The sequence below is a fragment of the Lemur catta genome, chromosome 3, assembly GCF_020740605.2.
Source record: "Lemur catta isolate mLemCat1 chromosome 3, mLemCat1.pri, whole genome shotgun sequence".
In the NCBI taxonomy this organism is placed as follows: domain Eukaryota; kingdom Metazoa; phylum Chordata; class Mammalia; order Primates; family Lemuridae; genus Lemur; species Lemur catta.
The window spans coordinates 34,412,118-34,483,747 of record NC_059130.1 but is presented as its reverse complement, the minus strand read 5'-3'; the positions used below and the strand labels follow the sequence as shown (position 1 = coordinate 34,483,747).

At 41.9% G+C, this 71,630-nt stretch overlaps 2 protein-coding genes and 1 non-coding gene across 21 annotated transcripts; 1 reads left to right on the top strand and 2 right to left on the bottom strand.

Annotated features, from left to right (window-relative positions):
• Positions 1-16,551: 16,551 nt before the first annotated feature.
• On the bottom strand, positions 16,552-31,754 carry LOC123635230 (low affinity immunoglobulin gamma Fc region receptor II-b-like). 13 transcript variants are annotated; one of them, XM_045547192.1, is made up of 8 exons: positions 31,560-31,754; positions 25,724-25,744; positions 23,890-24,147; positions 21,517-21,771; positions 20,666-20,788; positions 19,342-19,482; positions 17,151-17,188; positions 16,552-17,027 (listed from the first exon to the last, which is right to left on the bottom strand). In XM_045547192.1, the coding sequence occupies exons 1-8, from the start codon at positions 31,669-31,671 to the stop codon at positions 16,941-16,943; spliced, it is 1,035 nt and encodes a 344-aa protein (XP_045403148.1). In that variant the 5' UTR covers positions 31,672-31,754; the 3' UTR covers positions 16,552-16,940. The 13 variants fall into 13 exon arrangements, with proteins under 13 accessions (XP_045403148.1, XP_045403152.1, XP_045403149.1 ...); XM_045547196.1 differs by having other exon boundaries at positions 19,426-19,482; XM_045547193.1 differs by having other exon boundaries at positions 23,890-24,144.
• A 27,245-nt stretch (positions 31,755-58,999) lies between these two features.
• FCGR3A (Fc gamma receptor IIIa) lies at positions 59,000-68,500 on the top strand. 7 transcript variants are annotated; one of them, XM_045547186.1, is made up of 6 exons: positions 59,000-59,191; positions 59,721-59,951; positions 60,747-60,767; positions 61,473-61,730; positions 65,270-65,524; positions 67,015-68,500. In XM_045547186.1, exons 2-6 carry the CDS (start codon positions 59,927-59,929, stop codon positions 67,200-67,202), a joined length of 747 nt encoding a protein of 248 aa, XP_045403142.1. In that variant the 5' UTR covers positions 59,000-59,191; positions 59,721-59,926; the 3' UTR covers positions 67,203-68,500. The 7 variants fall into 7 exon arrangements, with proteins under 7 accessions (XP_045403142.1, XP_045403144.1, XP_045403146.1 ...); XM_045547188.1 differs by having other exon boundaries at positions 59,001-59,191; positions 61,476-61,730; XM_045547190.1 differs by having other exon boundaries at positions 59,002-59,191; positions 59,721-59,968.
• A 1,408-nt stretch (positions 68,501-69,908) lies between these two features.
• On the bottom strand, positions 69,909-69,982 carry TRNAN-GUU. The gene has a single exon. It is a non-coding gene; the product is annotated as a tRNA-Asn (tRNA).
• Between the last annotated feature and the right edge of the window lie 1,648 nt (positions 69,983-71,630).

Genomic DNA, 71,630 nt, shown 5'->3' with positions numbered 1-71,630 from the left:
TGGCTAGCAATAGTTATGTAAATGTATGTTACAATGTGTTTGATGAGCAATCTCTTAAGTAATCTTGTTGATATAAATACTTGTATAATTTAAATGCTCCATTGAAATTGTGCTTTTCAGCAAAAATATAGAAATTAAGGAACATTTAATTTCAGTAGACACAGGAGTATAATAAATAAAGAGACTAGCATGGTGTGGCAAATGTCTTAGATGACTTTAAATCTATACATTTTTCTTGGTATTAAAAAATGCAAAAGAACTACAAATAAGATTAGGGACTAAGAATTATTACAAAAATAGAAGAGATTACAATGTACAAGATAGAAAGCAAACAAAGGGAAGACTTGATCAAAAAACCAAAAGATAATTCTGTGAAAAGACCAATCAATTAGACTTTGACAAGTCTCATTAAGATAAACAGGGATGTAAAGATGTCGCTTTGTTATTCAACCAATTAATAACACTATTTTGTCTAACATCTAAGAGGTAACATTGGGATGACCATAAATCTTGGTCATGTTGTTATAGAAAATTGAGTGATAGGGAATAGAGTTTATTTTTGTAAAGAGAGGAATGCTAATGAGAAGCAAGCTAATTTTCCTGGAAGATCTCAGGAAATGTTCAGGAATTGGAGGAATCATGTACAACCAAAGATGTGGATAAAGAATGTTTTGAAAATGAGAGGATAATTGTAAATTTTGTATAAGGAGAAAAACTCTTAAGGCTGCTCCTCCTACCCAGGGTGACTGTTTCCAGGCAGCTAATTTTTCCTCACCGTGGTTTAATTCTCAGGAGAATTTGAACAGCCAGCAGCTGCGGTGAATACAGGTGATTTGAGCATGAGGCAGGGCATAACGGCATCTGCTACGCCACCCACACACCATTTCTCAGGATGCCTCTGGCAAACATACTGCAGCCAAGCAAGGAAGCAAACCAAGAAATGGGAAGACATAAGATCCAGAAAACAGGATGTCATGCAAAAGACAGATGAAGGGAAGTCCCAGAACAGCAGCTGTGGAAGGGGTCTAGAGATCAAATGATCCAAATTAGTGCTGAAGAAGGAAGGATATCTTGTGGTGAAAAAAAAAAAAAAGAAGGAAAAAGAAACTTTAAAAATTATATGATGCATTTGACCACGGGGAAAATAGTATTAAGCTGCTTTAGAATTTTTTTTAATTGTGGGAAAAGCTAATAGACACATAGAAAATTAAACAAATGACAAAAATAAAGTATTTATTATCTCTAAAGGGGAAAAATCATTCAAGAAAGGAAATATAATCAGACAACATTTTGTCTCAGCAATGAACAAGTAGTCATAAGATTGTGAAAAAGCTATACTGGAGCACTTGGTAGGGAAAGTGGGAAGTGAGTAAGCATAGTATAGTAATAGTCCTCATTCTATAGTAGGAGATCAAATAGATAACATCTAACCTTGAAAAATAAAGAAATAGAAGTATATTGTATTGCTTGGAAATATGGAGGTAAATTGGCAGAAGATGTAGTTTTAAAAAATTGAAAATGGTTGCTTCTGGGGAGTAGAGCTGAGGGGATGTGAGGGAAGGGACAACAAACAGCAATTTCTTGTTGTATACCTTCTATTCTATCATACAATTTAAGTGTGTGTATTGCTATAATATAAAATAAAAGTTTATTTTAAAATGAAAGAAAGCATTGTTTTCACACACATACTTAAAGATATTCACATACAAAAAAAATTGTACAGATCACATTTACTGACCATTCTGCAATAAAAGTAGAAAATAAAAAAGTGATCATTTCCCTTGAATAAAAAAAAAACACAACAAAATTCTTCTAAATAAGCTTTGGGTTAAGAAGAAAATAAAACTAAATGTATAGATTGTTTTGAAATAATAACTACAGGAGTACATAAATATCACAATCTAATGGATGTGCTTAAATAGCAGAAGAGGAAAAGAGCCTTCTGTGAATCTGTTTAAAACAAGATGTTTGGAAATTATTGAACAATATAGTAAATCCAAATAAAGTAGAAGAAAGAAATAATATGTTAGAAAACAAATAAAGGCAAAGTACTTGATGCATAAGTCAAAAGCTGTGACAAGACAAAACAGACAAACCTTTGCAAAGTCTGATTAGGATGAACAGAGATAAATAGTGGTCAAGGTGGTTGACTCTTTAACAATCATTCCACCTTGAAATGATAAGCTAAGTAAGTTACAGTAATCTCAGTCCCTTTCTTATGATTCACTTAGAAATGGGCATGTAAACCAACCTGACCAATATATTATAAGATCAGAAGATTGCTCCAGGGCTTCTAAAAAAGCTTTTCTCACTCTCAAGAGACATATAAGAGGTAGTTATTACATTTCTTTCTCTATATCTGGGTATGATGCTTAGAACCATAATCCTCTTGCTGTTAGACCAAGGGCAGTGCCCAGAGAATTGCAGAAAAGTAGACCCAGAGTCCTGATGTATTAGAGACACTCTGTCTCTGGACTCTTTGTTATGTGAGATAATAATAATATATCCTTAATGTTTAAGCCAATTCAAATCATGATTTCCTGTTATTTACAACTGAAGTCATCCTAACTGATAAAAGAAGGAAATTTCAAAAGCTAGGAATGAGAGGGAGGATGTAAATACAAACATATAAATTATTACCGAGAAATAGAAGAAAATGCAATGTATGCTGCATACCAATAAAATGGATGATTTCCTAGGAAAATAAAAATTTTCACAATTGACTCCAAAAGAGAGAAAATCCTAACCAGACCACAAATGACAGAAAAAAGTTCATCAAAGATCTATCATAAGAAAATGTACCAAGTCCATATGATATTATAGGAAAATTCTATAAGTCTAAATTAATAAAAAGCCATAACTTGGGAAGCCTCAGTATGACACAGATGTCAATTCTTACCCAAATAATCTATAAATGCAATGCAACTTTACCAATATCTTAACGATATTATGGAATTTTAAAGTACATCTGGAAGAGAAGAAGCACAGTAATAGCCAAGAAAATCTTAAAACAAAAGAATGAGAAAAAACTTGACCTTCTATATATCAAAGTACACTATAAAGTTGCAATAAGTAAAAATGTGATATTGATGCAGAAATGGACAAATAGAAAAAAGTAACAGAAGAGAAGCCAAAAATTGACCTATCATGGTAGTTTAGAGTGATAAAGGTAAGATTTCAAATCATTGAACTATTGAATAAATAGTATTGAGACAATTGACTTTCATATGCAAAAAAAAAACTATGTTAAGCCCTTACCTTACACCAAATCCAAAAATGAGTTCTATATATACTAAAGATCTAATATTTTTAGAGTGTTTAGGAATTTTAGATATAGTAAGATTTCAAGGAAAGGTAATAAATAAATGATTACCTTTTTAAAAATTATTACCTTTTGAACTCTTAAGATGAAGAATGCCTTCTAAGCATGTCACATAATCCAGAAACTATATGAGAAAAGTTTCTTTCATTAATTCATTCAACAAATATTTATTGCATTGTTTTAGTCACTGAAATATACCAGTAAATAATACAAGCACCTAGCCTGCACTGAGCTTACATTTCAGAACATATGTAAATATTCAAGCAAAAAAATACATAAGATAATTACATACGTCAACTGAAAAGATAAGAGTTCATAAATTTGGAGAGAAGAACTTTATTTCTTATAAAGAGTTACAACCTGGCTGGGCGCGGTGACTCACACCTGTAATCCTAACACTCTGAGAGGCCGAGGCGGGTGGATTGCTCAAGGTCAGGAGTTCGAGACCAGCCTGAGCAAGAGCGAGACCCCCGTCTCTACTAAAAATAGAAAGAAATTATCTGGCCAACTAAAAATATACATAGAAAAAAAAAATTAGCCGGGCATGGTGGTGCATGCCTGTAGCCCCAGCTACTCGGGAGGCTGAGGCAGTAGGATCGCTTAAGCCCAGGAGTTTGAGGTTGCTGTGAGCTAGGCTGACGCCACAGCACTCACTCTAGCCCGGGCAACAAAGTGAGACTCTGTCTCAATAAAAAAAAAAAAAAAAGAGTTGCAACCTGTAGGCTGGGAAGGGGGTTTCCAGCTGAAACTGGAGGCAGACACTTTGAGGGAGGGAAGAGTGAGACAGAAATTTGTGCTGAATGGGTTGATTAAGTATACATATTCAACAGCTATGAATATGCACAAAGGGGGGGGGTCCTAACACATGTGCCAGAACAAACATATATGTTACATGCATCCCATGTTCACATTTGAGTGGAAACTTAGGATTTTATTTTTAGTTCTCACATATAATGATAGTTACCATGGAGGAAATAAGAGCAGAGTAATGGCAGTGGAGGAAGGGTGGTCAGGGAAGACCTTACTGAGAAGGGTATCTGAAAGAACTCACCAGATTCCACGGGGCATAATAACAAAAGGCTTTTATTTAAAGGTACAACAAGAGAAAGAAATGTAGGCAATCATTGGGAGTCCAAGAGATTTCCATGTGCAAGCTCCCCAGCATCCTTATTGTCACTGGACTTTATTTGTGCTTTTTGTCTGGATTGAACAGCCAAGATTCATGCAAGGAATCTTGGCTATGCAAGGGCTCAAAGCAGAAGTTCCCAGAGGGGGTTTATGTGCCCCTCTGCCTATACAATCAAGCCAGGCTTTCTAGCTGGTTAGGCTAGGCTCATTGAAAAACTATCAGCAAAAAAAATTGACTGTGGGGGTCACACTGAAAGTCAAGTTTCAGACTTTAAATAGCACATCATAAACCCTGCTGATAAGGGTGAGACTAGTTTAGCTTATCTTAGCTAAGAGTAAAACCCAGATATCTGGGAGTCCCCCAGAGACAGAGATAGAGCTTTTTCCAGCCAAGCTATACATCAACTCATCTTCCACACCACTTTAAGCACAAAAGGAAAATTTTTGAAAGAATAGAAGATATCTGACAGAATAGACAGGTAAGTTCAAGGACCTCAGAAACTACAAGAAACAGGGAAGATGTGGGGATATAAGAAGTCAGTCTCATCTGGGCAGTGCCACTAGGATGAATGAACTTCACATGCCTTCAGTCTTAGTGATACTTTGTCAAGATTTATATGCTAGGGAAATAGCACCCAATTTGCCCAGCTTGGGGTCTGTGCTGTTCCCTGAAATAAGAGATGAAGTCAGTCCACCTACCCATGTAGACTGGGAGTGCAGGTAGGACTATTTTGCCAAAGCAAAATTGGGCTGTTACTAGATAAGGGGAAATTAATGCTGCATAGGGAAGAGCAACACAATCCATTATAATCAGATTGGTAAGAATTAAGAGTGCCCAATATTGACAAGGATGCCAGGAAATGGGAACCATAATATACTTTGCAAGGACATGTAAACTGTTTTTATAAAGACAATATAAAAGTATCCTTTGAGCCAGCAATTTTACTTCTAGAAATCTAACCTGCAGAAATACTCACACATGCAATCAAAAATATCATCCAGGAATGTTCTTCATTGCAGCATTGTTTATTATCATGAAAAATGTGAAACCTTGAAAATATTGGTTAAATAAAATATGGTATAATGTTTGTACTATGGAATACTATATAATCCTTAAAAAAGAAAATACTTCCATAGAAAGAGCTCCACAATATACTGCTAAACAAAATAAGTCAACTGCAGAATCACATGTAAAGTATGATCCCATTTGTGGTCTTTTAAAAACTATAAATATAAATTAAATGCATACAAAAAAATCCAGAAAGGTACACCAAACTTCAACAGTGGTTACCTATAGAAAGGGGAACAGGATTGAGGGGAATGAGGACAAAAGCAGACTTCCAGTTTTTATTCCTTATATTCCTGTAATATTTGAACTTACAGGCCGGGCGCGGTGGCTCACGCTTGTAATCCTAGCACTTGGGAGGCCGAGGCGGGTGGATCGTTTGAGCTCAGGAGTTCGAGACCAGCCTGAGCAAGAGCGAGACCCCGTCTCTACTAAAAATAGAAAGAAGTTATATGGACAACTAAATATATATAGAAAAAATTAGCCGGGCATGGTGGCACATGCCTGTAGTCCCAGGTACTCGGGAGGCTGAGCCAGTAGGATCGCTTAAGCCCAGGAGTTTGAGGTTGCTGTGAGCTAGGCTGATGCCACGGCATGCACTCTAGCCCGGGCAACAGAGCGAGACTCTGTCTCAAAAAAAAAAAAAAAAAAAATTTGAACTTACATGCTTCCAATGAGCATGAATTTTTACCTGAATATATTTATAAACATGTGAAAATATATAATACAATCCAATTTTGAAAATACATATATATATTGCCACAGATAGGAATGTGGATTGATATACTTAAATGTTAGCTTTAATTACTTCTGGTTTGTGGCTTTATGGGTGATCGAATTTTTTTATTATTTTTGCTTACCAGAATTTAAAAATCTTTTAATATTTTTATTGTTTTCTTTCTTCTGAAAGCATAGATTCAAGTGCCCTGAATATATTCTGTCACTTATCAGTATTTTAATTTTATAAAAGAATATATTATTAGTGTAGTAAAATAATTTACATATAAATAAAAGGAATAGGTTGTTACCATGTAATTTATAAACAAAGGGACATACATTGTAACTATAAAAATTGCCAAAAAATAAATGCACAGGAAAATCTCAAAAGAAAAAACATGAATGGCTAATAATCTTAAACTCTCTAAATTCCTAAAGCACATAGTTTGGCATAAAGTAAGGCCTCAATAACCCAGTAATTATAATTACTGTTCTCTGTTACTACAACAATATGTGCATATAAAATCTGATCATAGGATCATAAAAAGTGTCATAGAAATCTGTGGAAACCACCCAAGAAAGTAAGCTACTAAAGCCTGAATTCAAGAAGAATGTTGTATAATGATACTGTGTTACAGTCCCAGAAAAATGAAGCTTCTTCAAGGACACTCACCAAGCCCTCAAAGAGACTGTCAATCATGTTTCTAACCTGCTGGGGATGGCTTCTCTGAGAAGGTCACATATTTCTGGTAACTACATTGGGAGGACATCAGAACAGGAAGAGTCAGCAATTTCCACTGAGGACTCATCTGAAGTTCGACTTCCTGAGAACTTATGTTGCAAAACAAAGTGATTGTTTTATTTGCCATAGGAGGAAAGGGAAGAAGATATAAAAACAAGAATACAGATTCACTAGAAGAGTACAGTCATTTTTTTTAAGATGGCAGATCAGAGACACCAGCTACCAGATCATCTCAGAAAGAAGGAAAAGTTTTAGATGAAAAAGAAAAAGCAAACAAACATAGATCAGGTGTAATTCCAAAGGAAATGTGCCAGAACCTACCAGAGATTTCAAAGGAAGAAGTTGAGGAGCAGAACAAGGAGGAAGATATCAGCAGAGATCAACCCCGAAGAGGGTTGGAGTTCAGTGAGAAGGGTAGGTGGAGTAGTTTTTTTCCCCGACATCTCTGGCAGTCAGTGGGCTCCTTCCACCAGTGAACTGGGAGCTTCTTGAGGACAAAGCACCAGGCTGCTAGCACCCTCTGGGCTGCTTGCAGTCACCACAGACACGAGCCAAGGTGGCAGGCACCATACTGCTTCTCCACCTACCATGCATCTTTGTCCTCCTCAGGGGCCTTCACCCCTCAGTTTTTGTCTCCCTTGTTCTCACACAAACATTTCCCAACTCCATTCCAGACTGCAGGAGACCCAGGGGGCCAGTGGCTCCTGGGGGATCTGTGTGACCCCAGAGCCTGGACATTCTAGGCAGGCTGCCTTCTGGAGAGAGGGACAGAGATGACCAGAGTGCTAGCTTTCTTCCATTCAGACTCTTTTCCTCTTCTTTCTCTCCCCAACCCATGGCTGCCAAGAGAGACAATTGGGCTGGGGCTCACAGGAACTGCTCTTCCCCCCTGTTGGTGCATCTACCACACTGGGGCTTCCACAGAGAGAGTGGCTCAACCTTTCCTTTCAAAGACCTGCAGCAGACTAAGGGGTGCTCAGACTGTGAGCTCCCTGCTCACTGGCCCTCCCTGGTGTTGCTTGCCTAGCTTCTCCATCAGAGCAGGACATACCCCAAAGCAGAGGGACATCAAACCTGCTTGAACAGCCCATTGGCAACTCAGGACCAGCATGCTTCTCCCTGGAACACTCAGGGATTGATCTTCAGGACCCCCAGGACAGGCTCACAGGCCAGATCTCATACCCCCAATACTTGATTGTATTGCTTGGGAGAACAGAAGGGAGATTTGTGAACTAATCTCGGGAGGTGAGGGAGCCCACATGGTCAGAACTGAAAAGAGAGTTGCAGAGTGGGTCCCAGCACTCTTGTTGGGGAGCTCAGCTAGTTTGAGCTCCTGCCTGCTGACAGACACCAGAGGGAGACTGAGGAGCAGGGAAGAGAGGAGAGGAGCGAAACCTGCTCCTGATAGCCAGATTGTGAATCTAAATGGCCCCTCACCCACAAGCAGACTTTCTGGCTGGGTGGGGCCACTTCAGCCCCTCCCCTGGTGGCCTGGGAGTGGACCCTTGAGCCCTGGTGAGACAGCCACCTTACCAGCTTTTGTGGAGCCTGAGGGCAGGTTCACCTGACCCACCCCACACAGCCTCACTCCCCAACATGCCTCTGCTGTGGTGGAGAATCAGGACTCACCTGGAAGTTCCAGGGTCCCACCCACCACTTGGGGCATTTGAGTGCTTCTTCTAAGGGACTAGAGCCTGCCCCAGGTCCCCAAAACAATACAGCAGCCTGTTCCTTACAAGCGCCACCTACTGATAAGGAGATCAATTTGCACAGCCTTTTACAGTATTTATTGACTCAATCATATAAGCTGTGTTTGATCCTTACTCACAAGCACCACCTCCTATTTCAGAGATTAAACTGGACATGCCAATACAGTTCACATGGTTCAGAAGACCATGGGACTGGGGAAAGAGAAAGGATTTCAAGGACTTCCATCGTCCCTCATCAAAGAGAGACAGGGAATCTGCCCACATACATAGCTGATCACTGCTACAACTTACAAACAACTAGCAACTGAGAAAATCACCACACTAAGGATATCTATAACCAAGGCATCCACCCAAAACCTAGATTGCCATAAAAGCACCCACAAGAAAAGCTAAATGTTCTTACCCAACATATGCTACAGCCATACCCTTATGAGTGAGGGGGAAGAAAAAAGCCCCATCTAAACAAAAGAAAATCCAAAAATAGGAAATGACAGCTGATGAGAAAGAATCAACAAAAGAACTCTGGAAGTATGAAAAATCAGAGCAAAAGGACACCCCCAAAGGAGAATACCAGCTCTCTAGCAATGGATGCCAACCAAAATGAAAATATTGAAATGACAGATAGAGAATTCCAAATATGGATTATAAGGAAGCTCAGTGAAATCCAAGAGAAAATGGAAAACAAACTCAGAGACCAGAAAAACAATTCAGGAAATAAATGAAAAATTCATTAAAGAAAACAACATATAAAAAAAAATAGAACTTCTAGAAATGAAAAATTCATTTAAGGAAATACAAACCATAGTGGAAGTTTTTAAGAATAGACTAAACCAGGCAGAAGAAAGAATTCTCAGACCTTGAGGACAACTCTTTTGAATGAACTCAGTCAGTCAAAAATAAAGAACAGAGAATTGAGAAGAAAGAACAAAGCCTACAAGAAATATGAGATTATGTAAAATGGTCAAATATAAGAATCATAGGCATCCCTGAGAGTAAAGAAGAAAATGCACAAGGGCTGCAAAATCTATTTGAAGGAATAATTGAGGAAAACTTCCCTAGTCTTGCTAGAGATAGAGATCCAGGTATAAGAAGCTCAATGAACACCTGGGTGATACATTGCAAAGAGGCAGTCTCCAAGACACATAGTTATCAGACTGGCCAAAATCAACATGAAAGAGGAACTCCTCTGAGCCCTGAGGTGAACACATCAAGTATAACTTACAAAGGAAAACCCATCAGGCTAAGCTCAGACTTCTCAACTCTTCTCAACTGAGACCTTGTACACCAGAAGGGATTGGGGACCCATCTTCAGTCTTCTTAAACAGAACAACTGCCAGCCTAGAATTTTGTATCTTGCAAAACAAAGTTTCATATATGAAGAAGAAATAAAGACTTTTCCAGACAAGCAAACACTGAGGGAATTTGTCAAGACCAGACCTGCACTGCAGGAAATACTCAGAACTGCATTACACACAGATCAGCACAATACACACCCACCAGTGTAAAACCACTCAAAAGCTAAAGCTCAGAGCTCATATAAAACAATAGCCCATGAGGTAAAATGAAGCAATAGGGTACTACCCAACAGGATGAATAGAACAGCATCCCACATATCAATTCTGTCAATCAACATGAATGGTCTGAATGCCCCACTCAAGAGACATAGGCTGAATGGGTGAAAAAATACAACCCAAGAAAGGCTGGGCATGGTGGCTCACAACTGTAATCCTAGAACTCTGGGAGGCCAAGGTGGAAGGATTGCTTGAGATCAGGAGTTTGAGACCAGACTAAGCAAGAGCAAGACACCATCTCTTAAAAAAAAAATACAACCTCGGTATCTGCTGTCTCCAGGAAACACATCTAACCCACAAGGACTCATACAAACTCAAGCTGAAAGGATGGAAAAAAATATTCCATTCAAATGGAAACCAAAAGAAAGCAAGTGTAGCCATTCTCATATCAGATAAAACTGACTTTAAATCAACCATAGTAAAGAAATACAAAGATGGTCATTATATACTGGTAAAGGGAGCAATTCAACAAGGAGACATAACAATCCTATTTATGCACCTAACACAGGAGCACCCAGATTCATACAACAAACTGTACTAGATCTAAGCAAAGAGATAAAAAGCAGCATCATAATTTCCAGGGACTTCAACATCCCACTGACAGAACTGGACAGATAACCCAAGCAGAAAATAAATAAAGAAACACTGGACTTAAACAGGACTCTAGAACAAATGAGCCTAACAGACCTTTACAGAATATTTTACCCCCAAACTACTGAATAGACATTCTTCTCATCAGAACATGGAACATTCTGAAAGATACAGAATATCTTATGCCACAAAACATGTCTCAACAAATTAAAAATATAGAAATCATGCCATATATCTTCTCAGACCACAGTGGAATAAAATTAGAAATCAACTCCAAGGGAAACACTCAACTCTACACAAAGTCATGGACATTAAACAAGCTTCTACTGAACAATTATTAGGTCAATAATGAAATTAAGATGGAAATCAAAATTCCTCAGACTGCCTACATCAAAAAGACAGAAAGATCACAAATTAACAATCTTATGACATGTCTCAAGGAACTAGAAAAGAAGGGCAAATGAAACCCAAAGCCAGCAGAAGAAAAGAAATAACTAAGGTCAGAGCAGAACTAAATGAAATGGAAAATAAAAGAACAATACAAAGAATCAATGAAACAAAAAACTTGGTTCTTTGAAAAGATAAACAAAATTGATAGATCTCTTGCTAGATTAACCAGGAATAGAAGAGAAAGGACCCAAATAAGCTCAATCAGAAATGAAAAAGAAGATATTACAACTGATAGCAGAGAAATACAAAATATCATCTGTGAATACTATGAAAATTTCTACACACATCAACTCAAAAATATAGAGGAAATGCACAAATTCCTAGAAACACACAACTTCCCAAGACTCAATCAGGAAGAAATACAACTCCTGAACAGACCAATAACAAGCAACAAGATTGAAGCAGTGATAAAAGATCTTCCAACAAATAAAAGCCATGGACCAGACTATTCACAGACAAATTTTACCAAACCTACAAAGAAGAGCTGATATCCATACTACAGAAACTACTGCATAACATTAAGAAGGAAGGAATTCTCCCCAACTCATTCTACAAAGCCAATGTCACCTTGATATCAAAGCCAGGAAAGGACACAACAAAAAAAGAAAACTACAGACCAATATCCCATATGAATATAGATGCAAAAATCCTCAATAAAATACTAGCAAACTGAATTCAACGGCACATCAAAAAAAATAATTCACCATTACCAAGTGGGCTTCATCCCAGGGATGCAAGGATGGTTCAACATACAGACATCAATAAATGTGATTCACCACACAAACAGAAGCAAAAACAAAGACCATATGATCATCTCTATAGATGCAGAAAAAGCATTTGACAAAATTCAGCACACTTTCATGATAAAAACCCTCAACAAACTAGGCATAGAAGAAACATACCCCAAGATTATAAAAGCTACATATGACAAAGCCACAACCAACATCATACCGAATGTGAAAAAGCTAAAAGCATTCCGACTAAGAACTGGAACAAGACAAAGGTGCCCATTGTCATCACTCCTATTCAACACAGTGCTGGAAGTCCTAGCCAGAGCAATTAGGCAAGAGAAAGAAATAAAGTGTAACCAAGTTGGGAAAGAGGAGGTTAAACTATCACTTTTTGCTGATGATATAATCTTATATCTAGAAAACCCCAAAGACTCCTCTACGAGACTCCTGGAATTAAGAAATAAGTTCATTACAGTCTCAGGTTACAAAATCAATGTACACAAATCAGTAGCATTCCTATACACCAATAACAGTCAAGCTGAGAGTCAAATCAAAGATTCAGTACTATTCACAATAGCTACACAGAAAATAAAATACCTAGAATTGTACTTAACCAAGGAGGTAAAAGGTGTCTACAAAGAGAACTATGAAACACTGAGGAAAGAAATCATGGACAACACAAACAAATGGAAAAACATATAATATTATGCTCATAGATTGGTAGAATCAACATTGTTAAAATGTCCATACTACCCAGAGTGATTTACAGATTCAATGCAATCCCCATCAGAATACTAACATATTTCACAGATCTAGAAAAAAGAATTCTATGCTTCATTTGGAACCAGAAAAGAGCCTAAATAACCAAAGCAATCTTAAGCAAAAAGAACAAATCTGGTGGCATCACATTACCAGACTTCAAACTATACTACAAGGCTATAGTAACCAAAACAGCATGGTATTGGCACAAAAATAGAGACATAGACCAACAGAACAGAACAGAGAACCCAGATATAAAACCATCAACATACAGCCAACTGATTTTTGACAAAGCAGACAACAATATACATTAGGGAAAATGTTAGGCAGGGACCTAATCTGCACGTGGCAGATATAGGCCAGGAGGGTGGTTCCTAGCGGCAGAGAAGCCAGGTGGGGGCAGGGGTGGGAAGAGACTGCAGGAAAACACAGTTAACAACTGCAAAGAGCAGGAACTTGAGGTTTTGAGGCATACGCACCTGTGGAGCTGCAACTTTGTTATAAGAACACCTGTCAATCATGTATATTAATCATCTGGTAACATCCCACACCTCCCATGAGCCCTCCCCCAGACCAGGCCAATAAAAGGAAATTACCTTGGAGTTCTCAATGTCTTTCTCCATTCATGGAGCCTGATCTGTTTTGGATAGCTCCCTTCTTTTCTGCAATAAAAGTTGTTTGTGTAGATTTCCTTCCTGTCTGTGGTCACTCCATCACACCAGCCCTGCTTGTGAATTTTCCAAGCAAGGAGCCAAAGGACCAGGACAACAGTCTGCCAAGAAGCTGGACCTGACAGAAAAGAAGCCCTACTCAATAAATGATGCTGAGAAAACTGGACAGCCACATGCAGGAGAATGAAACAGAATCGCTATTCTCATCACTCACAAAAATTAATTCAAGATGGATAAAAGACTTAAATGTAAGGTATGAAACCATAAGAATTCTAGAAGAAAGCATGGGGAAAACTCTTCTAGATTTCAGACTAGGCAGAGAATTTATGAAGAGGACCCCAATGGCAATCTCAGCAACAACAAAAATAAATAAGTAGGACTTGATTAAATTAAAAAGTTTCTGCACAGCTAATGAAATAAGCAGCAGAGAAAATATAAAACCTATAGAGTGGGAGAAAATATATACAAGCTATACATCTGATAAAGGGCTAATAACCAGAATCTATAAAGAACTCAAGTAAATCAGCAAGAAAAAAAATAACCCCATTAAAAAGTAGGCAAAAGACATGAACAGAAGCTTTTCAAAAGAAGATAGACAAATTGCCAAAAAAACATGAAAAAAAATGCTCAAAATCACTAACCATCAGGTGAATGCAAATTAAAACCATGATAAGGCTGGGCGCGGTGGCTCACACCTATAATCCTAGCACTCTGGGAGGCCAAGGCAGGAGGATTGCTGGAGGTCAGGAATTCGAGACCAGCCTGAGCAAGAGCAAGACCACTGTCTCTACTAAAAATAGAAAGAAACTAGCTGGACAACTAAAAATATATAGAAAATGTTAGCTAGGCATGGTGGTGCATGCCTGTAGTCCCAGCAACTCTGGAGGCTGAGGCAGGAGGATCACTTGAGCCTAGGAGTTTGAGGTTGCTGTGAGCTAGGCTGATGCCATGGCACTCTAGCCTGGGCAACAAAGCAAGATTCTGTCTCAATAAATAAATAAATAAAATAAAACCATGATGAGATATCATCTTACCTGAGTTAGAATGGCTTTTATTAAAAAGTCCAAAAACAATAGATGCTGATGTGAATGCAGAGAGAAAGGAACGCTTATACACTGTTGGTGGGACTTCAAATTAGTACAACCTCTATGGAAAATAGTATGGAGATTCCTCAAAGAGCTAAAAGTAGACCTGCCAACAATCCCACTACTGGGTATTTACCCAAGGGAAAAGAAGTAATTTTATCAAAAAGACACCTGCACATGAATGTTTATTGCAGCACAATTCACAATTGCAAAGATGTGGAATCAACTCAAGTGCCCATCAATTCATGAGTGGATTAACAAAATGTGGTATATGTATACTATGGAATACTATACACCCATGAAGAAGGATGAATTAAGGACTTTGCAGCAATTTGGATGGAACTGGAGACCATTATCCTAAGTGAAGTATCTAAAGAATGGAAAAACAAACACCACATGTACTCGCTATTAAATTGGAACTAACCGTTGTGCACAGAGGGAAGTAAAACTCAGTGGAAATCAAGCAGGGGACAGGGGGCGAAGAGGATGGGTGAAAACCTACCTAACAGGTACAATGAACACTATCTGAGTGATTGCACACTTATAACCCTGACCCATAACAAAATCAGTACATGTTACCAAAAATATTTGTACCCCTATAATATTTTGAAATAAAAAAAAAACAGAAATAAACTAAGACAATCTTTCTAGGGACTATTTGACAACATCCCTTAAGATGTGCATTTATTCAACACAGTAAATTCACTTCTAGGAATGTAACCTACAGAAACAATGAAACCTCATGTGCAAAGATTTACCTAAAATAATATTGATAACAGAGTTGTTTGTAATAGGAGGGCAGGAAGGAAGGGAGAGAATAAAGGAAATCAAAACCTCCATCAATAGGAACCGTTTAAATAAATAAATATGGTGCAGTGCATGTATAGAAAGCAATATTATTTTTCCACTAAAAGTGATATTGTGGGTAAATATTACTGAAATGGAAATTGTACACATATGTTACTCGGTTTAAAACAGATTACAAAATTCTATGTAACTGTAAGTTTCTATTTATATGAAGTTCAAGATCAGACAAAACCAGTATGTAGTGATGGAAGTCAAAACAGCGGTTGCCCTGGAGGATGGAAAGAAAGTGAGGCTGATATACAAAGAAGTAAGGGAACTTTCTGGAGTTATGGAAATGTTCTAATATGACATTCTTGGTGTATGGCTTGCAGGGAGTGGGGCAACAGGATGGGTATACTTCTGCCAAAATTCATCACAATGGTCACTTAACATCTATGAATTCCATTTTATGTAAATTATACTTCAATTTAAATAAGATACAAAATCTTCAAGTGTCCAACATGATCTCAATTTTATGATAACAATGTTTCTAAATACACACACACACACACACACACACACACATACACACACACACACACACACGAGTGCAGTCATGCATTGCTTAACGATGGGAATACATTTGGGGAAATGTGTCGTTAGGCAATTTCATCATTGTGCCAACATCATAGAGTGTATTTACACAAACCTAGATGGTACAGTCCACTCACCTAGGCTATATGGTATAGCCTATTGCTACCAGGCTACAAACCTGTACAGTATGTTACTGTACTGAATACTGTAGGCAATTGTAACATAATGGTAAGTATTTATGTATCTAAACATATCTAAACATAGAAAAGGTATGGTAAAAATATGGTATTAATATTATAATCTTATGGGACCACTGTCATAAATGTGGTCAGTTGTTGAACTAAACACCATTATGAAGCACATGACTGTATTCAGTTTTAAGAAGAGCGGCACTCACCCTACACTCCAAATCCCCATCTCTCTTCTCCCCCACATCCTATATATTACCACCTTCCCAAGATTCTTATTGTTGTTGAGAAACAGACCTCAAATAGTTCAGTCTACACTCAACTAATATAGCCTTGAAAAGATAAACAGTATGTCGTTTCTATAATATTTTATCATAAAAATAATACAAGATCTTTATAGAAAAATAAAGAAAATTAAAATCATCAATAATTCCATCACCCTGAAAAAAAAAATCACTTTTAATGTGTCAGTGTTGGTTAATCTATTTTAACATTTCTGAATTCATATAAACTTACATAATTGTTCTCGTAACCTGTAACATAAGCATTTCCCATGTTGCTACAATCTCTTAATAGCAGTAATTTTACTAATTTTATCAGCTGTGTGGATGTGTGATAGAAGAGTCTTGATGTCGAGAAGTGCTGAGGCACAGAAGGTGCAGTTAGTCATCCAGGACCATGTTGTCTATGGCTTCCGGACTCAGATTTCTCTGGAAGAGTCCTTCTTCTTTGGAACTGCAGCATCCCCTTGTCCTCCCCAACAGAAATTTAGGCCAGGAGACACCAAATCCTCTCCTCTCTTCCCAAATCCCAGAGCAAGACAGTGGAGACTAAATGCGGTTCTGGTAATCGGGCTCTGTGTCTTCCTCTAGAGCTTCTGGGTGCAGAAGAAGTGAATAGGTGATTGTATTCTCAGCCTAGAGAAAGCAGAAATGAGCAATGGGGATCCACAGACAGGGCACAGGAAAGAAGGCAACAGAAAAGGCATCAGGGGAGAAGGGAGGGTGGAGAAGGAAAAGCAGATGGCTGGCGTCACCCACCTCAACTTTGGCAGCCTCCTCAGCATCAGTGAGATTGGCTGTGGGCAAAAAGAAGAGAGATCAGTCAGGGCACTGCTTAGAAGAGGGCCTGCCAGCGCTGATGCTGCAAAACCAAAGCCCAAACCAGACCCAAAGCAGACTGCTGCCCGATCTTGCGCCTGTCAGCCAAGCGCTGGGTAAAGATGGTTTCATTTACACACCCTTGGGGTGTCCCAGACACAGTCTTCCCCACTGGCCACACTGGCAAAGGCAAGCAGTCATCTGTGCCTCATTCTATTCAGATGATTGCTGAGCTTTCCTAGAAGCAACCCAGGCAGCTTTGGGAGAAAGAGGCGGGGGTTGTTCAGTATCAGAATGAAGAGGTCTAGGTATTTTCTGGCCACAGACTTCAGGGAGAGAAAACTGAGGTCTATTTCTACATTGTCCAAATGTAGTGCTTGTTAGTTGGAACTTCAAATAATCTAGCACTCCATGGCATTAAAAAGAAAGAGAGAATGAAAGTGAGGGAGAAAGAGAAAGAAGACAGAGAGAAAAGGAGGAAGGAAGAAAGGAAGGAAGGAAGGGAGGAAGGAAGGGAGGGAGGGAGGGGAGAAAGAAAGACAGAAAGAAAAAGAAAGAAAGAAAAAAAGGAAGGAAGGAAGGAAGGGGGAGAGAGAGAGAGAGAGAGAGAGAGAGAGAGAGAGAGAGAGAAGAAAGAAAGAAAGAAAGAAAGAAAGAAAGAAAGAGAGAGAGAGAGAGAGAGAGAGAGAGAGAGAGAGAGAAAGAAAGAAAGAAAGAAAGAAAGAAAGAAAGAAAGAAAGAAAGAAAGAAAGAAAGAAAGAAAGAAAGAAAGAAAGAAAGAAAGAAAGAAAGAAAGAAAGAAAGAAAGAAAGAAAAAGAACCTACTCTGGTAAATGTTCAAAACACCAAATGCCCTCATGTTTTTGCCATAAACTCACTTTGCCACTGTGAAAAGCAGCCTCAGTGTCTACAAATCAGCATTTCTCAGGAAGCTAGGGAGGAATCTGAGACAATGCATCTAGTCTTTTCTATCATACCCTGGACACAAAGAACCTTTATTTGCTATGCTCCAAATTCTGCAACAAACCACATTCTAAATTCCCCTTCTCATATAACCCTCAGTAATCCCAGCAACCTGGCCATGCCTTTTGGGAAACCATGAGCCCCAGCACCTGGCTGTACAAATGCCTCATGAAATACATTCATGCCACTGTAGACCGAGCCACGTGTCCAGGTGGATAATCCAGTTGTGTTTGGACTGTTTTCTATATCTAGCTGGCTCTGGCACGGACCAGGCCCATATCCCACTGGGCCTGACCACCAGACACGCAGACCTTGCTCAAAGCCCAGCTGGATGAGTGATATTTTGCGCAAGCTCTCAAATCTGTTGGCTTTGCTCTGAGTCATGCTCCAGCCATCTGAGGTGGGGTCACTGAAGGCTCTTTTTCCTGCTGGTTTCTACTGTCATGGAAGCCCCCAGAGAAAACTCCAGTTTTCTTTGTGCTCTGTCTTTAACTACAGCCAGGAAGTTGCCTGGAATCCTCTTGTTCCTTTACACACTCCCACCTGCAACAGGGGCTAGATGGTCACTGGCTCTCAGGATGTCAGACCTAGAAGGGCTTAGAGATCATGCTGGCCACCCACTCACTTCCTCAGTGAGGTGACTCAAGATTGCATGGTATGACGGTGGCAGAACCAGGCAGAAATTCAATAAACCTACACAAGTGGGTGGGCATCAGAACCCAGCTTTGCCCTCAAAGTAAAGCCCACTAGTGCTGTTAGGCCCCCAGAACTTTCTCAAGCCCAAATCTCTTCATGCTCCATGGAGAGCTGAGCCCGGCCACTCCTACCTTATCACTCCATGGGCACAGATTCCTCAGCAATCTGGCCTTTCTTCCCTAGGCCTCCTTCTTTCCTTTTAGACTCCTACCTCCTGAATCCTATCTGCCTTGGCTGTGCAACTCTTTACTCTACCCAAATATCTCTGCTTTCTTCTCTGAAAATATCCCCAGATTCCTGGCCCCAGAAAATCAGACACAGCCCTCCCCTCTCTGCCTGGGACCAGTGTTCCTCTTCCCCTCTCCAGCAAGATCCTCTTCAGGCCCAGGAGTTAGACTCAGGACTGACCAAGAGATTTGAGCCCCTGCCCTCCCTCACAACCCTTTCCCCTCTGGCTCCCAACTGAACTCACGCGAGCCACTTCTTGCTGGCTCCAGGCCATCTGGCAGCTCTGGGTGGGGCATCACTGAATCCCCAAATGGAACGCTGTACTCACCTGGTTCCTCTGGAAGGGTTTCTCCCATTTCCCTGTGCTCAGGGTTTCCTGGGAGAGCTGGGAGGGGCACATAGGAGGTTAGTAGCATTATGGGTGGGGCCTGAGTCTTAAGGACCAAGGACAAGGGGCAGGATTGGGTTAGGAACAACACAGACCCTCCCTCTCACAGACACCTCCCCTTCTCCCCACTCCCCTGTTCCCCTGCCAGGGACTTCCTTAGCCTGAATTATGGTCCAGAAAGACATAATTCAGCTCATTGGTGGGGACTGCTAGGAGTGTCAGAATGGTCCCTCCATTGCATCTTTCTTAGGCTTGCTCTGCCTTTTAAGAACACCTCTTGCAGTAGCTCTCTCTGAGTCTCTCTACTGACTTATCATCAGTAACTGAGGTCCGGCCTATGAAGCCATTGCAAAGTGCTCTGGGAGGTATTAGTAGTATTAAGTTCTCTTCCTCAGTGGCTTACTCTTCCCTCAGCCCTCATCCCAGCCATAGCCGTCCTCACTCCATGCCTTGGCCCTTGTGCCTGGAGTGTCCTTGTGGCCCATCTAACGGCTGCCCTCACTCACCACCTCCTCCATCATGACCACAGTTCCTACTTACGTGCTGTCACTGTCTACTAGGCCCTGAGGTAAGAGCTTCAGCCTCTTTCATCCTCATAACAACCCTGTGAGGTGGGTCCTATTAGTGTTCCCATTTCCAGATGAGGAAACTGAGGCACAGAGAGGTGGAGTAACTCGGCCAAGTTCAGGTAGCTGGTGAGCTGGTGAGCTGAGACTTGAACCCAAACTTGGCCCCACCACTTGTGTTTCCATTACTACACTACTCTGCCCCCCATGGAACCTTCTCGAACCACCGCAGCCCATGCTGGGCTATGGAGCCTCCTCTGTACCCCTGTCATAGCCTTTTCATTTCTTTCTCGCTGCTCTTATCCTACCTTATTATAATGATCTGCACATACTTCTGTCTTCCCCCTAATATTAAGAACTCCCTGAGGTCAGGGACTGGATGTCTTTATGTTGGTACCACCCACAGCATTTAGCACATCGCCTGACACCTGAGCAAGTTTGTTGAAGTCTTGTTGAGTGAATGAATTAATAAATGAATGAATGAATGAAATATGGATCTATATCTAAATGAGAAGCAATTCTCTAGCCCAAAGATAGACTTTCTGGAAATATCTGGCATTAGTGCTTGCCCAAGCAGAAACCAATAACAAGAGGGGTATAGGGGAGGCACAAACCTGAAGTCCGCTTTCTCCTGCGGTAGGTCAAGGCTGCTACCACAGCAACAATGGCCGCTACAGCAATCCCAGTGACCACAGCCACAATTACCACCATTGGCGAAGAGCTGCTCTCTTTGGGCTCTGGGGAAGACAGACCTCAGGACAGGTAGTACTCTCCCTGTGTCACTTCCACCCTCCCCACCTTCCCCCAAGGCTTGTCACCTGAGCTGTTCTGTGTCTGGGTCACTAGCGGGTGCAGTACTCACTTCACACCCTAACCTCACCTGCGCAGCATTTCTGTGGCTGGACTTGTGCCTCCCGCATACCCAGGTTTCACCACAGTAATAAAGGCACACTGGGGAGTGTGTGCCAGCAGAGGGACGGTTCCCCTTAGCCCTCAAGGACAGTGGGGAGGCTGGGCCTGAAGCCTCCCATGCCTGGAGGCATGACTGCTCTATCAAGCACAGCCTTGAACAATCCAGGACATGCCAGGCCTTCCAGGGTGAATGGCCATAACACAGGACATGAGAAGAAACGAAGCAAACTTCAGCTCTTAGGAATGCCCAGGAGCTTAGGGAACCTCTGTGCCAACGGGAGACCTCAGCCTCATTGCTGTCCTTAGTATGGGGCCTGCATTGCAAAGTGGGACAACAGCCTTGTCACCTATCACCTGGAAGCTGAGGGCTCCAAGCTCTGACCCCTACTCCTGTCTACTGGCCAATACTGAGCAAGACCTCTGCCCCTCTCCTCTTTGCCTCAGTGCCCAATGTTGCTGCTGTGGCTTCTCTCAGATCTCCATGTAGGCCCATGTGACCTTAGCCCTTGTTCACCCCCTTCTTCCCTCATTATATCGCCACAGAGTCCCATACCTTGGACAGTGATGGTCACAGACTGGGATGAATGTGGCGTCTGTCCTATAATTCCTGTGCAGTGGTAATCACCACTGTGACTGTGGTTTGCTTGTGGGATGGAGAAGTTGGCATTGGAATAGGAAAACTTCTTGGATTTTCCATTCTGGAAGAATGAGATCTTGCCCAAAGGCCTGCTCTTCCAGGAGTGGCACCTCAGCATGATGGTTTCCCCGTCCTGGAACTCCAGGTGAGGAGTCTGGAGCACCAGCCACTCTGAATGACACAAAAAGACCACAAGATCCAGGAGGTCTTGGCTCAACTCTGAGACCCAGACCATCCTTACTGGTGGGACATGGTATGTGGAGGGAACAGCTTAAGTTTGAAACCAGACAGTCCTGGACTCTAATTCTGGCTCCATCATTTATTAGCTCTATAATCATGGGCAAGTTATTTAATTGTTCTGAATCCTCAGTTTGCTCATCTGTGAAAATGGGTATGATAATACCATGTATCTAGGATGGTTCCTGCACACAGCAGGTGTTCAGGATAAGGACATCTTCTCATTCCTTTCCTGGAAGAAGGTAGCTACAGCCCTGTCCTACCTGGCAGGCCTCTGCAGGAAGAACACAAGAGACTCGGAGATGCAGCAGTCCCTTCCCTGGGATGGGGTGGGGGTTGCAGAATGGGGTGTGGTGAGCAAGGGGGGAATCCAGTCTGACTGAGGACATAACACATGAGGACAATGCAGAGACATATGTCTTTGGGGACAGTAGAAAGTCATCACCTGCACTAAATGTTACTTGATGAATGCTACCTGAGAAATGTACTTGAGAAATGTTAGTAAATCTGGAGCTTCACTTCAGCAGGGTCTTTGTCTGAAGGCAGCAATGTCACAGCTGGATCATTAGTTTGCTGTGTACTTTTTTTTTTAATTTTTAAGAAATAATTTATTGAGGTAAAATTCACATAACATAAAATTACCCATTTTAAAGTGAACAATTCAGTTCATTTAGTACATCACAATATTGTGCAACCACCACTTCTATCCAGTTGCAGAAGATGTCCATCATGGCAATGAAAAAACCCTGTGGCTATTAAGAAGTTTCTCCCCAAAGGGGTGGTGAACTCTGAAACAGTCAACAGCAACTGACCCAGAGACAATGGGGGGTGGGTGTGGCACCCAAATACACACAGATACACACGCACCTCCATCATTCTCACTTACAGATGCAAGTTAACACAGATTCTTTATACACTAAGTATAAAGAATCACAACCTTGTGTTGCCCCACGGCATAACGGAGTGCTAATAAGCACACGCTTTGAGGTCACACTCCCTGGCTGCAAACCCTAAGTCTGCTACTGACTGGCTGCATAAGCCTCATCTTGAAGATGAAGGTAATAACATGTATCTTAGAGGAGTGTTAACAATGACTTAAAGTAATAATGTGTGTAAGCATTTATCTTAATGAATAGAAAAAAAAAATAGTCACGGCCAATAAAAGGAGGGCTGTTTGCCGCTGAGGAGGAGAGGGAAGCTCTTTCTGTGCACTGCTGAAAGCAGCAGTGAATTGCTATGTACTTTTGAGGAACATGTGGGAATTAGGAAAGGGAAGTGCACTAAGTGAAGAGTAATGATGACAATATTCATCATAATCCCACTGTAACTTTTTATGGAGAGCCTACTCTTGCCAGGAGCTCTGTAAAAGCATCCACCTTTTCAGCGAAGGTGTATTAAGCTCTGTCCTGTCTAAGGTGCTGGAAATACAAACATGGATAAGACACAACTTTCTCCCCAAGTTTGCCCACAGTGTGGTGGAAGAAAAAGAAAAGAGCAGCCAGCAGCACAAGACAATGTGGAGAAGGGGCATGGAGGGCGGAGAAGGGAGCAGGGAGACGGCAATTCTCACCAGAACCCTATGTGGGAGGCATTATACCCCCACTGAGCAGATGGGGAGACTGAGACTCAAGGGTTAAAGGAGTTCATCATGTTTCTATGGCTAATAACTTCCAGCACTAGGATTCAGTTGTGGTCTGTTGTGCTGTTCAACTCTGCCATAAAAATAGGAGGGGTTTTTATGGAGTAGGGATTTCCTTCTGCTTTTCTCATGTTCAACTGCCCTTTTGAGGCCTTGTAACATTTTTGCTCAATCAGGACTAAGGCAACAATAACCATTAATATACGCAGAGGAATTTCTTAGGAGTTTCCACCCCCCCCACACATGCTCAGCAAAGGGGGTGGGTGAAACAGGAAATGAGTGGGCAACTCACAGCAATGCTTCTCAGTAAACAGGCCACTCACCCACCCTTTCTTGCAAATCTCTGCAGTGTAAGCAGATTTCATCCCTCTTAGTCCTCCCAGACCCTCCCGAGGGGGCCTTCCTTCACTGACCGGAAAACACATTCAGATGCACAGGGTCGCTGAGGCTGCTCTGGCCCGTCTGGCACCTGTACTCCCCGCTGTCATTGGTCTTGGCCTTAAACCTGTAGCTGGGCTGGATCTGGGTCGGAATGGAGCTCCCATTGTGGAACCATTGGGTGGAGTAGTTCCCGGGGGTGTGGGCCCCCCAGCACGTCAGAGTCACGTCATCCTCCTTGAGCACATTGATCCACGGGGGCTCAAGTCTCACCACAGCCTTCGGGAGAGCTGCTGAGGGGCAGACAGAGGGGGCAGCATTAAGAAAAGGAAACCCAAGAGCTTGAGAAGGCCCTGAATCTCAGACAAAGAAGCACTTGTTGTCCTACTGGGGGCACAAAGAGTGGAGCCAGGCCTAGAATGGTTCTGCAACTGAAGGCAATTCCTCTTGCTCGTATATCCCACCACAGGGGCCCTAGGGAATCCAGGTACTCTCAGCTCAACTGATCCTGGGAAGGAGAGGGCAAGGGGAACACCCTAGAAGTATATATACTTCAGCATGCGCTATCCTAACCAGCATCTCTTTCTCTGTCTCACACACACACACTCACACACACACTCATACACATTCACACACACTCACACTCTCACACACACTCACACAAACACATACATACTCTTGTGGGCTTCATTTTGCTTCCCTATAAACTGAGGCATTTGGACATTAGTAGAGGAACTTTCTCCAGAGCTGGCTGGAGAAAAGTGGGCACTTCTGGTGGAGATGTCAGGTAGAGTTAGGCATCAGGTTTCTGTTCTGACCTAATGTCATTCTTTATCCCTTACAAAGGAGGTCAAGATGGTCTGTCCACCAGGCCACTTGAAGCTATACACTCAAGCACAGAGGAACCTCTGTGGCCTCAGAGGGGTAAAAGGAGAGGAAGAAAAGCTGGAGGGCCAGTCCTGGGGTGGGGAGGTTGAATGGTGCAGATACAGAAGTGCCCAGCAGAGGCCAGGCACGGTGGCTCACACCTGTAATCCTAGCACTCTGGGAGGCCAAGGCGGGAGGATTGCTTGAGCTCAGGAGTTTGAGACCAGCCTGAGCAAGAGTGAGACCCCTGTCTCTACTAAAAAAAAAAAAAAAAAAAAAAAAAATAGAAAGAAATTAGCCAAACAACTGAAAATAGAAAAAATTAGCCGGGCATGGTGGCACATGCCTGTAGTCCCAGCTATGCGGGAGGCCGAGGCAGGAGGATCACTTGAGCCCAGGAGTTTGAGGTTGCTGTGAGCTAGGCTGATGCCATGGCATTCTAGCCCAGGAAAGAGAGTGAGACTCTGTCTCAAAAAAAAAAAAAAAAGTGCCAACAAAGCTCCCTCCAAGCTGCAGCCAGAGGTGTGGAGAGACTTCTCTCTCTGTCAGAGAACAGGTGTTGAAGCCTTGAGATACATATAAAATAGAGGATTTATCAACACCTGGGGATAGCCTAAACAGATCTTGTAATTTTGTATGTGCCTCAATTTTATCTGGAGAGAGGAAGCTCCTAATTTTATTTGGAGAGTTGAATGTGGGTGAAAGAGAGGACAGAGTTCTCATTTCCTGTAGCAAAGCCTGTGACCTCTCACCATACCAGAACCAGAGGAGTTGAAGCCCCTGTGTACCTGGCTGCCTACCACCTGCCTCCAAGGGAGGAGGGGAAGGAGCGAGGAAAGGGGGAGAGGAGGCAGGGTATCTTCTGGGAGCAATTCCCCTTTTCTGGCCCTGACCTGGTACTGGGCTTGGTTCCTGGTGCATTCAGAGCACCTCTAGACAGGGCACCAGGAGAAGAAGAAGAGGGCAGCTGGGGGAAGGAGAGGATGTGGGTGGAGTACTTACCAGGTGTCCCAGCAACAGGAGCTGTAAGACAGTAAGCAAAGATGAGCCCAGAGCTAAACCTCTGCTCTGAAACATGCCCACCCCACCCTGGCCCACAGCTCCCCTCACCTGCAGCACAGCCCTTGCCCCACGTCCCCTGGGACTGCCTGGATGAGGTGCACTTTCAAAAAGACTGGGAGCTCCTTCCCCAATAACAGAGGAAAATGAAATAAAATTTAAATTATATAGTACCCTCTTCCATCTGTTCTGTGTCACTTTCCTTTGGCTTACCACTTTTGACTGATTAAAATAAAAAGGCCTCTGGAAAGAGGTCCCTGTTGGGCTTTACATATGCTTTATGCTTCAGTGTAAATGATTTTTCCAGAGTCTATCCTGAGAGCAAGATTTGTTCTTTTGTGGGGGAGAGGTAGAGTTTATATAGGTAATCCATGATCACTGTGGAAAAATAGAAAATACACCAGAGCAAAATATTATCACCTTGGCATACAGCCTGTTGGATTTTTTCCTATGAAAACATAGTATATGTACTACTTATTTACATACAGACAAACATAAATGGTAAATGACAATATATTATAAAAACTGTTCTTTTGACCTATTCTAAGCAATACAAAATCTGGTAGAATTAATCTGTTTCTATACTGTCATTTTTAATGACTGCACTATATCCTACTATTTGGCTCTCCCATAATTTATTTAACATTCCTACTGCTTGGCATTAGGAATGCCAGTGTTTTGCTGTTAGAAATATCTGATAGGAGAAGGAGTACATGGCAAAAGGACACTAAATCTGTGGAAAGGAATATAAGGCCCTGCCTTCATTGAGGCTAACAATCTGATTGTGGAGATAAGCACATGCATAATCTAATGTAGAAAAGACATGCGTAATGCCAGTAGAGGACTACAGAAAAAGTGCTGTGGAGGTTCAGAGGAGGAAAAGATCCCAGGGGTCTGTGTTTGCCAGGCTTTGGGGTTGGTAAGGAGAGGAATCCCATGGAGAAGATGGTATTCCTCATGGACGTCCAAGGATTGATAAGATTTTGGCAGAGAGAGAAGGAAGAGGTATTCTATGGGAAGGAGTGGCAGGTACTTATCAACATTCCCAGCAAGTTGCAGCCCAACTTCTGCTTGATTTCTGGTCTCTGCTCAAGCACCTCTAGTAGTGAAGGACAAAGCTGAAAAGGAAGTTAGAAGCCATACCCTGGAAGGCTCCTAATGCCAGATGCCATGACAGTGAGTAAGAACACATCCTGAGTGGAAGTGGCGACCCCACTGCTGAGTGACCTTGCACAAATTACTTTTCTCTGCTTCAGTTTCTTTGTTTGTAAATGGAGATAATGAAAGCAGTACCTACTTCATGGGTTGTTGTCAGCATTAAATGAGATAATCCAGATAAGGGATTTAGCATGCTACCTGACGCATGGTAAGTTTTAAATAAACAATTTTAAGAAGTTTACTCTTTGGTTTAGTAAACAGTGGGAAGTCACTTAAAATTTTCAAACTGGAGCTGAAAGTGCTGTACCAGCTAGATTGGAACAGGGAAAATACCAAACAGATCAATTAAGAAAGGGACTATTGCAGTGATCCAGAACATGTGGATGACCTAGCAAACATCTGGCCTCTTCGTCCCTTGACCTACTCATCTCCAGTGAACTTTCTTTCTTAGACACACACGCCTATGTTATACCCAAGAAGTTATCATCACCAGAAACTATACCAACGCCAAAATCACAAAATCAAACATCCCATGCTTCAATCATGACCTCCTTTTCTTCCATTTCATCTGCCCAAGTACAGCCCCATAATCATCTATGACCTCATCAAGAATCTCAAAGCATCCACCTCACCACTGTCTGTCTTTCAGCCCCTCTTCGCCTTTGCCTCCCCACATCTATTAACAGCTTGAATTTAATGATGCATCATTAGCATCACCTCTTTGCAAATCCCCTTAACTCCCTTGGCATTCTCTGGCTCCACCAAATGCACCTGTATTCCCCATGCGTTTACTGAAATTACCACATAAGCAGGCAGATTGTGGACTCAGTAAAGTTCTGATCACCACATTCAAAAGGACACTGAATTGCTGTTCTGACATTTTTCTTTAATAAATTTGCTGTGCTACTCTTAGTAGTGACACTCATCTTTTCCTTATTCTCCAAACTTTCCCATGCCACCCTCTGCCTCCAGTCCCCTCTCTCTTTTAGCTGATGCCTTTCCTCACACTTTATGGAGAAAACAAAAAGCAGTTAGACAGATCTCACATCTCCGCCCAGTGAAATCTCCTAACCTATCTGCGTCTCTGCCTGTCTTCTCCCTCCTTGCTTTTCACTAAGGAAAATATCTCCCCTCCTGTCTCTGGGCAGTCTCTATGCATGTACCCTGTATCCCGTTCCCTTTAATCCTCTCAACGATTTCTCTTTCTGTTATTTCCTTTCTCTTCTGCATCACCAGTTTCTCCTTCTCAGCTGCACCTTCCCATCTATGTAAATATATTCCAGGGTCTTCCATTTAAAAAAAAATCTGTCCCTTGACTCTGCATATAATTCCAACTACTGTCCCATTTCCCTGCTCCCTTTTGTACTAAATTTCTCCATTTTCTACATAGGCTGTCCTCATTCTTCTCCTCTCATTCACTATCTAATTCTCTGCAATTTAGACTCTGCCATCAGCAATCCACTAAACCTTTTCTTGTCAAAATCACCAGTGACTTCATGTCATCAAATGAAGTGGACACATTCTGTTTCTCTCCCCATCTTCCCCGTGTCGATGTCTATCTTCACTACCCATCCAGTGAGGAAACCTGCAAGCCACCTTTTATTCCTCTGTCTCCCAAACCCCATCTCCTTCACACCAGGATTCTGCTCCCAACTTTGATTTTGAATCCACTGGATTGTCTCCTCCTCTGTGGCCACCACTCAGCTTAGGTCACCATCAGCTTTCTCCCATCTCCTAACTTGTCCTCTCACTTCTTATCTTCCCCCTATAATCCATTTTCCACAGAGAAGCTAGAGTTCTTTTTTAAAAAATAAAATCATATGATGTCACTACCCTGCTTACAATCCTTCAGTGGCTTCCTTGGCTCTTAAAATCAAATGCAAACAGCCTACAAGGCCACACCTGACAGGGTCCCTGATCACCTCTCTGGCCTCATCTCAAAAGTAGTCTCTTCTCCTACGCATTGAGCTCCAGTAACACTGGTCCTTCAGAAAGTCTTCCAACTTGGGGCTTTTCTGTATGCTGATCCTTCTACCCAGAACATGCTTCCTTTGGATCTTCAAATGGCTAAATCCTTACCACGCTTAAGGTCTCAGCTTAAATGTCACTTCCTCAGAAAATTCTTTCCACATCATCCTGTTTATGTAGGCTACCCTCTCATCTCTCCCACAGCTATTCTTACCACAGTAGCCTTTTTGCATCTTCACAGCCCTTTCCAATTTGTATTTATGCCTTTTTGTTTGTTGATTTGTTGTTCATATCCCTCAATAGTATGTAAGCTCAACGGTAGCAGTAGCCACATTAATATCATGAGCTCATGCTCTGAAAATCATTAATTGGATGAATCTAGGTGGGAGATAAGAGATCCCAAAATTGTATTGACAATAGGAAGTGAAGAAGAGGATACAGATTTGAGAGAAACTTAAGAGGCAGAACAGATAGAACTTAGCCCTTAATGGAATATGGGTTGACATAAGTGGATGACTAGGAAAGTGTAACTGTGCTCATGCAATGCAAATGTTAGGAGGAGAAGAACATTTAAGGGGAAGATAAGTTGGATTTGGGGTATGTTTTGGTGTTTGGGCTAGCAAATCAATTTGGAGGTGTCCAACCACCAGGTCAAAATATGAAATTATATTTGACAGAAGCAAGCAAGAGAAATAGGTTTAGGAGTTATTGACATAGAAGTAATAGCTAAAAGCTTGAGTGTGTAGGATTGGCAAGAAGGAAAGTGCAGCAAGAGAGTGGGTAAAAAAGAAGAGGAGGAAGGGGAAGAGGAAGAGAAAAAACAAGAAAGAAATGAGGAAGAGAGAGAGAAATCACCAATCATTTATTTATTCCACACGCAACAAAGAGTAGTGAATACTAAGTGTTCCTACACAATATACTTATTGTGAGGGAGCCAAAGACCTTGTACTGAATTCGGGTCAGGAAAGCTGTCTGTTGTGCTCACTGATCGGTCCCCAAGTCTTCAAACAGTGCTTACACATAGAGTTTATGTAAAGTTTAAAGGCAGTTCGGATAACAAGGCAGTCTGGAGAACCAGCAGGAGCAAAGGTGTTGAAAACAGAAAGTGCATTGTGCACATTGCCTGGCTGTGAAGGAAGATCCATTTAATGTGCAATGGGGAGCACAGTCAGCAGGGTAGAATTGGAGCTTTTGCAGTAGGCAGTGGAGCAGCGTGGATGGCATTTATGAAGTGCACTGACTCAGCCAGAACTGTCCTAGAGATGCTGTGGCCTCAGCGTACAGCAAGGATGCAGGGAAAGGGAGACAGGAGCAATTAAGACCTGATCAGAGAGTGCTGTAAAAATTGAGTTATCAAGTGATGAAGACCTAAACGTGGAGGCCCCAATAAGGATGGAAATGATGGAGCAGATCCTTGGTGACTTAGCAAAAAGCAGATGGAAAAATACCAAAGGTCTCTCCAAGGAGTCTTCCCCAGGTAACTGGCACCTTGGTAGCACCATTAGCCGAGATTGGAGCTCCAGTTGTGCAATTGATTTGTGTGCAGTGCTTATATTAGCAGAGACAGCAGAGCACATCACTTCTCTAGGCCTAAGCTTTCCCAAGGGAAAAATGAGGTAGTTTAGTACTCACTTTTATGTTCTATTCTACTTTAATCCATTCCATCCCATTCATGGGGGAGTACTCTCTCTTCCTTACTTCTGCCTCCTGTAGCCCAGTATCATTTAGCATTGAGGGCCAAGGGCTGCCAGAGCTGACCAGATTTCACTATCCATCATAGCATGTGACTTGGGGGAGTGGTTGTATGCTGTCCTCTGGGATGTGAGGGTGGAAGCCCCAGGAATTGAGCTTGCAGAGGTGGTCCTGACAGTAGGTCTACCCTACATGGCCTCCCTAGATTCTTCCAACCCCCCAGCACCATCTCCCTGTTCTCTGGCCCACAGCTGAGAACATGGTCAGAAAATAGCCCTTCATCTTGGCCTTGATCAGAGCCAGGATCTACCCCCATGGTCTGTGCAGTGAAAGGAGGCATGTGTGATTTCTCTGGTCCTACAACTGACAATTCCAGAGTTACCCTGGTTTGTGTATGCTCAGAGCTCCCACTCCTGAGATAACCCAGACCTTTCTATGCTTCTGCCCAGCGGAATCTTCTTACACATAAAGAGAATAGGTTACTGTTGTATAAGTGGTTTCAGAAGCACAGAGAATGGCCACTGTTACCTCCCCACCAAAATAGATCTTATAGCTTCCTCCCTACCCCTTGTCTAAGGCAGCACTAGCTCTCCTGCCTAAGATTTGGTCCCATGTACAACACCAATTTCAAAGAAGGAAAACATTCTGGCCACTCATTTGCCATGCAAATATAGGTTACTAGACATTCCCCGGGGGCGGGTTTTGATGTGGTGGGTGGCGAAGCATCAAGAGCCTGGGTGCCCAGTGACACTGGGTAAAGGACACTTAAGAAACCCCAAACTCTGCCAATTTTTATGACTTTCCAAGGCCAGCAGAATTGTTTAGAGTTCGATCTTCACCAGTCTGCCTTCACCTTCCTGATTTTCCTGACGTGCTTCCCATGCTACCCCCCATCCTTGCCAAAGGTCAGCCCCAACCAAGGTGTTTCTACATCTCTCTCCTCCTGGGGGCCTTAACTCACCAAGGAGTAGCACGGCTGTCCACAGAAGCATGGGGCCCAAAGGCTGGGAAGGCTTGCGGTCAGCCCAGCTGCTCTCAGTGGCAAGGAGGCGTAGGAATGCGGGGATGCCCATCAGCCTCAGCAGTGAGCTGGCTCCACAGCACAGCAGGCACAGGCTTCTCTTGAGGTTTGGCAGACTCTACCCGAGAGGACAAATTCTGGAGTCCAAAAGAGGAAGTGAAAAAGAAAAGTTCTGTTTTATCTAGGCTCCTCCCCTTCCACCCTTTTTCCTCTCAACTGTTCCCTCCGAAAAGATTCAGGGCTTCCAAAAATAAATCTGGCTCAGCCTATGTTCAAATATATGGAAATTTTAGAAACTGAGAAACAACTCCCCTCTTATTCCTCTGGGGCCACAGCTGGCCTGGGCCCCTAGGAAAGAGGGAAATGGTCACCCAAACTCAGCTCAAAACCTCCTGTCTCAGTCTCTATCCTCCTTAGAACAGGTGATGGAGGACAGTGCACAGGCAGTTAGTCTTCCAGGACTTCTACTTCCAGCTGGAGACCAAGGCACTGGGATCTGGACTCCTGAAATTGACCATAGGAGCCTGAGGCCACACATCATCATTTTATTTTCTCTATTATCTTAATCCCTTGACTAACTTGGATTGTGGAACAAAGACAAGGAGGTATGTCAGGGTGGCAATAGGATGACCACACTCATCCTCCCTACTTCCCTCTCTCATTCATTCTTTTACTTTTTCCTTCATTCATTTAATGAAATCTCAATCCATATCTATTGAGCATGAATATGTGCCCTGACTCTTTATCTTGGTCATTTTTGCCCCCTTGTTCCCGTCACCGTTGTCACAGCTATGACATGGAGAAAGAGCATGGGCTTTGGAGCTGTCTTAAGTCTAGGTTTGAATGCCAGGGAGCTTCTCAGAGCTTCGGGTTTAAAATTTATAAAAATAAAGGTTATCATGCCTACTATTCAAGCAGAGTTTCTCAACCTCAACACTATTGACACTGGGACCAAATGATTCTTGTTGTGAGGACCTGCCCCGTGCATTGTACGGTGTTTAGCAGCATCCCTGGCCTCAACCCGTTCGATGCCAGTGGCACTCCCCAGTTGTGAAAACAAAAATGTTTCCAGACATTGGCAAATGTTTCCTGGGGATAAAATTGCCCATGGTTGAGAACCACTGCTCTCAAGGTTTTGGGAAAATAAAAGAGAATATGAGGGCTAGCAAAATGCTTGTTGCATCAGGGATGCCCAGTGAATGCTAATTTCCTTTTCTTACTTTCTGTCATCATCCGCATTACCATTTGTTCACCCTCTCAGGAAGCCAGCAGTAATACTCAAGGAAATGATACTGTAAAACCTTGTTCTCCCCCTCTACGGTCTTGTGAAACCTTCAGCAGCCCCACCCACTCTGCCACATGCTTTGACTAGTGGCCTCCTTCTACCCTCCAATCTACCTCCAGCCCTCATCTGATTTTTAAGCGAAAAAAAATTTTTACCAGATGGGACACCAATGAGCTGACATCAACACTTTCTATCATTAGAAAGAAAAGCATAAAACAATACATAGGTAACACACTAAGAAGCCAAAATTAATATGAAAGCATATGAATGCTTACTGGAGAGCAGGCACTTGACTTATATTATCTCTAATTTTTATAACAACCCCAGAATATAAATATTATCATACCCATTTTCACATGAAGAAACTTAGTTTCAGGGAATTTAAAATAATTTGTCCAAGGCTACATGGTTAGTAAGTGATAAAGTCAGAATATGAAACCAGGTCTGCCTGATGCTAAAGACTTCATGTTTTCTACAGAGCTAGAGAAGCTTCCTGGCATGCAGAGACCACTTACCACTGAACAGAACCACTGAGTGACCCTCAGGCTTAGGAATGGTTGCCCTGGCTGTGAGCAGTCTCATTTGTTTACAACATTACATGTGTGGTTTTCTCTGTGTGCCATGATATGAAGTGGTTAGGAAGCTCTGCACACTGCACACGCTATTTCCCTGAATTGTCTCAGGCTCCAGATACCACTACTAGCCATTTCACTGAAGTAAAAGAACCAAACAACAGTTTTTGGATGACTTATAAAAGAACATAATCACAGAATCAGGTAGGGCATTTCCAGGGACACCAAAACAGAAATGAGTCTCTCTCCCATCAGAGCTGTGAAAGCACAAAATACAAAGAGATGTTTCTAAAAGAAAATGATTACAAATATAGGGGCACACTATTTACTAAATCTGAAATATGCCAATCAGGAAGGAGAATTCTTTGAAAGGGATAGCTTGATATAAAATGTGTATTCTGCCACGGGAAAAGTACAATATGAATAACTCAAAAATCATGAAAGCCCAGTGATTAAGGAGCTTTGGAGACAGACCCAGGTCAAAACCCTCCTCCCCTACAAGCAGTGCAGTCTTGGATATATTAGTCATCCTTTCTAAGTGCTGTTGCCTCATCTGTAAAATGGAAATTTCATGAGTACTCACCCTATAATATTGTTGTGAAGACTAAGTGAGAAAATCCATAAATAATGCTTAACACAGAACCTGGCATATAAATTTAGTCTTTATCTTTATTATTATCAAAAAACTAGAAGAGTCTATTCACTGCTTCCAGAAGGCCTGGTGTTTATAGACCATTTTGGGAAGGGCAGATAAATGCTATAAACTCAAATCTTTCTAACTCCACTTCCTCTCAGATTCCAGCCACTAGATTCAGAATGCACTGTTTTCTCTTTGCCTTGCTTGGTTGGGTTTTGTTTCTCTTCCTCTTAATATCCTGACCACAGGATCAGTGCATCCCTGTGATTGTTTTATCAGTACTTTCTAGGGTTTCCTCAATACAGCCACTTCCCCATGAGTTGAGCCACTCCAGGCACTTTATTCAGCTGCCAAATTCAAAGGAAAAGGAAGCCTGGGAAGGGAGGCAACCACTGCGAGGGAAGAAAAGAGAAAGAATGATTGAGTTGGGGAGGCTCTGGTTTGAGGGATCTCTGCCAGGTCCCAGCACCAGCATCACCTGTCAAGAATTCAGATCTTTAAAGCACTGATATCTCTAACAACCTTTTGGAAATGCACATATCCTAAGCTTTGTGGATCATTAACTTCACCAGTTAATTTGTTTCACCAGTCACTTTTCTTTAGAGCAGGAGTATGCTGAAGAGTTTTGATGAGGAGAGAGGAAAAGGGCTATTTCTGAGGAAGCCAAGACCTTTGACAAAATGAGGGGCTTAGACAACAAAGGGCTATTTCTCGTTGAGAACCTAGGTTAGAAAGGGAGAGATGAAACCCTGTTTTAGACCCAGCTATGCCACTGTGTGATCTTGAGCAAGGCACTGCTTCTCTGGACCTCAGTAAAGGGAGAAAGATGGAAGGGATGCTCTTTGTCAGATGTGTCTTTTGCAAATATTTTCTCCCAGTCTGTGGCTTGCCTTCTCATTCTCTTGACAGTGTCTTTTTTAGAGCAGAAGTTGTTTTTTTTTTTTTTAATTTTAATATAGTCCAACTTATCAATTAATTCTTTCCTAGGCCATGCCTTTGGTATTGTATCTAAAAAGGTGGTGACTTTTCTCCATTGTGTCTCATGTGCTTCTTTGTCAAAGGTCAGTTGACTGTATTTATGTAGATCTATTTCTGGGCTCCCTATTCTGTTCCACTGGCATGCTGAGTAGATTGGAAGGCCTCAAAACTAAGGTCTTGCTGAACTTGTCTTGCCCTTCTGTCTCTCACCTCTCTTGAAGCAAGTCATAGAAACCAGAATCCCTCTTCCCCAAGGCGGGTCATGGAAACTAGAACCCCTCTCCTCCAAAGCAAGCCATAAAACTTAGAAATGTAACTTTCTCTCTCCTCTCTTAAAGACCCTCATTCCAGAAGGGTTCTGCCCCATACCTCAGAGGAAGGAATGCTATAAGAGAAGCCAAGAAGAATCTAAACAAACAGGGCTTGCTAAGTTTCCCACCTCAGTCTATTACCATAGAGTGTCTATTACCAAGAGTAGACCATACTCTTATCTAATCACATTTCTACATACTGTCCATTCTTCATTGAACCTTAGCATAAAAACAGAGTTTTCCCTAGGTCTTTGGGTCTTCATTTCTGAAGGTGCCTGTGTTATGCAAAATTTTAAGTAAACGTGCCATGCTTTTCTCTTGTTAACCTGTCTTTTGTCATGGGATTGTCAGCCAGGATCCTTATGGTGGATAAAGAAAGATATCACACCTTTCTACTTCTGTGAGGCTCCAGACACTCCTTTCTCTTCAGTGATGATTTTCAGAGTAAGAGTGCCCAGTCTACCACAAACTGTGAGGGACAGGAAAGAATTGAAATCCCAGGTCACACCTGGGCAGGTTGTTCTCTGGGGCAACGCACAGAAGGGTGGGGACAAAGACATAGCTTACCATAAGCCATTCTAAACTGGTGCTGAGCCAGGAAGGAAGAGGTGTGCCATCACCTAGACAGAAGGCAGAAGGGCCAGGAGCCATGAAGGCCCATGAATCATGTATCCAGAATAGAAGGGCTAGAGCATGAGGAGTTAGAGGCAGATGGGAGGGTGGTGAGTCCATGGTTAGTTTGAAACAAATCTTGTTAACACTCAAGTTTCTACCATTCATTTCTTATTGTTCATTGATTGGCATATTGCTAGGGTAGGAGAGATCCTAAAAGTGACTGGTATGTAAATAACTCTGACCATAGCATTCGAGTAAAGTTGCAAACATGAAGGCAGTATTGTGGCTGGTTGAGTAGTCTTACGGGAAAGGCTCTCTCTCCGCACCCTTGGGTTTTGCATCTGTGGATTCAACCAACTGTGGATCAACAATATTCAGGAAAAAAGATAACAACAATGCAATAATAAAAAAAAAAAATTAAAAATAAAAAAAAGAAAAAGAAAAGGCTCTCAATGAGCCTTCATTTTATCAATCTAGAAAATGGGAAAACTTATTTTGTACAAAAGGACTGTGGAATCCCTTGCTTACCATCTGTTATTTCCTGTGGCCCCCAGTCTCAGTAGAGGGCCTAGGAGTTTATTCTGACAAAAGTGCAGAGCAGGAGGGCATCCTGGGGTGAACTTGGGCCCTGGCAGAATAGCAGAAGTAATAACAGTGTCTTCTGGAATCACTGGAGGAAATGATACTGAGAGTGGCAATAGCAACAACTTCTGAGCAAGGAAGAAAGAACTCATGGGGGTCAAATAACAACTGAGCTACTGAATCAGCATCTGGTGCTCTAACCCAACGTTGACTTTCCACTAAATATAAAAGATGGGGTGGCGATGGGAGCAGAAAATGAATAAATAAGAAGAGATAGGAGCCTCTGCCCTGAGGAACTCTCATTACGATGGGAAAGACAGGGTACATACAAGAGACAGATATAAAAACAACACAAATACATCCTATGCTTCACATGAATTAGCAGAGCAGAAAGGAGCTGTGAGTTTGTGAGTGGAATTAAAAATTGAGGAAAAGTGTGAGTGTTAGAAGACATGGTTGATTGTAAAGCCAAAATATCTAATCAGAAGGGTTTTGATTTCACACACATCACACATTTATGTGATATCAAGCAGTAATCACATAAATGTATGAAATCACTGAAGAGCACACAGCTAAGAGAGTCAGGTTCTCATCATAAAGAGTTAGGACAGTCATAAAATGGAAATCATGTTTGTGTGACAAACAACACAACAGCCTCAAGGAAAACAAATGCCAATATCAGGCTGGTGAAAGCTTAGAACAGGGAGAGATTGCAAACTGAACTGGAGGTGAGAAGAACACATAGAAGAGCTTGCCTACATAGCAAAATTCCTTCTTTCATAGCCCCTTGGTCATATTTGGGCCCTAACCCTAGCACACTTTCATACCATTTCACTTTAATCTTTTTAGATTATCAAGTCATGTGGGAAACAATATCTTCACCTAATTCCTGTGCCTAAACTCATCAAGCTCTGCCATTCTGATGACTTTTCATTTTGGACTTGGCCATTTTGATTTGTGGTATAAAAACAACTGTAAAAACCAGCCATATACAAATATCTTAGTTAGAACTGTTAACTGAGGAAATAACAAGATTCATAAATTTGGAAAAGAGAGCTTTATTTCTCATACAGGGTTGCAGCCTGTGTGTGGCCAATTCTGACAGGCTAGAAAGCAAAGCCTGGGCCAGAAGCCAGAAACACATGTTTCAAGGTAGGGTCAAGGGAAACAGGAATTTATACTGAGCAGGGTGGCCAAATATACATATTTAACAAGCTATAGGAGGAGTCATGAATATTCACAAAAGGAGAAACATGCACATGCATAATCAAACTTTATACCCCTTTATGAGGTCAGAAATGGCGGCCTTCTTATGTTAAAAGGTGAAGCAAGGACAAGAAAACCCTCTCGGTAGACAGGTTAAAACCACCCTGTGGTTGGTGGTCTCTTCTCAGGAAAGAATGCTGATCTGGATCATGAGATTGGTTTCTGTTTAGCCCTTAGGAAAAAAGCCTGATGGCTGTTAACAAGGAAGGGGATATAATGAAGTGTGTGTGACTTCCCATCCCATCATGGCTGGGAACTCAGTTTTAAGGTTTCTCTGGGGTCCCCTTGGCCAAAAGGGAATTCATTCAGTTAGCAGGGGGCTTAGGAGTTTATTTTCATTCACAGAACCACCAGAAAGAGCCAGATAATATACAAAATGATACCTTTTCTTGAACCCATCAGACTGCTAAGGTAACAGGGCAACGAAGTACCCTGAAATCTAAGAAAAGACAGGTGTTTCCAAAGAGAGCTAGGAAGGAAGCACAGGCTCACCTGTAACACACTATGTATGGAAGATGGGGCTGCCATACAAATAGGTTGGAAGAATTCAGCTAAAATTTTAAATAAATTGCTAAAAGGCAGAACTGGGGCTGATTATACAAGGGGTGTTCATACTCATTTGAAGGATCTTCATGGACCTCCACCAGAGCTCATAAAAAGATTGTGGGCAGGGCAGGCAGGAGACAGAGAATGTCTCCTGGTGGCATATACCTAGACGATAGGAGAAGCTGCCACTGTGGGAAAGGCACAAAGCCCACCTGAAGGCTTTTTCCTAAGGAACAAAAGCCTTAAAACACTAGAAGAGGGACCCAGGGCGCAGGTAAAAGCCCATTACACCTGGAGAAAAGGAACAGAAAAAACCTTCTCTACTCTTGGGAAAGGGGCTGGAAACCATACCAGGCTAGACCATTAGCAGTCTTCTACCATTGAGGGAGGTATAGGATCAGTGAAAAAGTCCTATCATCAAGATCCAGGGACAGAAGGCCCACCTAAGACTGAGGTAGGACTAGAACAACAGAGAAGCCTTGCGCCCCCCTCAGGCTAGCAAGTACTGAGTGAGAAGCAATAGCACGCTACCACTGGAGAGAGAATCTCTGAAGTGCAGACACATAGGGAAGGCCTAAAGTTGGTACGGAGCAGGAACATTGAGAAAACACCCTCCAGGAAAACCAGCCACAACACAAGCACAAGATAGCACAGGAAGTATTTAAAGGTAACTATGGCAACAACAAAACCTGAACCCAGCTCAATTCTTGACTAGATTGGCCCAACCCTCCTATGCTAATAGCTTCCCAGAAGAAGAGTGGTGCCTATTTCCAAACATAAATACAATTTACCTCAGTCTCTACTGTCCTACACGTGATGTGTAACATTCAATAAAATTATGAGTCTATACAAAAAAGCCAGATAAAAACAACCCTGTCAAGAGACAACGTAAGCAATAGAAACTATTTTAGAGATGATCCAGATGTTGGTACTATCTAAAAGAATTTAATATACCTATAATTATCATGTTAAAGGCTCTAGTGGAAAAGGTGGACAACATGCATAAACAGATGGGAAATTTCAGCAGAGAGATAGATACTACAGGAAGAGTCAAAAGGAAATGTTAGAAATTTTAAAACAAAGTAAGAGAGAAGAATGTTTTCAACAGACTCATCAGCAGTAGATTCCATTCAGCTGAGTCAGTACCTTGAGGATGGGTTCACAGAAATTACCCAAACTGAAATTCAAAGAGAAAAAAAGAATGAAAAAATGAAAGAAAACAGAACAGAACATCCAAGAACTATGGGACAACATAAACTGGTCTAAGATGTGTGTAAATGAAAATTGAAAGAGAGAAAGAATGGGAGAGAAGAAACATCTGAAGAGATAATGGCCAAAAATGTTTCAAAAATAATGGAAGTTATCAAACCACAGATCCAAGAAGGTCAGCCAACCATATGCAGACTAAACACACACACACACACACACACACACACACACACAAACACCTAAATCAGGAGTGGGGAACTTTTTCTTGTTGGGAGGTTGCATTAATTTAGCTGTAATCATATAAGGCTGCATTCAAAAACTTCAATTAGATGTACTTAAAAATGTACATTATATCATAAAAATCTAACTACTATGTGTTTAATAATTTCAAAAAATGAAAACTATTTGTTAATTTTAAAGTTAACTAACTTTTTAATGACTTTATTGTGTCTGCTTTTTGTTGGAAAGCATTTGAATATTTGTCTGCAGCGTGGAGGTCCACAGTTTCAGTTGATCCTCTAGATGGGTATCAGTCATTTGTGAGCTTAAGGCGTCCTGATTTGGATTAGATAGGAGAATGCAGATTCATAGCAATAAGTGGTTGAAAAGCAAGAAAGCATTTTTTGGTCCTGTTGCTAAAGACATGGGTATTCTACTACATTTTTCCATATTTCAATTGGATCTTTCTTAGCATCAAACAATGACTTTAAAATGTCATCTGCTGAGAGCTCAATCAATTCCATCTGTAGTTCTTTAGGTGCCTTGGTGATATCAACTAGGGTGAGGCTGAAATGCTAATTTGAGTGTAATGTCATGATCTCAAAGTCAGTGAAGCTTTCATTGTCTTCTCCAATTAATAGGTCTACAATAGCTGCATATTCTTCAAATGATTTGCATATATCATCCTGCTCATCAATGACCTTTGCTAACTGGAGAAAATGTTCATCCAAAATTTCCTTTTGAAGAAGAAGTGTTTTGAAAAAGATAGCTTTTTTCAAAATGCTTGAATTTTTTGCCATATATCATATATAGATTTATTTTACCTTGCAAAGAAATATTCAAGTCATTTTGATTTGACATGATATCACACAGAAGTGCTGCATTCCTATAGAAAACTTCTTTCAATAATTCACATTGAGGATTCTGTTCTTCATAAAATTTAACTATTTGTTCTCACAGAGATAAAATTTTGGCTAACACCTGTCCCTGAGATAGCCAATGCACTTTAGAATGCTAAGGCAAATCCATACTGAATACCTCATCATTCAAAATGTTACAGCATGTTGCAAAACTGATGATGCCACATTGCATTTGCACTAATATAGTTAACAATTCTTATAGCTTGTTGCAAAGTGTCACTTAAAATAGTGGCTTTAGCATAGCAATTTTGCTGATGCAAGATACAATGAAAAGAAATGAGAGCATCTGGATCTGTTAATACTTTTTTTTATCTATGCAATAAACCCTTTATGTTTTCCTGGCATGGAAAGTGTATGGCCTACACATACACTCACTAAATTTACCAAATTCAATCCAACTTCATGACATTTATCTTGAAAGTTGTTGAAGATATCTATTCCCTATGTTCTATTCACAAGAGTGCCCAAAGTGAGTAATTCTTTGTAGCAAACAAAATCTTCTGTTATGACCCAAATGAAGTTTAAAACCCGCACTGAGTCAGTAGTATCAGTTGATTCATTCAAAGTGATTGAATAATATGTATTTTCCTTTTGAAATATTGCATGAAGTTCTGTTAAGTTGAAGGCTAATGCATGCTGACAATCAGTTAGGGTTCTCCTTGAAAGAGGCAATTATTTGTACTTTGAAGAATTATCAGGATCTAAGTATCCTACAACTTCGACAGTGCATTCTTTCAAAATTTCTACATCACTGAATGGCTCCCTTTTTTCCTGAGTATATAAGCTACTTTATAAGTTGCTTCAGTGGTATTAATTCCAGGTCTTATTGCTGCTTGAAAGAATTGTCTTTGCTTTTAATCTTTTAATTTCTGCAATACAACATTTCACACCTCTCCCTCTGCTTTAAAATATTTGTGGTCTTTATGAGTGTTATAATACTGATGAGCACTGAATTTCTTTAACATTGATATTGCAGTATCACCAACCAAGTAAATCATCTTATCTTTAGCAGAAACAAGATAATATTGCAATTCCCAATCCTCATTAAAAAAAAATCTGTTTTCTTCCTTCAGCACTCTCTTAGTTTTCTTCGACATGATGGGCTGTTAAGCAGACAGATTAAAAAATACTGTCGAGCTGTCAACTATTCACAAATTCCACTTCAAACAGAAACACAGTGCACCATTGTCAAAAGCTGATAACAGACTGGTGTACTTGACTCCCATACACTGTCACCAACCAGCCTCCTACAGTAGTGGCGTCAGTCAGGCAGGGGAAGTTAGAATTAAATCATGAGCGTAGCAACCATCAATTTAGCTTATGGCTTACTAATGTTCTAATTGTGCTGGTTAATCAGGGAGCATTATTTCGTTGAAACTTATTTTATTCTTTGGTATTTTAAATACATTCATTTTAAAAATAAAATAAAAGATAAACACAAATATATTAATAAAAATAAAAGAATTTGTTCTGTAAATTTGAATTCAGTCAAAAGGCCACACTTAAGGACCTAGAAGGCCACATGTGGCCTTAAGGCTGCAGGTTTCCCACCCCTGACCTAAATATTAATACATCATATTTAAACTGCTGAAAACCAAAGATAAAGAAAAAATCATTAAAATATCAATAATCTTTATTTTTAAAAATCTTAATTAGAGAGCTAGGATGGGCCAAGCATGGTGGCTCAGGCCTGTAATCCCAGCACTTTAGGAGACTGAGGGAGGAGGATCGGGAAGATTGCAGTGAACTATGATCACACCACTGCACTCTAGCCTGGGCAACAGAATGAGACCCTGTCTCTAAAAAAAGAGAGAGAGCACGCTAGGGTGCCATTGGCCAGTGCCACTACTCTAGCCAGACACCAAGGAAATAACTAGAAGCTATATTGGCAGAAATGTCAAAATAATCTAAACCTTTCTCTTGGCTAATGCATTTGCACAGAAGATTTAAGAAGAAAATTTTTCTCAGAAAACAATACTCTGCTTCCAAAATAAGTGGAAACCCAGATCTTGTTTTCTAGTTTTCCCTTCAAAACCAGAACTTCAGGTCATCTCCTCATCTGCACTCTTCCTTAGGAAAAGGAAGTCATTTTTCTTTCTGAATATCAGTTTCCTCCCTTGATTTGTCTTAGATGTTGCATCAGGGCCAGTCACAGATAATGTCTTTTTTACTCTAAACCCAGGGAGAATTCAGAATACTTTCACTTCTCTACAAAGTAACAGGGGCAGTATGTAGTCTTTTGGGGCCAAAATAATCTGGTGGTGTTCATTATCTGTTTCATCAAGACTTATCAGGGTTCCCTCCTGGTGCCCCTCTGATGACTCTTGCTACTCTCCCTGAACACTCCTCCATCTTCACCAACCCATTAAATATTGATGTTTGTTCTGCTTTCTGTCCTTGAAGTAATTCTCTCCATCACTGATTTTCTAAATAAGGTGAGATGCTCCCAGGGGCTGTATCAGAATAGGAAGGGAAAGAATAGATAGAAGTGTAGTTTGAAAAGCTTATTCAGCATTTAATCCTATTTAATACTTGTAAATTTGACAAATCAGTTTTGAAATGTAAGATAAAATTAAAGAAAAATGAAAAATTTTTATGTTTATGTTTGAAATGGTTGAGAATGGACTTTAAAGGGCTGAGAAACATGATCTTGTACATTTCTCACTTCTCCTAAATGATTTTGTCTACATTCATGACTTCCTCTATACCACTGGTTCTACACCAAGTTGATTTTGCCCCCTAGGGGACATTTGCCAATGTCTGGAGACATTTTTATTTTTTTATTTTATTTATATTTTATTTTATTTTATTTTATTTTATTTGGAGACAGAGTCTGACTCTGTTGCCCGGGCTAGAGTGCCATGGGCATCAGCCTAGCTCACAGCAACCTCAAACTCCTGGGCTTAAGCAATCTTTCTGCCTCAGCCTTCCGAGTAGCTGGGACTACAGGCATGTGCCACCATGCCCAGGTAATTTTTTCTATATATATTTTTAGTTGTCCAGCTAATTTATTTCTATTTTTAGTAGAGATAGGGTCTTGCTCTTGCTCAGGCTGATCTCGAACTCCTGACCTTAAGCCATCTTCCCGCCTCAGCCTCCCAGAGTGCTAGGATTATAGGTGTGAGCCACCGCGCCCCACCAGCACATTTTTAGTTGTTACAACTGGAGAGAGTTGCCCCTGGCATCTACTGAGTAGAGGCCAAGAATGCACTAAATGTCCTCCAATAGACAGAATAGCCCCCACAGCAAAGAATTATCTGGCTCCAAATGTCAATAGTGCTGAGAATGAGAACCCTATATGCTGGTCACTCCCAAATTTTTATCTCCAGTCAACACTTTTCTACTGAATTCTAAAAAAGTATGTTTAACTACCCATAAGGCATTTTCACTTCAAAAAATTTTTTTCTAAAATGAAATTTCCTTATTTCCCCCAAACATACACTTCCTTCTCTGTGACCTACTAAGTCAAAATCCTTCAAGTTATCCTAGGTCCTTTACTCTTCCTCATCAATCCCATCTAACCAAGCATTAAGTTCTCTCAAAGGTCTTTTCCTCCTGCCAGTTACTAGCAGTATAAAACTTTGAGCAAATCATCTAATCTCTTCATGCCTTGGTTTTCTCATCTGTAAAATAGAAATAATAACAGTACAACTACATCCCAGTTATTGAAGGAAGCATACTTTTTTTGCTTATAAACAACAGAAACTTATTTCTTTTATACTGTTTTCAAAAACACTTATCAAGCTATCGTTCTTCAAAAGACATCATTTTAAAATGAGTAGGATGATTCATTCATCTAACAAACAACTTACACCCCCTATTTCTATTGAAATAATTTTTTTTAAGTGAGTAGACAAGCCACAGACCATTAGAAGCCATTTGTAATAGGTATATTTGACAAAGGACTCATATCTAGAATATATTAAAAACTACTAAAAATCAATGAGAAGACAAACCAATTAAAGAGTGGGCAAGGCCAGGTGCAGTGGCTCACACCTGTAATCCTAGCACTTGGGAGGCTGAGGTGGGCAGATCGTTTGAGCTCAGGAGTGAGCAAAACCATCTCTACTAAAAAAATAGAAAGCAATTAGCTGGACAACTAAAAATATATAGAAAAAATTAGCTGGGCATGGTGGCGCATGCTTGTAGTCCCAGCTACTCGGAGGCTGAGGCAGCAGGATTGCTTGAGCCCAGGAGTTTGAGGTTGCTGTGAGCTAGGCTGATGCTATGGCACTCTAGCCTGGGCAACAGAGTGAGACTCTGTCTCAAAAAAAAAAAAAAGAAAGAAAGAAAAAGTGAGCAAAAGATTTAAACAGACACTTCACAAAACAGGATATCCAAATGGCCAAATAGCACATGAAAAGATACTCAATAAGGCATTACTTGTCAGGGAAATGCACATTAAAAACACAATATCACTACATACTCACCTGATTTAAAAGATTGACCATACCATGATATACCTCAATTAAAAACAAAATAACAAAAACAAGTTGCCTAACAGATCATATCACTGCCCTGCTCAAAATTCTTCAATGATTTTTCATTATCTGACAATGATGTTCGACCCTTTAAGGTGACATTCAAAGCCTTCAGGATGGCACATAGCATCTGAGACTCTATAGCTGCTGCCCCTACCCCAATTCTATGCCAAACTTCTTGCTATCCCGCAAACCTGCCATGCTGTTGCCATGTTTTCACCCATGCTGTTCTCTGTGAACAAAGCTATCTTTCCAACTCATACTCATTCTTAAAGATCAAGCTGCTTCTTCGTAAAGCCTTCCATAAGTCACATTTAGCTAAACTGTTGTTTGCAAGAGAAAAGGTTGCCTATGAGTTGCTGACTTTCTGGGATCTGCCCTGCCTCCACAAACGTCTCTTCCATTCATGAACACACGGAGTATGACGTGCCATATTTTGAGTACCTTGACATGAGGATAACATAGAAGATAAACTTATTTTGTTTTTTTCTGGGCTTAGAAATGTAGGCTTTCTACTCTCTACTGCCCTCTATTGAAATAAAGTGGGCAGTGTAAGTCTCTTCTGCAGGACAAAGGAACCCAGTTTTCAAGGAAAGGAAAGATGTGAATGGTTTAACACAGATCCAGCCAGCTAATGGCTAGGGGAGTCAGATACAGGAGCAAGGAGAATCTGGGGATGTCCTTGCCTTAAGCCAATTGGTCTGCTCTTCTGATTGAATGACTCTTGACTTTAGCATGACCTCAGAGAGTGGTATTCATTCATCAGCACTCTAGCTTTAGACCCTTAGTGGTGAGGGTAGAATCTGAAGTTGTAGTAGAAAACTTAAGAGTTAGATTCTAATACCTAGGGTCTGAGACTCAATTGGCTTGAGACCTCCCCTCAGGCCTGTTTTGTCCTTTGACTGTATCAAGCACATTAGTCTCCAGCAAGGGTAAAGATTCAGGAGGGAAGGAACTATGTCCTAAACCAAACATGCTGAGGAGTGCTGGAAAAGGCTATTGAGAAAGTCTGAGGCTACCTTGCTCAGTAGCAAATAAATATTTTAATAACATTTGCAGAACTGTAAATGAGGTTCTAAGCGATTCAAAATTGTCTTCTTGTCACTGGAAATAGACCTACTTCAAAGTCTCAGCAAATAAAGGAATCATCTCTTTAGCTTCCAGCTAATTTCCTAAAAGTGTAACTGGCTGCATAAGCAAGAAAAAAATTTTAATAGTTTTTTTTTTAATAGTTCTCTAATGTTTCAAGTTCCCAAGCCACTGAGATTTACTGACCAGAACTTTCTGTTGCACTGATGCATTCCCTTTTGAGTTTCTTTCCCAGAAATGGCAGAACCTCCTTGCAGCCACAAGATAACTACAAAGTCTCACACCATCTGTTTGTTTGGAGAAGACAAGTGACACTCCACCACAGACTGTGCCCAAGAACCCACTGAACGGCCTACTTCCTGCATCCTACCTGCACACACAGCTGAAAGAATGATCAATATATTAACTCCCTAGCTCATTATACTACTAAAATCCCCACCTTGGGAGGGACTTAACCACCATTTTTTGATCATGGGATGTATGTACTAGCATGATTTTTCACTGTACTTGTGTGCCCTGCACGCCATCCCAAACACTTAATGATGCTCATTCCCCTCATGCGTTATTCATTTCACCTCCAGAAAAACGCCTGACGCCATCGGTTGGGGAGGCAGATTTGAGGCAGTTCATACCTCCCACCTCCTGGTTGACATGTCCTCTGCAATAAATCTCCCTTCCTCCTTGACAATCCTCGTTGTCTCGGTAAGTGGCTTTCTGTGCAGTGAGCAACACAGGGAATCTCCTCCCTTTGCAGGTTGGTTTACAGAAGCACAATTCAGCTCGAGTCCATGTCTCTAGTTCTAGCCCAGACCTCTCCTTCCAAACCTCCACTGGACATACTAGTGACCACTCCACTAGTGGTCACTAGGTGTCCTACAGGCACCTCAAACTCAGGAGATCCAAATCTGAATTTATCATCTCTTCCCAATTCCATCCCAGCTAAACTTCTTTCCATCATATTCTTTGCCTTTTGCAAAATGTAACCAGAGTAATCATCTTAAAGTACAAATAATATTATGTCACTTTCTTCTTAAATAATTCAGTGGCTCCCTACATCCTCAGGATAAAGCCCAAACTCCTTAATGTGGCCTGTAAGGCATTGTGGTTCAAAGACCCACATATTTCACTGCAGCTTCATCTTGCTATACTACTCTCCTCATACTCAAGAGACAACAAACTCAGCTCTGGGGGAGAATTTTTGGTCTCCGTATAGGCATTGTCTCCTCCAGATGCCTCTCCTGGCTTCCTAAGGTTGAAGGGGGCAACAATGTTTAGCCATTTCTGTCTGTAAGGTGCTTCTGCTTTAAACATTAAGTACTAATCAGAAAGGAAGTATATATGAGAAAAAGTCAGTAATATGAAAAAAATGGGGTGAGCATTTCACATTTCTATGTCACCTCTTTTATATCTCTTTTTCTTGGGGCCTAAGAAGAGTCAAAAAGCAGGGAACTAGGAGGCAGGGACTTGGAGGCATTTGTAAGCCCCTCCAGCAGGGCACATTGTTAGGCAGACAACTCCTGTTAGAATAAAAGCAAATCTATTTCAGAAGGATCACAGAGTGAACCACAAAAATTGAGGTATAGAATACCCAGAAGATAACAGAATGGAATATTGATCAAATTCTCTGAAGGAAGAAAGATTTATAAACTTAGAAAAAAGTAGAAGAAAATGCAAAAGAAAACACCTTTATAAAACTTCTTAAATGTCTCAATGACACGAAACTAGAACCAACCCCAAATAAAATACCAACTGCAAACTGAAAAAAGGAATATTTATAAAAACAAATTATACCCCTCAAAAAAGATATTTTTAGTATACAAGAAATTAGTGAGAAATACATAGAGTTTTTATAAATATGCAAGGGCAGGAATATCAACAGAGAAATCCCAAAACATTTGGCTAGGCAAACATTAAATATCTAAATGTGCCAGACACTGTGCTAAGTGCTTTCCATCTAATAGAAACATGAAAGAGGAAATGCAACTGCTTAACAAACACATGGGAAGCATTCAGACATACAAGTAATCAAATAAATGCAAAGTAAAATGATGACACCCCATTTCTCATCTATTAAATTATTTATGATTAAGAAAAACAATGTGATTAAGTGACTTCACATACATTTCTAAATGTAGTATAAATTAAAATAATTGTTTTGGAAATACTATCAAAAGCTTAGAAATGTGCATACGCATGATATTTTGACTTTGCAAAATGACCTTTGGAAATATGCCAAACTGGCCAGGTGAGGTGGCTCACGCCTGTAATCCTAGCACTCTGGGAGGCCAAGGCGGGAGGATTGCTTGAGCTCAGGAGTTTGAGATCATCCTGAGCAAGAGCGAGACCCTGTCTCTACTAAAAACAGAAAGAAATTATAGGGACAACTAAGAATATATAGAAAAAATTACCTGGGCATGGTGGCACATGCCTGTCATCCCAGCTACTCGGGAGGCTGAGGCAGGAGGATTGCTTGAGCCCAGGAGTTTGAGGTTGCTGTGAACTAGGCTGACACCACAGTACTCTAGCCTGGGCAACAGAGTGTGACTCCGTCTCAAAAAAAAGAAAAAAGAAATATGCCAAACTATTAATTTTGATATTAAAAAATTCTGGTGCTCCTTGTAGTGCTACTGAATAATAATGAAAATTAGAAACAACATAAAATGATCAAAATCTTGCTTCAGGTAAATTGCTCTGCTACTATATCAGCTGGAGTGTCCATGAACACTGAGAGGGAGGTGTATGAATCAGTTAAGTGACTTTCTGCAGCAAGTACCAGAAAATTCCACTCAGATGGCTTATATAACAAGAAATATTTTGCTTTCTCACATATCAAGTTTCTTGAAGATGGGGCAGCTCCAGGGCTGTTTAATCAACATTAGTGTCATCGGTAACCAGGTTCTTCCCTCTCTTTGCTTGACTATCCTCAACATGTCAGCCACTTCTCTCATGGAAGCAAGATGGCTGCAGTAGCACCCAGCATCACATCATTAAGCATCACCATGTCCAAAGATAGAAGGAGAACACAGTACTTCTTGTGCCCCAGAATTCCCCTAGCAAATTTCCCCTGAGGATTCATTGTCCAAAACTGTACCATGTGCTAAGTCCCAAGCAAATAACTAGCAAGGCAATGCAATACCATGATTGGCTTAGACCAGAGGTTCTCAAAGTGTGATCCTTGGACCAACAACATCAGCATTACCTAGAAACTTGTTAGAAATGCAAAGTCTTGGGTTCCACCAGAATCAGAAGCTCTGAGGGTGGGGCCCACCAATTTGTATTTGACAAGCCCTCTAGATCATTCTGATGAAGCTCCAATTTGAGAACCACTGGCTTAGACTAACGAAAAGTCACCTCTCAAGGCTCACAAAAAAATCTAGCCTTCCCTAAAGCTCATGGCCACTGTAAAACTGAACAAAATAGTGTTCTGTTAGCAAGGACAAAAAGGAGAAACGGCTGTGGATCAGGCAATCACTGAATAGGAGAAAGCCCTTGTTCTGGTGCCATAAATGACTTGAACCTTTTAAGATTAAAAGAAAGTTGGGCCGGGAGCAGTGGCTCACGCCTGTACTACAGCCACTTTGGGAGGCTGAGGAGGGATCACCTGGAGCCAGGAGTTTGAGACCAGCCTGAACAAGAGTGATATCCTGTTTCTACAAAAAATAGAAAAATTAGCCGGGTGTGGTGGCATGTGCCTGTAGTCCCAGCTACTCAGGATGCTGAGGCAGGAGAATCGCTTGAGCCCAGGAGCTTGAGGTTACAGTGACCTATGATGGCACCACTGCACTCTAGCCTGGGCGACAGGGCAAGACCCTGTCTCAGAAGAAAGTCAAAGGCATAACACTGTCCCTCCCTTTCCACACATCCTCAATATCATTTTTCTTTAGCATTTTTATCTCCAATTTTAAAAAACGTGAAAAATGTTGAGTGGTATGTATTTGCGTGTCTATGTGTATTTGGAATTACTATAAAAAAACAAGCTGCAGAATAATATGTATCCTGTAATATGTAAACAATAAAAACAAAAATGAACAAAATATAAATACGTATAGGTATATGTGTGTTTATATGAATATGGATATGCAACAAAATTCTCAGAGGTTACCCCTGAGAAAGTGTGTGAAATCAGGGGAGAGGGTAATTAAGCATCACTTCCACTTTTACTTTCTTAACTTCTGAATTGTTTCACTTATTTGCAGCAAGAATATATTGTAGATCCTGTGCATTTTCAAATAAAAAATTGCTTATAGCAAAAACAACAAAATAGTAGTGAGAGGAACAAGGACAGAATATCTAGGGATGGTTCTGAGCTCTGCTCGTGCTCCCAGTGATGTTTTCAACCTTTTTCTCTTCTCCAACGGGAGATGGCACTGATAAAAACAAAACAAACCAAAACAAAAAACAGTATTTCTAGTTCTTTTTCAAAAACCAAGTTTTCTTCCTGCTATGACCTTTTCTTTTCCTGGTAGACTCTGAAGATTTTGTGTGTGAGTGAAAGCATGTGTTTAGTTTTTATAATTAACTTTTAAATCCTAGAAGTATAATTTGCTAGCTCTGCTAGAAGATCCCTTTGGCTCCCAAAAGTTGCCCGATGGCCTTCATTAGGATTTTTAGAAGACAAAGGCTACTACATTCTGCAATGTCTAGAAATGACCATTGAAGCCAACATTCCTAACTATAGAATATTTAAGATAAAAAGAGCTAGATATAATCTAGCCCAATTACCTCACTTTACAGATGAGGAAACAAATTTAGGGAAGAGAAGTGGCTTAACAATTACCCTAGTCAGACTGAAACTGAAACAGCCATTTCCTTCCTCCTCAACCAGTATCTTTCCCATAACATAACATGAGCACTCTTTTTTTGAAACTTTAAAATTTTACAAGTGTGGGAAGAGTCTAAGCATGTTCTGATATAAGATAACATAAGGTGAGGCATTTATAAATCACTTTGAAGGATAACACAAAATTTCTGAAAAGTTCTTATATGGCAATAAACTATATTATTTTAATCATCACAGCCAAAGTAAACAGGTTGTGGCTTAAGGTCATCCCACAAACTCTATTTTAATTCCTTGTAGTTTTCTTGCCTTGGGTCTATCTCCCTCTTCCTACTTTTTGGTGTGACTCTCTCCTTATCCCCATGACTGCCTTTGTGGGTGTCTCTAGGCATGTCTGTTTCCAGACAGACTTCTCTGTATGTGCCTTGTTCTGCATGAATTTTCCATCTGTTTTTAAGACTCCATGTTTGTGAACCTGGGTGTATTTTTTAGTACTTTTTTTTTTTTTAACTGTCCCAGTATCTTTGTTTTTCTCAATTTTCCCTCATTGGTTCTCCTCTGACTTTGGCCCCATTAATGTCTTCATGTCTCTCCCTAACTCTGTCCATTGTCCTCCTATTTTTTTCACACTGCCAGTTTCCTTGCCTACTTCTTTTCCTACTTTACTAGTCATGCAACAGTGAATATTTTTATTACATGATTTTGACATATATTATATTTATAGTTCAGAGCTTACTATATTTTGTTATTAATGTTAAAATAAGAAAGTAGAATGTTTCCTTAAAAGGCAATTTAATTTTTTTTTTTTTTTGCCTCTCTGGGGGTTATTATTTGTTTATTTCATTATGGACCATTGATACCTAACAAAAGAAATAAACCTGAGAGAGTCATCTTTCTTCTAGTTGACATTCTTTGAGACATAAAATTGTTTATCCAGAGGGGATCTTAGCAAATATATAGTCTACTTTCTCATTTCATGGATGTAGAGACTGAGATCTAGTCAGATTTAATCTGTGGTCACCCTGGGTCGAAGAGCTAGAGCTCCTGGCCTCCAGGCCAGTATTTCTTTCTCCTTCACTAAATGTCAAGTTTCCACCTCTATTAATTATTAGCAACTTTCAGAAAGAGAGTTTCTTATCCTTTTAGTTGGTACTTGGGGAATACCTATGTACTCATTAGGATGCCTTTGGCTGAAGGTAGTAAGTCCTGACATAAATTGGCTTAAGCAGTAGGAAATGTTCTTCAGATTATAAGAAATCTGGATTGGTTGCTTCAGGAACTCAGTGATGTCACCAAGAGCACATTCTATCCCACCACTCTGCCCTCCTTGGTTTTTTGGCTTTGGCTTCAGACTGGCTGTTCTCAAAGTCTTAACAATAGCTGTCAGCAGAACTGGGGACAAAATAAGCCCCTGTTCAATGTCCAGTGGGAAAGAGAGACACTGTCTCCCAAACATAGTGTTCCCTTCTGCTTGATTGGCCCTATTTAGGACAGTGTTCCCTCTTCCCCCACTTAACCAATAAAAGCCAGGGGAATGCTATACCCTAAGTGACTTAGATCAATCAGGATCCACCTGTGTACTTGGAGATGAAGTAGATTCATTAATGGAATCAGGGTTATATTAGAAATGAGGAAGAGAGATGGATATGGGGAAGTACATCATATTCTATTTGGTTTTTGTTTTGTTTTAAAGACAGGGTCTGGCTCTGTCACCCAGGCTGGAGTACAGTAGCCTGTTCATAGCTCATTGTACCCTCAAACTCCTGGGCTATTCACTGTAACCTTGAACTCCCAGGCTCAAGTGATCCTTCTGTCTCAGCCTCCTGAGTAGCTGGGACTACAGGTGTGAGCCACTGTGCCTAGCCCATATTCTATTTGTTGAATCAACTGAGTCATAGCAATTGTTGAAAGAACTCACAAGTTATCTTGGATTCAAATTCATTAAGTCCTTGTTTCCTACATAAATCAGTATTGCTCTGCAGCCTTGAGCTAAGATAGTGTCATGAAATACACTGTTCCCTTGCTGTTATAATTTTAGACAAACTCTTGGGTCTGGGAAGGGATGGATGGGTAATTTTGTCTGGCTTTCTTCTTTCTAGTTATTGCCAACTATCTCCCTTCTTCCTGTAATTGTTCTTGGAATAGGATGAAAATTCTTTCCTTCCCTCTATTTTATAATCCCCTATACATGCCCACAGGCCTTTTCTATTTAGAGTAGCAAACTGCAGCAATATTAAAACATGGCTTCAAATTCCTTGACACTCTATCAAGAGATGTGATCTATATCCTCCACCCTTGACTTGGAAGGGGCTTATTCTCAAAACAACTATTTTGGTGAAAAGAGTACAGTGGAAAGTGAAGCTGTATAGCTTCCAAGACTAGAATGTAAAGACCATGCAGCTTCCATTTAGTTTGCTGGAACATTTGCTCTTGGAACCCTGAGCTACCATGTAAGAGATTCCATGTGTAGGTTCTCCAGTTGATATTCCCAGCTGAGCTGAGCTTTTGAGCCATCCTGTTCCCAATACCAGACTCATTTATGAAGAGACCTCCAAATGATTCCAGCCCCTAGTTGTTCAATTCTTCCCAAAGGAGGCCCCAGACATTGTGGAGCAGAAACAAGCCATCCTTGCTGCGCCCTATCAAATTCCTGACCCACAGAATCCATGAACACAAAAAATGTTTGTTGGTTTATATCACTAAGTTTTGACGTGGCTTGTTACTATCATATTGTGAAATATATATTTGGTCTTCATCCTGTTTCCTGGCATACAATTTATAAAATCCTTAGGCTCTCCAAAGTGATGTCTTTGTGTATGCTAATGAGTTGACTGATGGCTGGCAGCCCCTAGGTTGCTTCAGGATGGGGGCTGGTCACAGGAAAGACCAAGGCAGGATTAGAGCACTGGGACTTTCAGCCCCATCCTTCAACCTCTGGGGAGGGGAGATGGGCTGAAGGTTAATTTGATCACCTATGGCTAATGACTTAATCATGCTGATGTAATAAAACTTCCATAAAAACCCAAAAGGACTGGGATCAGAGGTTCCTGGAGGGTGGTGCCCAGTGAGGACATGGAAGCTCCAGATCCTTTCCCACATGACTTGCCCTATGCATCTTTTAATCTGTATCCTTTGTAATATCCTTTATAATAAACCAATAAACATAAATGTTTCCCTGAATTCTGTGAGCCACCCTAGCAAATTAGTTGAACACAAGGAGTGGGTCATGGGAGCCCCAATATAAAGCTGGTTGAGTCAAAAGCACAGGTGAAATAACCTGGGGCTTGCAATTGGCATTGGAAGTAGGGCTCAGGCTTGTGGGACTGAGTCCTCAATCTGTGTGATCTAACATTATCTCCAGGTAGACAGTGTTGGAATTGAATTGCGTTAGAGAGCACTCAGATTGTGTCTGCTACAGAATTGATTGTTTGCTTGCTGCTGGGGAGAAATCTCCACACATCTGGCACAGGTAACATGTTGTAAGAGTACAGTGGGGGAAACTGCAGGCTTTTTTATACTTACACAGCAATAGATAGCTGGAATTCTACTGCTGGGCTATACTAAAAACTCCCAGGCCAGCCTACCTTTTTCACAGTCCCTCTCCTAACACCTTGTCTTGGATGATCTCACTGAAGGCCCTGTGCCTTTATTCTAGTATTTCCTCAATCCAGTTGAGCTGCTTTGGAGGTGCTACAGGTTATAGGACCTACCTCAGCTCCTGCCTAGGACCACTCTCAGAGGCTATCAGAGAGCAGTTGGCACTGAGTATTACCGAGAAATGTAACTAACACTGAGGATTGGCCCAGCTACAAATCCATAGCCACCTACTTCAGCTGGGCCCTTGGCATTGCTTGGCAATCCTTTTATATATAAACAGTCAGCTCCTTCTGCTGTTTGCCATACTGGTCATTCTCAACCTTCTCTGGTGTCCTCAAGCCCCCTACCACAACCATCACCCCCAGGTGATCAGCAGGTGACTTTGACCTCTCCTTAATCAAAAAAATCAGGATCAGGGCTGCCATAACAAAGTACCACAGGCTGGTTGGCTTAAACAACAGAAATTTATTTTCTCACAGTTCTGGATGCTGGAACTCCAAGATCAAGGTGTTAGCAGGGTTGGTTTCTTCTGAAGCATCTTTCCTTTGCTTATAGATGTCCATCATCTCTTTGTATGTGTCTGTATCCTAATCGCCTCTTCTTATAAGGACACCAGTCATATTGAATTAGAGCCTACCCTAATGCTTTCATTTTAACTTAATTACCTCTTTAAAGACCCTATCTCCAAATATACTCACCTTGTGGGATACAGGGTGTTCAACATATGGACTTCAGCATATGAAGTTGGGGGAGACACAACTTAGGCCATAACAGTGCCCCAAGGTGGAGAAAAGAAAAATCTTGATCTTTGGTTTCTTTAATAGAAAGCACTTTCTACTAAGACTAATCACAGTGGAGGCTTCCCCAAGGGAGAATGAGATGCTAATGAGAAGCGGAGGTGGAGTGGATCCTGGACAGTGAGGAGAAATGTCCACTATTCCTTCATAATGGATATTCTGAAAAAGAGCAGTAATTCACTCAAACTCTTTTTCATTTCTACTCAGTCTTCAACCATAAGTTGTCAAACTTCTGTTTCCCAGCCAACACCCCTGAAGCTGGTCAAGCAAAGGTCATTGCCTGATTGCCTGATTGCCACGTTGAAAGAACTCTTTCTTGAACGCTTTTCTACAACATTTAGTACTGTTTTGGCTACTCCCTCCTTGGAGATCTGTCCTCCTGAGCTTCCCTGTTCTCTCTTCTTTGGCCCTCCTACCCAAACTCCTTTGTCAGCTATTTTTCCTTTGCACACTCTGTAATAATGTCTGTGTGCCCAGTTTCTGTCATGGGCTCTTTCCTCTTCTCCTCTCCCTCCCAATCCCTCCTTCCTTCCCCACACTGTCCCTCTTTTTTTCTCACTCTTAAAGTTGGAGACATATTATCTATACTTTATCTTAACCTAGGATCTCTGGATGGGTTCACATGGAACTTCTTAAATTACAGGAAAAATGGTATGTATATTTGCATCTTTTCTTGGGAGAAGGCCAAGAGCCTTTATGAGAAGTTGAAAACATCAACTATGTTGGTGTCTCCTAAATCATGTCTTTAGTTCAGACCCATCTTCTGAGTTCCAGGGCCATATGTCCCAATTGAGGTGAAGATGCCACCTCCATAACTACATCAAACTCAATATAATGTCAAAAGCTGAGATCATTATCTCTCCCTCCCAAAGCTTGCTCTTCTTCCTATATTTCTTATGTCCATGAAAGCTACTGCCATTCTCCTAATCACTCAAATCAGAAAGTTGAGTATCACCCAGCCCCCTCCCTCTCCATCACTCCACATAGCCAATCACTCACTCAAGCCTTGTCCATTCTACCTTCTTAACATCTCCTCTAGACACTTCCATTGCATCTCCACTTTTTTTTTTTTTTTTTTTGAGACAGAGTCTCACTCTGTTGCCCAGGCTAGAGTGCCGTGGCATCAGCCTAGCTCACTGCAACCTCAAACTCCTGGGCTCAAGCAATCCTACTGCCTCAGCCTCCCGAGTAGCTGGGACTACAGGCATGCACCACCATGCCTGGCTAATTTTTTCTCTATATATTTTTAGTTGTCCAGCTAATTTCTTTCTTTTTTTAGTAGAGATGGCATCTCACTCTTGCTCAGGCTGGTCTTGAACTCCTGAGGTCAAATGATCCTCCCCCCTCGGCCTCCCAGAATGCTAGGATTACAGGCGGGAGCCACTGCACTCAGCCACATTTCCACTTCTTAAGCAGGATTTCCTGTCTCTCGACTATATTGTTGAAATAACCTCCCAACTTTTCCCTTTACCTTCAATCTCTCTCCCCTCTAACTCATTTCTCAGAGTGCTATTGGCGTAATTTTCATAAAACGTAAAACTTAAAACCTTTTATTAGTTCCCAGTAACTTTCAGAATAAAGTATGCACTGTTCACCCTGACATACAAAGCCCTTCGTGATGACCTGGTAAATATTAATTGAGTGCCTAGTATGTACCAGACCTTGTGCTAAATGTTAGGGATACAGTAAACAAGACGAACAGATTCCCTGCTCCCAAAGACCTTTCAGTCCACAAATGTGACGAGTTTACAAAGGAGAAACACAAACTTCTACAGGAATTAGCGGTGGGGGTGTCACAACCTAATTTGGAAAACCAAGGCAGGCCTCAACCTCCCATCTTGTACTTATAATTGTAACCAACAGGTATGGTTCCACATATGGAACCAAGAACTTTATCTGCGTTATTTCATTTAAGCTTCACAACTCCTTGGAGTTAGGACCATTATCGTTAGCCTCCTTTTACAGATAAGGAAACTGAGACCTAGAAGGTTAAATAGTGGTGGGGTTGGGATTCCATCCCAAACTCATCTGAAACCCTGATGTCTTAACCTTTTAGTTGCTTCTGCTTCTCCTTTGTAGCACTCCCTAGGCTTGTGAAACTACACCCAGCTCTGCAAACACACCAGCCTACTTCACTCCAAGACTTTGCTCATGCCTCTCTTTTTGCCTGGAATGCCTCTTTCCCTCAAAAATCTTCCAGCTGAACTCACAATTATCTTGTAACGTAATGAAAGTGTTCTGTCTTCTATGTAGGCCCCTCCCCCAGACAGAATTAGCCACCGCATTCTTTGTGCATATACAGTATTTCATAAACACTCTCATAGTCCCTAGAGCACTTCAGATCCTTATCTGGTGGTTTCCTCCTAAAAAACTGTTATGTCCCAGAGATGACAACCGATTGACCTCTGTAATCAGAAACTCTTGCTGTGCCTGGCTTTCCAATGTTGGAGGAAAGGTAAGTAAAAAGAAGGAGGAAGGGAGAAAAGAAAAGGCAAGCATGAAGACGGACTCTTTGTTGTGAGATATCCCAAGACCATCTGCCCCTCTGTAAAAATCTTGTGTTTTATCTATCACTATAAAATTAACCCTTACCACCACAACCACACTCAATTTGAGTATTGTTCAACAAGCACTTCATGAAAACTGGCTGAATGGTTCCCATCCTGTTACGGTCCCTTTCTCTCCTCCTGCACTCTCTCTTCTCTTCTTCCTATCTAGCCCACCCTCTCTTCCGCCAACAGCTCCTCTCTTCATTTGAGGACTGCAGACAAAAGATGAGTCGGAGAAGAAAACAAAACCTCAAAGAAGGAAAACTAAGTGAGCGCCTTGCATCAGAAGTCACAGGGCAGAAAGCCACAGGGGTAACTGTGAAGAACAGACAGGGCTGAGAGATGTCCACCTATTGCTTCAGAGACAACTCATAGCCCTGAAGACACGTTCCTGTTTCAGGTTTCCCAGATAAGTATCTGCAGTGCTACAGCAAGGAGATGGAAGTTTCCAGATACTAGCCTGGATTTGGCAAGATGTAAATGAATCACTTGAGAAGGAGCACTGGAATGGCTGCCTGGTTCATTTCTGTTGTCCACCCAGATGTCTAATCCAAAGGCCTTCGGGGAGAAGGGCTGCTGTAAGAACATGCGTGGTGGTTGGGGAGGACGTGGATGGCAACAGGATCAGTTACATCCAGCTGGGAGCAAAACAAAACAGAACCAAACCTGAGTAGTGATTTTCATATGCTCCTGGAGTGGGAAGGGCATTAGCCTGAGGCAGAGGTCATCGGGCACCTGTGCCAGCCCCTGACTCTGCTCCACCCCTGCCAAGTGTCACGTGCACACATCTGTTTGCTGCTCATCTCCTGGGCTTTTCCAAGCCAGGTAAGATGTGTCCTGGGAGTCCAGGAGCCCGCTGGGGGAGTGGCACTACCAAGTGGGGTCCCTTGGTTTTCTGTCTGGGACCCAGACTGATGTGAGAGTAAACAAATTGGGGGGTGGGGGAGGATGCGGAGATAGGAGAAGGAGTTAACATTCTTACCACTTCCTGGCCCTATGCAGCCTCCTTTTCTTGTAAGGACCTCCCTCCGAGAGCCCTTGGCTACTAAACTCCCAGACCAGGCTGGACCCAGTGGGCCCGAGGGCCTGGGCTGACCTGCACTAGTGTGGCTCAGCACAGCCCTGGTGGCACCATGAGGAAGGTAAAAAGTTCCTTTTCTCTCCTCTACCCCTGACCTTTTCTATGATCCTTTCAGCCTTTCACTGGTGTTTCCTCCTCCCAAGGCCCATTTCTCTCCCACTGCCTGAGTTTGTTCTAACAGACAATGGGAATCTAATGACCAAAATCACACTAAGAAGTTAATAGGCTGGGTGCAGTGGCTTGCACCTATAATCCTAGCATTTGGGGAGGCTGAGGCCTGGGCAACATAGCAAGACCCCGTCTCTACCAATTGAAAAAAAAGTTAATAGCACCTGTAGATTACATACCCCAGGGGAATGTGCATTTTGAATTTTGAAAGAAAATGTGGGTGGAGATAATGTCGAGGCAGAGATACTTCTAGTCGTCTGAAGATTTTAAATTACTTCTTTCTGTATGCAGGCTGGCTGGAGATGGGTGTGGGCCAGGCAGGGGAGTGAGAAATTCTGGGTAGAATGAAAGGACCCCTCATGGAAGGGCCCTCCCCCTTGAGTTTCAGACCCAGGGTCATGCTGTGCCATTCTTGGCCCTAGGTGGACCCCAACCCAGGAGATGGGGGCAAGCACCCTGGGACTTCTGAGAGCACTCTCACAGACTCTGTCCATGTTCCCTGGTGCTCAGCTGCAGACCTGTGCCAAGCAAAGGGGCCACGCTTGCCTTAGCTTCTCCTCCAGGCTCTTTCCTTCCTGTTCCTGCCCTATCATGGGTTCACTTGTCAGTGTTTGGATTCGGGAGTCAGATGATGTTCCCGGAAAAGGCAGCTGGTGAGTGACGGAAGCTGGTGAGTGACTGATGAGGGGATTGGGGAAAAGAGTGTTTACTTCCTCTTTTCTACTCAGCTGGGTCCCTTTAGGGTTCCACATATCTGTAGTGACTTGTCTACGCTAGTGTAGCATCATGTGGCAGCTGCTACTGCAGATGGCTCTGCTAGTTCTAGGTAAGTCAGGGGCTCTCTGGCTGAGGGAGAAGCCCACAATGCCCTGGGTGGCTCAGACACTCCTTTAGAGGTCAGGGATGGGACCCCTCCAAGGGATGGGACTCTGGAGGGCGTTCTAATTTGGGCATAGTCATGAAGTGAAGAGGAGCAAGATCAGTTACTTCACCCCTCTGGATCTCGGTCTCTTTATGAGTAAATTGAAGAGCTTGGACTTAGATGGTCCCTAAGGTCGGTCTCTTCCAGTCTGATATTCCAGGGTTACCCCTGCCCCATGACTTCTCATTTTTACCCTTTCTGGGAAGTTTGGATTGAGGTTGTTTCTGTGGCTTGATTCAGGGAAATTCAGTCAGTACTCTTAATTTGTGAGTTTGAACAGGAAACAAGGAGTAAGAGAATGGTGTTGAAAATAGGGATTTGGGTGGATGGTGGGGCAGGAAGCATGGACATTGGAGACCAGAGATCAGGCAGCAGGAGAGGTATCCACTAGAAATCCTGATTCTTGGGAATACCAGGCTCCTGGGGCAGAGGCAGGTAGGGAAGTTTTAAACTCACTTGACACTCCAGGCATGCTGATCTCCATCCGCTTTTGCTCAATATTTGATTCATTCTTTTTCTCTTGCAGTTTCAGCTGGCATGCAGGCTGGTGAGTTTGCTTCATGGTCTTCGATTGCTCAAATGAGGCACATATGGGTGCAACGTCCACAGGACATCAGGAAATGTCTGTTGCATGGGAAACTGCTGATGGGTGTGAGCAGGAACAGCTCCCCCAACACAGTGGGTGTGGGCCTTATGCTGCTCTGGCCAGTTTTCTTCAAGATACATAGCAGGCTTGGCCGGGCGCGGTGGCTCACGCTTGTAATCCTAGCACTCTGGGAGGCCGAGGCGGGAGGATAGCTCTAGGTCAGGAGTTCAAGACCAGCCTGAGCAAGAGCAAGACCCTATCTCTACTAAAAAAAAAAAAAAAAAATCAAATAGAAAGAAATTAGACAACTAAAAATATATAGAAAAAAATCAGTCAGGCATGGTGGCACATGCCTGTAGTTCCAGCTACTCGGGAGGCTGAAGCAAAAGGATTGCTTAAGCCCAGGAGTTTAAGGTTTCTGTGAGCTAGACTGATACCCACGGCACTCTAGGCCGGGCAACAAAGCAAGACTCTGTCTCAAAAAAAAAAGCTACCTAGCAAGCCAAAAATGGGGCAAAGATGCTTTAATGTTGAGTCACGGACTCAGGCTGAGTCACCAAGTGTGGGTTTGCAATGGGCTCACTCTGGCTTTGAGCTTCCCTGGGAATGCCAGCACATGGCCTGCTCCTCTCCCTGTCCTCACACCACATTCTCTTGCCTTCTCAGCAGATCCCCCAAAGGCTGTGGTGTTCCTAGAGCCTTCATGGGATAGGGTGCTCCGGGATGACAGTGTGACTCTGAAGTGCCAGGGGGACTACTCTCCTGGAAACACGTCCACAGAGTGGTTTCACAATGGGAGCCTCATCTCAAGCCAGAACTCGAGCTACTTCATTGCAGCTGCCAGAGTTGAGGACAGCGGAGAGTACAGGTGCCAGACATCCCTCTCCATGCTCAGTGACCCGGTGCAGCTAGAAGTCCATAACGGTGAGTTGGTGAAAAGGAAGAAGGAATTCACCAATAAAGGGATGAAACAAGGGGCCCTGAAATACTTGGGAAGAGCCAAAAGATGATGTTCTTGGGGAATAAAATTAAGATGAGATAATCTATGGTCCCACTGAATGATATCAGAGTTGTAGTACTAGCTATAAGTAGGCCTTAGGCAAAATGTCAAAGCCTGCCATATAATAGATGGAGGACCACTGCACTGCACAATTCTAGGAATCACCACACACACTGAATGCATACAATGTGAATGTGTCATCTGGAGGTCAGGGCATAACATTGATAGCTGCCTCCCAAATCATCCCTAATGGTCTAGCATCATATCTATCTCTCTGTCCTCCTCAATGCCATACTCAAACTTACACTTCAGAGTAAATTTGACAATTGATACCTTTCCCAATGGAGATATATACATGCTAAGCTTGCACATTAATCATGGAATGAAAGTCTTTGTATACTATTAACAGAATCTAGGCACCAGAAGCAGATAGGGGAAATATTTTGGAGGGGGGAGTCTTTCCTGGTGTCCCTGGAATCACACCCCATAGCCTGGTAGCTGCAGGGTAACCTTGCAAGCCTGACTCTACTTCCATGGCTGCTGCATTTGTACAATGTCTATGGGTCAAACAAGCCTGGAGAGGAAGGAGGTGGACCTGCAACAGAGTTAAAAAAAAAAAAATGGGCCTCTGAAATTCCTTTTCATGGCTCCTTTGTCTCTGCCTGTACCATCCACCTGACATGGTCCTCTCTTTACAGAGCTACAAGAAGAAATGTCAGTTATCTAGCTAGGTGAGAGATGGCCACCTAAGATCAATAAAATGGGGATTTACCAAGAGGAAACAATAGAAAAATCAAGTCTGGTAGTTACTAGTTTGCCTTGAACTTGGCTCTAGAAACTGGCTTTAGAAGTCTGGTCAATGAGGGCTGTATTAAACTGTGACCATGAGAATTAACTTCATCAGGCAAACTCCTGATCATCCTTCAGCACCCCTTTCGCTTATCTCCTCCTCTGAGAAGCTTTCTTTGCTTTTTCAGGCAGAATTTCTTTATCTCAATCTCGTTGGCCCTGCAGTCTTTTGTTCTCAGCCTGTTGAAGCACTTATCACATTGTATTGTAATTATTTCTGTGTATGTTTCTATGTCTAGACTGTAGATTCTTTGAGGTTAGGGACCATGTGTCTTGTCTGGTATCTCCAGTCTGCACAATGCCTGGTACATAGCGGGTGCTCAATAAAGTATTGGTTGAATTAATATATATATATGAATTTATTATATTTATTATTTATATATATGTGTACATATATATATATATATATATATATATATATATAGAGAGAGAGAGAGAGAGAGAGAGAGAGAGAGAGTGAGTCCATGACAGGACAGATTGGAACAAGAATGTTCCTCAAAGGCCACTGGACTATATGTATATATATGTATACACACACATACATATATATAATATCAATGATAATCTTATGCTAATAATAATTCATCTCTTTGCTGAAAAAGTAAGTGCATATATAGGCACAAGACCTCTTTTGAAAAATAATGCATCTTAATAAGCAATAAAGGCCGGGCATGGTGGCTCACGCCTGTAATCCTAGCACTCTGGGAGGCCGAGGCGGGCGGATTGTTTAAGCTCTGACCAGCCTGAGCAAGAGCAAGACCCTGTCTCTACTAAAAAAAAAAAAAAAATGAAAGAAATTGTATGGACAGCTAAAAAATATATATAGAGAGAAAAAAAATTAGCTGGGCATGGTGGCACATGCCTGTAGTCCCAGCTACTCAGGAGGCTGAGGAAGAAGGGTTGCTTGAACCCAGGAGTTTGAGGTTGCTGTGAGCTAGGCTGATGCCCACGGCACTCTAGCCTGGGCAAGAGAGCGAGACTCTGTCTCAAAAAATAAAAAAATAAATAAATTAAATAAAATAAGCAATAACGATCACCTTCTGGGCAGGGTGTAATTGCTTATGCCTGTAATCCTAGCACTCTGGGAGGCCGAGGTGGGAGGATCACTTGAGCTCAGGAGTTCAAGACCAACCTGAACAAGAGTGAGACCCTGTCTCTACTAAAAATAAAAAAATTAGCCAGGTGTCTGTAGTCCCAGCTACTCGGGAGGCTGAGGCTGAAGGATTGCTTGAGCCCAGGAGTTTCAGATTGCTGTAAGCTAGGCTGATGTCACAGCACTCTACCCCGGGTGACAGAGTGGGACTCTGCCTCAAAAAAAAAAAAAAATGTAAAAAGGAGAAAATTAAAAAACTCTTTGGTCCTACTGCCTTAGGAAAAAAACGCTGTTAATATTTAAGTCCATACCCTTCCTTTTTTTTCTGTGCATATATACTTTTTGTATTCTGCCTTTTTAACTTATTATCTCATGAGTATTTTCTTATGCCATTATAATATTTATCTATAATATCATTTTTAATTATTCAGGTCCCTTCCTGACCATGATTTCATGTTCTGTCTGTGTGGAGTCTGATCACTTGGTGAAATGGTTGTGAGAACAAGTGCCGTAGTGATTTAAGAATTTTTCTCAGGCCAGGTGCGGTGGCTCATGCCTGTAATCCTAGCACTCTGGGAGGCTGAGGCAGGAGTTTGAGACCAGCTTGGGCAAGAGCAAGATGCCCTGTCTACTAAAAATAGAAAAAATTAACTGGGCATGGTGGCGTGCAGCTATAGTCCCAGGTACTTGGGAGGCTGAGGCAGAAGGATTGCTTGAGCCCAGGAGTTGGAGGTTGCAGTGAGCTATGACAACGCCACTATGCTCTAGCCAGCGCAACAGAGTGAAACTCTACTCTGTCTCTCCGAAAGAAAAAAAAAAGAATTTTCTCTCTTGAAGGCGATGCTCAGCAATGAAGATGGTTTCACTGAGGCCCTTTGGACCCTCAGAAACCACCAATTACCGTCACAAGCACTGCCGGTCATGCCTTTCCCCACCCGACTTTTCCATTGAGTGCCCCTTCACGATTTCTGTAGCCTTTTCTCTGGCCACTCAGTCACCTTATTCCTGACTGTTGTAGAAGTCTTTCAATTTTCCTACAACTACCTATTCCTTCTGAAATCTACCTTTTCTCTAATGGGGCAAATAATCATTTTCAAATGCAATTTTTACTCTTTGATTCAGAACTTGCTGTGACTCCTTATTACCTGTCATAGCAAATCCAAGTCTAGCACTTAAGGATTCTGCAGCTATTCCCAACATTGTTTCCCACCTACCTCATTACTTAGTCCCTCTGCTCTAACCTTTTGTTTTGATTGTTTGTGTGTGAGTGTGTGTGTGTGTGTGTGTGTGTGTGTGTGTGTGTGTGTGTGTATCTGTCTTCCCCATTATATAAAAGGTCTTGGTGTGACTTGAGTTCTTTTGCAGGGCCTAGTCAGCTTTTCCCCAAAGGGAGCTATGTAGAGATGGCTTCCAGTCTGGCTTCCCCTGATGTCCCAGGGTTTGGGTGGTGAGTGTCCCCTTCACAAGAGCTCTGCACTAAGAGCTGAGGCCTCCTGGGCCTGGGGTCTCTGTGTCTTTCAGGCTGGCTGGTGCTCCAGGCTCCTCGGTGGGTGTTCCAGCAGGGGGAGCCCATTCATCTGAGGTGTCACAGCTGGAAGAACACTTTGGTGCATTCAGTCACATATTTACAGAATGGCAAAGGCAGAAGGTTTTTTCATCAGAATTCTGACTACCACATACCAACAGCCACACCTGATCACAGTGGCTCCTACTTCTGCAGAGGGCTTGTCGGAAAGAAAAACGTGTCTTCAGAGACTATGAACATCATCGTTCAAGGTGAGACACGTGCAACCCTGGAGTGTCCACAGCCTCCTGTGTGTGGAGCCTCCACTCACACTGGGAAGATGAGTTGGGAGGAGATTTCCAACTCTTCCACAGACTTCTTTACCTAGGGTTCCCCACTGGTGATCAGCAGAAACCCTGAGAATTCCTGATTGCTGGGTAGGTTTGCAGTTCTGTTTCAGCCTGTTCCTTAGAGATAGCTGAGAAGTGTCATTCACTCTTCAGTGTGATAACAGGAGCAGAAGCCACATTTCCTCCCCATAATAATATTATACATAATAATAAATACACCTGTCCTTACGCCAGCCACACCCATAATGTCATGTGTCCCTATCATGCTGGCCCATCTTCACCTTCATCCAAGTCTTAGCCAAGAGCTAAACTAGCAGGAGCCCTTCGTCCCCCTCACAGAAAGGGCTCGGAAGCTGGGTTCTGGTTCTGCAGCTAATTGACCATGTGACAGTGGGTGAGTCACTTAGTCTCTCTGAACCCCAATTTCTTCTTCTGTAACAAAGGTAAGCTGACATTTATTGGGCACTTTTCACTGTGCTAGACATTGTGCTAAACAATTCTTTACATGCACCTAATTTGATCATTGACCTGCACAATGTTATTAGATAGGCAATATTGACTCCATTTACATGGAGTAACTGAGGTGCAATAAATAAGTAAATAAAATTTGTCCCTAAGGTCACACCAAAGACTTCAAAGCCTGTATATTTAACCATTAGGTAAAATTAAACAATTGAACAGGTACTAATATCCTGTGTTGGAATTTTGGATCCCATTAAGTCACCCAGAAAACATCTCTGGTTTCTACAGGGCCAACCTCCAGGGTCAGAGACCTAGCATGGTATTCCTGGACTTCTATCTGGAACTGGACCAAGACCTAAATTTTAAACAATTTTCATGTATAAAGGCAGCAAAACACCTTTTGAGATTTTGACAAAACAATGCCATAATTTGTATAAAAATAATTTAATTACACTTTAAATCCTCTCATATGGTTAGGGAAAGAGAGCAAATAATGAAGCAAATGGGGTAAAATGTAAACAATTAGCAAGTCTGGGTGAAGGATATATGAGAGTTCTTTATACTATTCTGGTAAATATTTTTGAGTTTGAAATTACATAAAAATTAAGAGTTAAAAAATTGAAACTAAAAATCCACAAATTTGTCCCAGTTTATAGACAACAGCATTGTCTGACAATTTCATAATTGTCACACAAAACCTAGCTACAACGTAACTTGCTAACATTCCCTGTCACATCTCCATCAAATAAGCAGAAGCAGAGTGACTCTGCTCAGACAGCACCAAGATCAGGAGTCCCTGGGAAGAAGCAAAGGCTTCCCCAAGACTCCCCACCATTCCTGCAACCTGTCTCTTGGTAGGTGTCAGGAAGACTCTCCACTGGCGACCTCACTGTTCCCAATTTCTGCCTTAATGACTGTCATTTTTCTCATACCTCTACTTCTCCTACTAGGCTCGACAAGTCCATCTGTTTCACCATCCTTTCCACCCTGGCATCAAATCGCTTTCTGCCTGGTAATGGTACTCCTGTTTGCGGTGGACACGGGACTGTATTTCTCTCTGCAGAGAAACCTTCGAAGCTCACCAAGGGACTGGAAGGACCACAAATTTAAATGGAGCAAGGACCCTCAGGACAAATGACCCTTTATCCCTTGGTGGCTAATAAGAGCAGTGGCAGCAGCATCTCTGAAACTTTCTCTGGATTTGCGACCTCATCATCCCCATTAGGCATCTCTGTGAGCAGCAGAAAAAACACAACTCAGACCCTGGGCTGAGGGCCCTCCACCCAATTCTCTATTTTCTCCTGATCTCCAGTGGAAAGGAAAGGCCTGGGATCTTCAAGTGCCAACAGTGAAGCCCAGTGAGTAGCTTCGTTCCTAGGAATTGAAGTGTCAAGGCTATACAAATACTTTCTCTCTCCCGACCACTCCCTTACAGCAAAGCAACAACACAGGCTCTGGTTGGTGACCTTTAAATGTATGGGAGTTGTTCTTAAGTAAATAGACCAGCAGAATTAATGGTTGAGGCAGAGCCAGCTGGACAGCAGTCTGCATCTGTTGCTGCAGGGCTGGTTGCATTCAGGGGATCCCAAAACTCCAGATGAGAGTGTGGGAACTGCTGAGGATCTAGGGGATTCTGCAGAGCCAGTGAAGGGAATGGCTGAGAAAGAGCAGGGCGGTCCAGGGTAGACCAGGGGAAATACTACCCTCTGGGCCCAGAGAGAAGGCTGTCTTCCTAGAACACGAGCCCTGGTGGAGATGACAGGAAATCACAGTGGTGATGCAGAATTGAGTTTTCCAGGGGAGTCTCTATCAGAACTGGGATGGTCTGCAAATATATAATGGGGAACTCTCTTAATGCTCTGAGTAGAAAATGGTCCTAGAAAGGGGACTGGGGATTGGGGGCAGGGGATTGGAAAAGAAAGCACACAGCAAACCCTGTGTGTCACTGTTTCAGCTTAAGCTAAGTGAACAGATATCTCAGCATCTGAACTGAGAAAGTCTGATATGAAAGAGCCAACCACAAACACACAGGAAGGAAAGGGCAGGGGGGTGAAGACGACTTTGTTGCCCAGGGCAGTAAGAATTAGAGAGGAGGGGCAGGGACAATAAAACCAGCTTTTCTGTTTCGGTGTCTAATTCAAGTATAGCTTTGTTTACTTCATTTATCAAACAAATTTTGGATAACCAATACTAAATGTAGTGAGCTCTACTGAGTAAATTGTGAAACTTTGAAATCTCTCAGCATGTTGACACCAGTGGAGTGGGAGTGGAAAACACAATTGCTGCTCACGGAGGAAAGCTTTCACTATCTCTTTCTGTTTTAGAAGTTTTAAACAGAACATTTCTTGATTCCAGTAAAGCATTTTATAATATCTTGCATGCTACTCTTAGAAGATGGAAAAAAACATGGTAATAAAATATAAGTGATAAAATCTTTTCTTCTCTTTGTCCAAAATTCTATCAGAGATTGGTCTGGACTGATGAGAACTGCGCCCCTCTCCCCTTTCAGCAACCATCTCACCACAACTCATATGAGTTAGCCTGCTTGCTTTCCAAATCTTGCTGAGACAACTGGTTGAAGGGGGCTTTTTGTGGGCAGTACGGGATAGGAGGGCAGGTGGGAATTAAAGATAGTTTTAGAGCACTGGGGCAAGTAGGAAAAGGCACAGTGGAGTCAGGAGATAGAGGCCAGGGCAGAGGTAGAGGGTCAGCCTGATTGTGTGAATCATGAGCTCTATCACAAGATGATTCAAGCTAGGTATAGATGTAAATATTAGTTGAGATTCAGACATGAGACAAGTGTATTTGGAAACCTTGGACATTCAACTCACATTTACTTAGTACCTACAATGTGCCAACTTTGAGTGTAGGTGCTGAGGGTATCAGATGAACAACACAGGGTCATTCCCTGGAGGAGCTTTCATTCTAGTGAGCAAAACAGGTAAGTAAGAAGAGAGTGAAGAAAGGGCTGCCGAGAAAAGGCTCAATTTCGGTGTAGTCATAAAGGATTGGAGTTTGCCAGGCAAAGAAGAGGAGAAAAGCCGAAGATCCATGGGCAAAGATTCAAAAGCCAGAGTATGAGTTCAAGAAAGCGGTTGGGTTCTGTTGGGTCTAAAGGGTCAGTGAGGGAGAGGAGAGAGTTTCGGGGCCAGATCATGAAGGGCACTGCCTTCCAAGCTAAGGAGATGGTATCAGACCCTGCAAGCCATTGACAGAGTTTAAATAGATTAATCTTGTACTGTACAGTACTCGAGAAGGACTCTCTGGCAGCTACTTGGAGGAGGGATAGGAGAGGAGCGTTGAAGACGGAACCATCTAGGGTGGCTAGGTAGTATGCAGTAACCCAAAAGGAGTAATGAGGGAGTAAGTGGCGGTGAAGCAGGAGAGGAAGGTGCCTGATCGGAAGATATTTAGGAGGCAGACTCTCCAAGAATTGGTAGCAAGAAGGGCGTAGCGGGACTAAGGACCCAGGTTCCAGACATGGTGCCCGTTTCGTAGGTTAGGATATACAAAGGCAAGGTAGGTACGAGTTTGGTGGAAAAGATACAGAATTCATTTTTGGGTTGTTAGTACTTACTTCCTTTGGTAAATTTTCTGAAAGCATCAGTTTCATGATGCAACTTCAGTGGTTAAACTGCCAAAAAACCTACTTGCGGCCCTAATTGCACCAAATACCTCAAAACCGCTAGCAATGTGCCTAGAGTGAGGAAGGAGCTGGGAACTCCCCAGCTTAGAGGCCAGCGGCTAGGGGTTCTGGGGGTTACTGCAGAGGTTCTAGGGGTTACTGCAGAAGTTTCAAGACACAAAGGTCCTAACCACCGTGAGTTCACAAAACTGTTGCTTCCGTCCCTGGGTGGGCTCGAACCACCAACCTTTCAGTTAACAGCCGAACGCGCTAACCGATTGCGCCACAGAGACAAGTGAAGCTTAACTTCCTTTCCAAGTTAGTTCACAGAAGAAAAAAAATTCACAGTGTGCCTCCAAAACACTGTGGTCGAGGCTGACTTAGAAACCGGTGGCACCACTCTTTCCGTGCACCAGGGCGCGGCTGACAGCCCCGAGCGAGGCGAGTCTTTCCCGTTCTAGCGCTTGCTTAGATCTGGTACAGGACTCAGCTTCCACCCAGAAGAGTGACTGGACGGACACACGATACAATATTTTTTAAATTTCAAAATATTAATGGGGTACATGGATAGCTTTTATAATGCTTGTCAGGGCTGTTAGTGCACCCATCACCCAAAGAGTACTCATTGTACCCGTTAGGTAGGGTTTTACCCCTCCCCCTTTTTCCCCTTCCCCCTGCTTGATTTCCAATGACTTTTACTTCTCTCTGTGCCCATGGATTAGTTCCAAATTATTAGATAGTACATGTGGTGTTTGTTTTCCCGTTCCTGAGATACTTCACTTAGGACGATCTCCAGTTCCATCCAAACTGCAAGACATTAATTCATTTCTTTTAATGGCTGAGTAGTACTTCATGGTATATGTATATATTGTTAATACACTCAGGAATTGATGGGCACTTAGGTGGATTCTGCATCTTTTCACTTGTGAGTTGTGCTGCAATAAACATGACAGTGCAGATATCTTTTTAATAAAATGACTTCTTTTCCTTTGGGTAGATACCCAGTAATGGAATTGCTGGATTGTGATACAACATTTTTAATATTGCTGAAAAAAGAGGAGCAGAAGAGGATGAATGGAGGAAGGGTCTTTGGGGAATCCAAAATGGAAGCTCTCTGTGGGTTCAGAAGTTCAGTTGGTTTTGCTTAGAAAAAAAGTACATTAATAAGTTTTTCTACTGATCTAGACAATTTATGTATGCATGTGTACATGTCTGAGTATTGACTCATAATAAACTTATTTTTGTGAAAATTAAAAATACTGTATCATGTGTCCAATCTCGCCCTGGAAAATGTAATATCTAAGTAAAGGAATTTCATATTACAAAATTAATCTTTGGTCCCAGCTGTGTTGAAAGGTTTCTGCTAGCATATTAGGCACACAAACAGAACATGGAGTTTAAAATGCCAGTAACTTAAGGACTTTGATACTGACATATCCGGATACAAATATCTGAAGAGCAGCATCAACCTAGGGATCCTCATCAGTGCTGGGCCTAATAAGCCATTTTCTATATTGACGGAGATCCAGGGCCCCTCCATGCAGAACCTCCTTCCTTTCTGCATTGACATCATCTAATCAGTGCATTTCCGTTTAGGTGCAGCTCAAAGTTTTCAATGGTGTTCAGTGAAATGAGAATATGCACAAACATAGATATAAACGTGCAGAAATTATATATATGCATGTGTACATATACACATATACTTTATATCTTATGTAAAATACATATTTGTACTATATATGATACAAAATTAAATATATATATTTGCCAAGTGACCTTTAAACCAAGATAATTTTTTTACACTTCAAAGTTTTGTTTTTAAATGTCCTTCCTTTTATAAAATTATAATTAGGATAGATGATAGTTGTTGTGGCTCTGGCTGTTGTGTTAATTTCCTAACCTGGCAAAATAAAAAGTTGGAAACCCTGTATTCGTAGCCAG

Excerpts from the sequence above, each read along its gene's own strand:
- LOC123635230 (XM_045547192.1), bottom strand. The coding sequence starts at position 31,671 with ATGGGCATCCCCGCATTCCTACGCCTCCTTGCCACTGAGAGCAGCTGG. Across the intron at positions 24,148-25,723 it reads TCCTGTTGCTGGGACACCTG|CAGCTCTCCCGAAGGCTGTG; the intron begins GTAAGTACTCCA and ends TCTGCCCCTCAG. Across the intron at positions 17,189-19,341 it reads GCCAGCAAGAAGTGGCTCGC|CCAATCTCACTGATGCTGAG; the intron begins GTGAGTTCAGTT and ends TTTTGCCCACAG.
- FCGR3A (XM_045547184.1), top strand. The coding sequence starts at position 60,085 with ATGTGGCAGCTGCTACTGCAGATGGCTCTGCTAGTTCTAG. Across the intron at positions 60,768-61,472 it reads TTCAGCTGGCATGCAGGCTG|CAGATCCCCCAAAGGCTGTG; the intron begins GTGAGTTTGCTT and ends TTGCCTTCTCAG. Across the intron at positions 65,525-67,014 it reads TATGAACATCATCGTTCAAG|GCTCGACAAGTCCATCTGTT; the intron begins GTGAGACACGTG and ends TTCTCCTACTAG.